This window comes from Limanda limanda, chromosome 14 (assembly GCF_963576545.1).
Source record: "Limanda limanda chromosome 14, fLimLim1.1, whole genome shotgun sequence".
Lineage (NCBI taxonomy): Eukaryota > Metazoa > Chordata > Actinopteri > Pleuronectiformes > Pleuronectidae > Limanda > Limanda limanda.
The window spans coordinates 12948926-13021014 of record NC_083649.1 but is presented as its reverse complement, the minus strand read 5'-3'; the positions used below and the strand labels follow the sequence as shown (position 1 = coordinate 13021014).

The 72089-nt window shown below is 40.6% G+C and overlaps 5 protein-coding genes across 6 annotated transcripts; 2 read left to right on the top strand and 3 right to left on the bottom strand.

Annotated features, from left to right (window-relative positions):
* The first annotated feature begins 23296 nt into the window (after positions 1 to 23296).
* On the top strand, positions 23297 to 33285 carry pitx1 (paired-like homeodomain 1). Of its 2 annotated transcripts, XM_061086216.1 has the most exons (4): positions 23297 to 23342; positions 28236 to 28406; positions 29594 to 29796; positions 32737 to 33285. In XM_061086216.1, the coding sequence occupies exons 1-4, from the start codon at positions 23297 to 23299 to the stop codon at positions 33283 to 33285; spliced, it is 969 nt and encodes a 322-aa protein (XP_060942199.1). The 2 variants fall into 2 exon arrangements, with proteins under 2 accessions (XP_060942199.1, XP_060942200.1); XM_061086217.1 differs by lacking the exon at positions 28236 to 28406.
* An 11849-nt stretch (positions 33286 to 45134) lies between these two features.
* Positions 45135 to 58137, bottom strand: LOC133019894 (pterin-4-alpha-carbinolamine dehydratase 2-like). Its single transcript, XM_061086482.1, has 4 exons — positions 57796 to 58137; positions 56173 to 56304; positions 47839 to 47919; positions 45135 to 45354 (listed from the first exon to the last, which is right to left on the bottom strand). The coding sequence occupies exons 1-4, from the start codon at positions 57916 to 57918 to the stop codon at positions 45259 to 45261; spliced, it is 432 nt and encodes a 143-aa protein (XP_060942465.1). The 5' UTR covers positions 57919 to 58137; the 3' UTR covers positions 45135 to 45258.
* A 538-nt stretch (positions 58138 to 58675) lies between these two features.
* Positions 58676 to 61623, bottom strand: txndc15 (thioredoxin domain containing 15). The gene is made up of 6 exons (XM_061085655.1): positions 61429 to 61623; positions 60678 to 60997; positions 60209 to 60346; positions 59643 to 59806; positions 59103 to 59233; positions 58676 to 59031 (listed from the first exon to the last, which is right to left on the bottom strand). The coding sequence occupies exons 1-6, from the start codon at positions 61523 to 61525 to the stop codon at positions 58835 to 58837; spliced, it is 1047 nt and encodes a 348-aa protein (XP_060941638.1). The 5' UTR covers positions 61526 to 61623; the 3' UTR covers positions 58676 to 58834.
* A 1126-nt stretch (positions 61624 to 62749) lies between these two features.
* On the top strand, positions 62750 to 64986 carry LOC133019383 (glutathione S-transferase A4-like). Its single transcript, XM_061085842.1, has 7 exons — positions 62750 to 62815; positions 62917 to 63033; positions 63139 to 63190; positions 63697 to 63829; positions 63928 to 64063; positions 64481 to 64606; positions 64688 to 64986. Exons 2-7 carry the CDS (start codon positions 62947 to 62949, stop codon positions 64814 to 64816), a joined length of 663 nt encoding a protein of 220 aa, XP_060941825.1. The 5' UTR covers positions 62750 to 62815; positions 62917 to 62946; the 3' UTR covers positions 64817 to 64986.
* Positions 64987 to 70159: 5173 nt separating this feature from the next.
* c14h5orf24 (chromosome 14 C5orf24 homolog) lies at positions 70160 to 70765 on the bottom strand. The gene has a single exon (XM_061086640.1). It carries the CDS (start codon positions 70763 to 70765, stop codon positions 70160 to 70162), a length of 606 nt encoding a protein of 201 aa, XP_060942623.1.
* Between the last annotated feature and the right edge of the window lie 1324 nt (positions 70766 to 72089).

Below are 72089 nucleotides of genomic sequence, written 5' to 3'. Positions count from 1 at the left end.
ACACATCAATGCAGATGCACGCTGAAACACTCAGACTCAAATAAATCTTGTGCACTGACATCATAATCTTTTTGACTGAAGGTGGAAAGCTTCAAAAGAATCCTGTGATTGACGGTCCAAGGTATCTACTACTCTTCATGACAGAACTAGTCTGAGATCTGAACTTAAGAACAATGAGATTTATGCGAAGTGTGTTTTTAAGATCTATTTGGGGTAGAAGTTTGTGTTTAGTTTTAAGAGGAAAGAACGTTAGAATAATTTTGGGTGAAGGGTTAAAGAGAGGTCAACGTGGAGCAAGCTCCACGCTAAGACTTTGCAAAAACAAGTGCCCATGGTAGTGTTAAGACTAAAGACATGAGGGATACAACTTTATGGCTTTTACTTCAACAGTAACCCATCTATTCAGGAACTGTCAATACCACAAGCATGTTAGCAGGATGATGTTAGCATTTAACTCAGTGTACCACTGTCACCTCCAGCCTGGCAGGGACTAGTTTCGATATTAGACATATAGACAGACCAATCAAATCTTGGGCTGGATCAGAGGTGTGGAACCTTTTTTCTTGAAAGGGACATTTCATTTTCAATAAAAACCTTAACTGCCCATTCGAAATTATTGAACATATATCACACTCTCTGATGCATTGACTGGAACTGGCCTCTCTTTGGCATTGCATCTGATGACAGATGGTCGTGTGGATGAGGCTACTCACAGCTGTTGTGTCAGGTTTTGTTCATCCAGTCTTGAGCAAAACTCTATAAACTCATCGTAGGATAAGAAAACCCTCAGGTTCTTAATACAGTTTATAGAACTCATGCAGAAGAAGCTTGTTGTACTTAGCTTTGAGCTTGTTGCTACTTTTTAGTAATTGTTTTTTGTCAGACGCATCAACTGGTTCCACATTAAATGACGTAGCAAATAAGATAAGTAACATTTGTTTACTTTCCTGTCCTCAAGCGTCTCTTCAAATGCCAGAAGGAGTTTTGCAGAATATTCAGATCTCATTTCAGGCTTTATTTCTTGCTGAGTAGGAAAATGTAGACACACTTGCTACAGCATGCATGGTTTGCACAGACAACCATTCCTTCCTCATTCAATAAGGTATAGTTGGATAGAGACGATCATCAGCTCGGGACCAACAACAAGACACTTTCACAAATTCTCCTTCTGAATGAGGCTTCAGCTTCTCAGCCATCAGCTCTCTCAACACAATATTTATCTTTGTAATGTTGCTTGTTGGGCAAAAACACCCATTTCTTTGTGGTGACACTTGACTTTGGCCTTTTGGTTAATGCAAACACATCCGGGCATACAACTGGAAGGAACCACTCTGAACTAATTCGCCTATTTCATTTTGTTTTCCTCTATGGAAGAAAAACTTAATCATGTGCCAGATCAAATTATGACGCTAGCCGTATCTGGTCTGGAGCTCAGACGTCGCCCTCCCCAGGACTAGATGGACATATTGACAGTTTAGGGCTGATTTCCACGGTTTTGTTAAAGAGCGTTAAGGTAACTCCTGAATTATATTTTAGACATTAGTCTGATTCCAACCTTGTGGTAACAGCTAGAGGAGCTGGATACCATGTTCCAAGATAGCGGTCTATTCATTCCCATGTGAGCTGTTTGTTGGGCAGTTGGTGAACTTGAAACGTTTATCTGACTTCCTTAGGATTCTGTGTTTTTCAGAATGAGCATTGGATCCTTTTCTGGTTGGACTTTACTGACTTACTCCTTAGGAAACGTTTGGGTGTCTACATTCTTTTGGTCAAACAGAGCTTGAAAAGGTCACATGTGAAAAAGCAGGGCAGACATACAAAAGAGAGAGAGGAGGCTGATTTATTGACAGCTATCTGGAGAAGTTAAGGATCTGAGCATCCCTCCCTGAACCGACATGATGGAGAGAGAAAATAGGACAAGAGGAGAAAGTGAAACAAAGGTCAACGAGCAGACTATGGTGAGAGGAAATTTAAAAAGATTGAAAATAGAAGAGATGAAGAAAACAAAGATAAGTTGAGATAAAAAGCTGAGAAGAGAGAGACAAGTGGGAAAGGACGGAAGGGATTAACAAAGAAGGGAGACAGGAAAATTTGCCGAAGTGAAAGAAAGAGAAGACAGAGGGAGAAAGAAAGATCACACGGGAGACAGAGAAGATGTGAAATCGGAGCGACACAGACAGACGAGGGAGGAGGAGGCAGAGGAAGAGGGAGAAGGAGGAGCAAAGAGGAGAAGCAGCTTTTCTAAGCCAGCCAGGAGGAGAGTGCCAGCTGTGTTTATCTGACCTTTGACCTCAAGGCCACTCCAATCTCTACAAGACCTCAGTCTGACTAGCAGGCACACACACACACACACACACACACACACACACACACACACACACACACACACACACACACACACACACACACAAATACCACACACGCACGCACACACACACACACACACACACACAACCCCACGACAGCAACAGTGGATTACTGCAGGACTACTTTACCTGATTAAAATAGAGCAAAGGTTAGACCCACTAACCAGGCAGGAAACTCAGGCGTTTGTCTGAGAGGAAAACACACCTGGACCAAAACTAAACTATATCTCCAATAGAAGAAAATTACAGGAAGGACATCTGCTGGAAGACATGTTGCTTTTTTAAATTAATTCTTTTAAAACTTCACCAGAATTGTTGGACATGCTCGCAAAAGCAGTTGTTCTACAAAAATGGTTTCAGCAAAAATAAATCTCCAGAATCTACCTACTCCGATTTAATATTTTTGTGGTTTGACATATTTGTGAGCTTTCCTCAAGATTTGCATCTTCAGTATGAAGGGCTTGGGACTGAGTGACACAAACTTGGTAAGTCAGGAAATATTGAGAAAGACTTACACATTTTTGTTTGGGGTCTCTGTCACAGAAGCTCATGGAGAAATCAACAAGAAAAATCACTGGATTCAGCATTTCCCATAATGCTGCCTATCAAATCTTGTTTCATTACTTTCTTAAATCTGACAGAACTCCCCCAGAGCTAAAAAAAACAATTATATCATCATTTTCACAGATTGATTAGCATTTTCCGGGAATGTAAAAAAGCATTATCAATTCAAATCAATTGCACTTTATTCCACTACAAATATAAGAGACTGTCCTTCCATAAAAAAAGGACTCTATACCAGATGTGTCAACAGAAAAATTGAACTTTAACAAGACAGACTGCCGTTCATTTCCGTTTTTCAAACCCAGTGCTTAGTTTAATCCAAACCATGATCTTTCTCTCTACCTAGTAAAGTTCTTTTTGTGACTAAAATAAACTCAATTTTAAGCAAGCTTTGAAATAAAAATATTTTTTATTTTCAAACAATTTATAGTGGCATATACTGTCTGGCCAAATACGTAGACGCTCATATCAGAGTATAAGGCCAATCTATATGGTTAAAATCTAGTTGAAATCTTAATGAGCCAGATGAGATTAAATAGATTGAAAATTAATCTGAGGATTGTAGAACATTATTCATGCCTTGTATGAGAATCCCTGTGTTGTCATTTCGCACATTTCCCTCAGTACGTTTAAGATTCAAAAAGACAAACCAGTGTGAAGTGGAAGAAACCCAAAGAGGGGACGTTTTTCTGCTTTCTGTGCCAGAAGAGGAGAGCTGCGCCCTAATCCTGCAGCCCTGGCCTCTGGCAATCAGCTCCCCTCACAGGCCAGACACACACAAACACACACTTACACACACTTACTTACACACAATGTGTAGGCCAGATCAAAGCCTGACAACCTCCGCAGACCCCCTCAACAGGCTGAAATATGTCTTTAGGCCTCCGTGCCACGTCTCTCCACCATCTTTTCATTCTCTACCTCACTTCTTACCTTCTCACCTTCTATCTCGTCTGTCCCCAAATCTCGACCTCATTACCTCACCCTTTTCTGCCCCTTTCTGTTCCCTGTGAAATATGTCTGTGCTGGATTTGGATTCTACCCACTCAGCTTACCAATCGAGGAGAGAGAAAGAGAAGCAGCTGGTTTTACACAACAACAGGAAGCGATAGAGGGATGGAGGAAATAGAGGAGGTGGGGGGGGGGTGAGCAGGTAGATGGGAGAGGAGATACAGGGAATAGGAGGCAGAGAACATTGAGAAAGGGTGATAGAGGAAGAGAGAGGGACAATGGACAAAAAATTGAAAAGGTAGAGGGAGACATACACAGAGGATGTGGGACCAGTTGAAGGTATATTTCAGTCCAGTATCCAATGGAGAGTTAAGTCCATGCCGGAGACATTTTCATCAACAAAATTTGGTGCCAAGAAGTAGTGTTTCCTCGACATATTCAGACAAAAATAAACTTTATTTTTTACAATAATAAAAGCCTGTTTAGAGGCAAAGATCCCTGTGTGGCCAGCTGCAATCAAGTATTTTAAAACTGTACAATAGTCTTCATTAATTTGGAGGAAAAAAAGAGGATCTGTCCAATGTGCTGTTTAAATGATGCAAAAGATTTGTTCCATTTCTTTTTTTTATTTCCCTCATTGAGAGGTGGACAGGAAATGGTTGTTTCCCGAGGAACACAGGAACGCACAGTAACATCAGATCAGTTTCAGGCTCGTTTCTCTTGCTCGGGCAGCAGAGCAAGCCGTTTGTCTCAGTTGAACAGAGGAACTACACTGTTAGTGTTGCCAGTTGCTAAAAGGGAAACGTGGGCCACCTCTAATCAACATAATTCCCACCAAGAGAGACTCTACAGCATCGCCCACGCAGTCCTGACGGAAAGAAAAGGCCGAGATCTACAGGATTACCACATTAAACTCACCCTCACTCGCTACAGATGAGAACACTCACTAAACATTTGCAGTCCACAGGCATCTTTCATATCGTTTAATCACACCTATACTTAACATATTAATTTGGCATTTGAGGATTAGTTTGGTAAATTACAGTGGCGACTGTTGATTTCTATGATGGATAGAGTGCTTTGGGTTTTAGCACTCCCGTCCCAGGAATGAGTCACAGCATTATACTTCTCAGACTGAGACAAACAGAGATTACAGGGCTTACCTGCTGCCACACAGGTAGACAGTCATGTGTCAAACACACATTCAGGACATAGAAGGACACACACACACACACACATACATTCAGTCACACAGCAGCAGCAGCAGACAGAAGCTTAAGCTTTAAGATACACACAATTAAACACAAGCTGGTACTGATGCAATCACTTTGAACTGCTGCTTACTTTTGGCGTAAAACTTAAGGATGTAAAAAACACACAACTTCAATTGTGCTGTTTTACTGATGAGAATTTAACGACCGGTTCAGCCAAACATGATCCTGTGAAAAACTGAATTTTGTCTCTCTAGTGCGATATGGCCAGAGCTTATATCAAGGTAATCATTTTCACACAAGTCGATTATAAAGACAATAAATATCATACTTTCATTTCTATTAATTTTAAAGCCATACATTTAACAAATCTGATGTAGATCAATTTGTGTTATACCTCCTCACTGTGTTTATACAATGTCTAGGCATAAATAGTATATATGTAAGTATCAATATATATATAAGACTTTTGTTGAATTACCGTTGAAGAAATGATACATTGTTAATTATTGATATTGCCCGGCCCAAATTGTATCTTCTTCTGACAGAAACATTCCATGAGTGTGCAGTTTGACAATTGTATTTGCAGTGTTTCAGAAAGTGCATTCTTCAACCATCGAACTGACTTTGTTTTACAGGCTAGACAGTGTAGACAAAACATTTGTGTCATAAACAAACCTAGAGCTCAGATTCTGTTATGAACATGGTTTAGTTGTATAATTGAAAATATGTCGGTTTTACAAAAAGAATAAAGATGTCGTCTTTTTCATCCTTTCTTACTGTGATGTGAGTTAGACTATTTGGTAAGAGGTGATATATCACATGTTTTCCTACCTACAGTTTATACAATTGTTTTTTTTGGTCACAAGAAAAATTCCTGTATCTATACTTTGTATTTTGATGGATACATTTTCATATAATATATTTTTGATGGATATATATTCTTTCCACAAACATAGATTCTTCCCATCTATTTGCTCCCTTCTTTTTCACAAAAATTCTCTTGTACAATTCACCAAAGTATCTTACTTCTGTCTCAGGACTCAAAATGACCTAAGATAAACCTGTAATATTCATTTGTTTTCTCCTTCTGTATTTATTCATGTACCCGCACCTACAAAGTTACATTTGCTGCTTTGCTATGGCCATTATGATGTCTTATTTTTCCTAGTTTTAAATTCCCCGCTGTATGTTTTTGTTATGATTTGCCTCTGTGAATTATACTTTATATATTCTACTCTATAAAATTCTTCCCAAACTGGATAATTTATGCTACTTTTGCACTTCACAGGTCTATCTTGCAGTAAAGACACAAATATGCAATGAAAACTTAGATTTGATGCAAACTTTTCTTTTCTTTTGTTTTTATCTTGCAGAACAACATGTGTCAGCCTGTGACATTGATTAATAATCTGACTTGTCTCATAAAACTGTCAGTTGAACCTAATGACATGGTACGTTGCACGAATATTCCATTCTGTCATTTTTGATTAATGACTTGTAAGTTAATTCTTCATTTGAAAGAAGAGCTGTATCTGTATCCTGCTTCTTGACAGCTGTGGTCACCCTGCATTATTGACAAGAACAGCACATATTATTATGATGATGATTATTATTATTATTAATTTAATTTTACATACAATTAAATTCAACGTTAAGTTACCTTTTATGTAATTCAAGTTTATTGTCATTATTCTCACAACAAAACAGCCCAGGATATTGCAACCTAAGAAAAATAAGTGCACAATATATAACTATAAAGGTTTTGTGCTTAAAACATTATAAAAGGGATTTACATATACAATACAAATATACATACATCATTTAGTTACCATAAGAATTTAGTTTAGTTTGTCATCCTGTGATTAAGCATTGAACGTCACTCTTGTTAAAATAGGTGGTCATTAATGGGGTAAATGGTTAACTGTGTCTCCTTTCTATATTTTCTTTTGTCATCAAATGTGGACTTCCTCCTCGATATTTTCCACATCACAAAATGTGAATAAAAACATTTGGAAACTGATATTGTTTTTCTGCTTTTGTTCAAACTCTTTCCCGGTCGAATTTACCATCATTGACACTGTGTTTGCATGACGCTGTACACGGCTGCTGCAGTAGGTCAGTGGAAAGATTTACTGTAAGCTTGTACAATCAACGTGCTTGTTTGAATGCTCGAATTGCAACACACACATACCCTAACGTATATAGACAGACAGAAACACACACACCCTCACAAACAAACACACAAACACACAACCAAAACCCAAAAACCCAGCTCTACAGCCCTCTACTGCGTACATTGTCTGCTGCTCCCAAAAACGAATTAGTCACACATATTTGCATTTGTACACAAAACCGCCCAGCAACAAACACAACAGACTTCAGAGTCATACACGCATGCGCACGCACACACATATAGGAACATATGCATGTATGTATGAACCTACTCTTATTATATTCATGCGCACAACTTTACAAACAGGAACACGTGAGGATGCTTTAACGAATACACGTGACAAACACGTTAAGTTGAGCATTCGCTACAGCAACACTCAAACACACACACACACACACACACTCACACACACACACACACACTACACTGGTGGTCCTGCTTGGAGAGGAGCTAAAGCTCTGTCTCTTTTGTCTCTCGTGGGAGGCCCTGACAAAAGACACAACCTGACAGGTAAACAAGCCGTCATGTTTGGGCAGACCTACCTGAGAAAGGCTCTCACCCTTCTCAGCCTCACCCAACACACCCTCCTCCCACCTCCAGTCTGCGGCTTTTTCCTTCGGCGATGTTTCTACCTGCGCGTCCTTGCCCCCCCCCAGTCTTTGACCTCATACATCAAACGTTTAACTTTGCTATGAAAAGATTGAAAGCCTGGACAGAAATGCTGAGGTATCGTACAAAAGTTGGAGTCGGGAGAAAATTAGAGGCCTGACAGAGATAGAATGTGGCAGCCATTTTGGAGGTCGATTGATTACATTTATACATTTAAATGAAACATAATCCAAAGATGGTGCTACATACATGCTAATTCTGATAGTGAAAATGTGTCTTGTAACGATAACTTGCAAATGATATTAGCTAACTAAAATACAATGGCAACGACATACAAGACAATGTGTGTCACATTGACCAAAACATTAATTTAAACATGCTGTCCTAAAATATTTAATTCATCTGGATGAAAATAAGTGAATGACACTTCACTTTCCATCAAAACAGTTTTGGGCCCTCTGTCTTTCTACTTGAAGGTGGTATACCTCAAGGCTCAATTCTAGATCCCAATAATTCCAAGGACAAGGAAAATACAAACATGTCTGTGTGGTTTAACAAGCAGCCGGTATAATGTTACTGACTGACCATCTATACCTTTCAATAACAATAACATGTACAAAATATAACCGCACCCCCTGTCTTGGTACTGGGCTACTATAAACAGCTGCCTGTGGCCACAGCTTCAGTGGCCACTGAAGACACAGAAACCAACGTGATATGAAACCTCAGTCAAATTCTGTGCACAAATAGGACAAACCACAAAATGCAAAATTAATAGATACCGGTATAGTGAAGTTATTTACATTGTAATCCCTCACACAACTAATAATGAAAAACACAGTAAAGTAAAGGATGTGTTGCCAAGTAATGCCCAACGATACTCACTCACTACACTGGATCAGGGCACCTGCACCCACAGAGGATCGAAATGCTGTTTCAGAGGTTATGTTACACAAAAAATATAATTTCCAACAAAAGCTCTGTCAAATACAGTATATTGGTCAATTTTTTGATATTCTTGTGACAATAGGTTATAAAATCATAGGGAGGACTACATGTTTGTCAACTATGAAATGTATCATCCATATTAAGGATATGAAAGCATATAAGGATATATAAAGCTAATTACATCTGGTTTGTGTATATAATTCACACACGGCTATTGTGAGTGCACATGCGTGAACACACAGACCCAAGCTGATGGAGTGAATCCCGGCCAACTTCAGGCTTTCCAAACAATTCAAAACATTTGGGAATAAAGTCTTGTGGCGTAAGACAAGAATCTAACAACAACCACCCACACCTGCTTTATCGCTGCAGTGTAATTCTAGTGTTTTCAGTCAAACTAAACATTGGGAACCAGTTTGTCAGTTTTGCACAGCAGATAGCAGATGGTCTAAGATCATGACCACAGGGAATGAGGAGGAGGAGGAGGAGGAGGAAGACAGACAGGACCAAAAGAACAGCCAACAAAAAATAAATCAGTAGGACAAAGACAGAGAGACTGCAGAAACGATCTTCAGGGATGTTCTACATGGAGAAAGTAACAAAGGCTGCTTTAATTCTGTTTTCTTACCTGTTTAATAACTGGAATATTTTTTAGCAAATTTGTATGAAAATTAATTTTGCTTAAATATATTTCTATTAAGGCAAGTTGGGGTAATTTGAGTGAGTGAAACCAGATAAGATTAGAGAGAATAAATTAAACATTCTTCCATGTACACATTCAATATAGCAATTATAGAATGGCACTGGAGCTTATACCTGTGCCAAGGCCCCGGGCCAACAGTCCCCTTAAATTCAATCAAGCCGCACCAAAGTTCACACGCTCATGGATATCAGTTATCAGTTTACTCAACAGCTTAACCTGGTCGGGTATAACTGTTGGCTTATGATGGCTGATGTTTGCCAACTGCAGAGAGATATTGATGTGTAACTGAAATTAACCTTTTTTCCATCAACCGTCATTTCATCATTGAAACTTATGACCACAGTGGCAGATGTCGGGAAACAAGATGTGCAAAGGTGGACAAAAAGTCTATATGGATATATGGTGACCAGAGGACAATAGAGCATGTGATGCAGAGTGCGAAGATGCTCTAACAAATATGGATCATTAACGTTCAGGTTACTAACATACATGAGGTAGGTGAATCATATGGTGCAAAGTTTCTGGATTATTAATGTGTAATAATATGAGTATACATAGAATATTACAGAATTGGTGTTTGTGGTGGATGAGTAATGAACAGGTATATTGGCCTGGGATTGTTCCTGACACTGTGGAGTGTCCAGCTAAAGAATTAAGTAAACAGCCTCACAAGATACAGAGCTAATTTTAAGTTCACCTAAATAAAGTAATATGAGATGAAAGTCGAAATTCTCTCTGGCAGATCCTGTAAGTAATGAACCGTGTTAGTTTGGAAGTGAGGTGACAGTATTATAAAGCAACTAAATCTGCAGAGGGGGGAAAAAGTCAGTGTCCCTTTCATAGGAGCTGTTTTCCATTTCTTTTCAAAAGTCAACATGGTTTCTTAAAACTATGACCATCATTGTTCCCCAACCTTAATTCCTGTAACCATGGCAACAAAGCTCCTGTAATTTGAGGAAACACAATTACTTTAACTCAGACAATTATCTTTCCCTGAACCTATAACCAAGCTTATTTTCTGTCTAAATCAAACCTGAACCACACAAGAGCAGGTTCATTTTGTGTGTTGATTTGTTTTTGGAGGCAGGTACAAGCTGCATTGTCTTCATGGAGGTGTTATGTCATGCTGGTGAGTATGAGCAAACTTTTGTCATTTCATTTGGAAGACTTGAAAACAACAAGCTCTTCAGAGGTGTGGTTGAATTATAGCCAGTGAATAAGTCAGAGAAATCCCATAAAATGATTGAAGGGGTTTCAGTTAAATTAGAGCTGCACTTCAAGGAATTTCAAGTACCACAATAATATTCCTACATTTTAATTATTTTCTTAGAAAGTGCCCATTGAGCCCATTGAGCTGAAGATGAATGTGGGAGAAAACATTATAAAGTGCTGTGTAACAGAGTTGTAGCCATACAGTGTTATTTAAGGGATTATATAACATTTGACCTCTTGCCAGCAAGAGGCCATATGCTGTACTTTTTATTGAAAAGTACATCATCAGATAAGACTGACAGAGGAGAGCAGTGAAGACAGAGGAGCTGAGAGTCGGGCGCTGGTTTGCACGTGAAGCCATATGAAGCTGTTTACGTGGACGACTGTGGGAAAACATTCTTCCCTGACTGAGGATAACCAGAGTCCCAGAGGTCCATCCTCCTCCTCCCCCTTAACTCCTCTTTAACCTGGCCTGTTGGGTCAGGCTACCGTGTGTGCGTCAGTGTGTGTGTGTGTGTGTGTGTGTGTGTGTGTCTGTGTGTGTGTGTGTGTGTGTGTGTACCTGTGTTAATCTACCTGTGTCTGTCTGGGTGTCTGGCTCAGCATGGGAAAGAATGGAGAGGAGAAAGATCTCGAAAAGGAGGAAACACATTGCTCCCTGTGGCATTAAGAGCTATGAGAGAAGCTTCTCATAAATAACATTTGTGCCTTGAGAGCAAAGCTTAAAAACAAAAAATGATCCTGATGCCGGATATCTTGTGTCGTTTTAATAATAAGTCATTTCAAATGTCATCCTACTGCAGTTCTGACATGCAAATCCTAACAACAAATCCGAAAATAGAGTTCAATGGCAAGATAGAAAAGACAACAGAAAATAAGAAAACACATTAAATCACAGAACACAATGGAAAAGATCGATACTCGCTATGGACAATGCTGGTTGCTGATTGGACAGATGGATTGTCCTTTTTATTTAAAGGAAAAAGTTTATAAAAGGTGTTTTGTGACTTGTTCTGATTTCTTGTGCAGGGCCACCATGCAATGTGTGCAATTCTTCAATATCTGATTTTAGTGTGGGGTTCAGAGGAGAGTTTAAGTTCAGCCAAAATGTGATTTTATTAGGTTTTGCACTCTGGACAAAAATAAGCATCTGGCAGGAACACTGTCATAGATCAAACTTTTATTGCCTGTTTTTTTTTTTATCATAATGTTATCGGGACAGTCCTAAATCTTTGAAAGTGTTCATGTCTATCCCTGCTCTTGCATTAGGATGCAGAGCTCAGCTGCCAAACTTCGATCCCTTTTACAGAGCAGAGATTCAGTATTTAAGAGAGTTGATTGATGAACTGGACAGATAGCTTTTTATTTCTCCACAGGTATGTTGCCGCTTTAAAGAGAAGTCCTCAGAAGAAGCTCCAGGCCCCTGTGCACTTTTATTGGCCCCGCTAATGACAGTGTGTTTGTGCAATTTTTATCAGAAACAAGAACGTGAGAAGGAGCTAAAGTGCTCCTCTGCTAAAGACTCTCGTGTATGTCATGTGGTTTTAGGGCTGCAGATGCCGTTTTATCTGACAATTGAGATAAAACTGCCACGGTTAGTTCACCGCCGCAGCTTTTCCCACTCTCCATTCCCATACCTGGATCATGTGGAATTCCTAGAGAAGGGCAGTAAATTGTCCGACGGGGCGACGTCGTCCGCTCCCTCCTGAATACCTTTCACTCTGGGAGAATGAGACAAGAAAGGAGGCATGTTGAGTTTCACCTACATGTCCTCTCTGAAAAACACATACATCACCTTTTTTTATTTTTTAAAGGGAGGATATGAGCCCGAGGTGCGTGTGTGCACGTGTGTGTGTAGCTATACTTTCTACACAGACTTTCTCAGCTCCAACCTCTTCCAGGATGAAGTCAATAGGGAGTGTGTTGCTTTGTGAGACATGAAATATGCAGCTGACCTTTTGTTGATGGACAAACAGGGATGAGGTTCCAGAGCAAATATGTAGAGGAGGCTCATTCAACCCCAGTGGTTTACCCCGATCAATACCTGACATTCACTCGCTGCGAACCCTCGCCAAGGACGTGTCACCTCCGTTAGCTTGGATGTATTAACCTTTCAGAGAGAAATTAAATCCACAGGTGGTTTTGTAAAGCGACGCTGTGGTGAATTCAGCTCTCAGAGGGCCGAGATGTAAGTCAGCGAACTGTGTTCATCCATCACTGGATCTGAGGCCCACATGTGACATTGTTCATGACTCGCAGACTCCTTTTGATTAACCAAATAAAAGACCCATAAGTTTAACCTGACACTGTTGCAGGTTTTTCCATCTTTATAGCTCATGTAGAAATGCAGCTAACCTGTAAAATGTGACATATGAGGTGTTTTTGAAGTACAACATTTAGTTTTTGTAATCATTTTTTATGTTAATAAGTGAGATTTTTTTGACTATTAGGTGAAATTTGGTTATTCGTTTCCTCTTCCAGTCCTCGTGTTAAGCCAAGCTAATGGTTGCCTGGATGTAACCTTATATTTAACATACATATGAAAGAGGATTTGATCTTTCTTTGTCATTTTTGGTAAGAAAACAAAAACTTTATTATATTGCATATTCAAAGCGGAGGGAAATAGTAGCAGGGCACAGCAGCTTTGATTACAAGCGACTAAAGATATCTGCCTTAATCTTCTGTTTTGAACAAAGCTCAACGGTCTTAGTTAAGACCACAGACTGAAGCCTGTACAAAGATGGACAACGTCTCAACTTCCTCCTTCAATGAAGCCAAAATCTCACAGATACAAACGCTGCCATCTTGGTTCAATTTGGCGCCCGAGTCTGCACAGGTGGTGGTGTTGAGCCGTGGTATCGAGCTGCTGCTGATACACGCACTCGACCAACCGCAATTCGGTGTCAGCAGCCAATCGTGATGTTTAACCCCATTTTTAGATCTTCAAAAAGCTAATTACAACCAAATGCATATGGTGGGGTTCATGACCTATATATGCTGCAGTCTGCCACTAGGTGAAACGCTTTGGCTTCACTTTAGGGGAGCTGGCAAGTCGGCCATCTTTATATACGGTCTATAGTTTCTCCAGTGCTGGGTCACTGCTAATAATGTACTAGTATCCTATCTAGCCTCTTCCTATTTTGCAGTGACATCCAAAGGAATCTCACTGTGTTTGCACAAATCTATTTTTCTGCTCTGCGTAGCATGAATTACCTATTTTTGAAAACGTGTATGAGTCACTCACTTACCTGCAACATGACCACCTGATCAACAGGTACACAATAATTCAGAAGAATAAATCAGCCTGTAGTGTAACCTAGTCACTGAGTGACCCTAAAACTGCAGTGATATACAGAGTCCGAGCGTGCGTGTAAGTGCATGTGCGTTGAGGACATACAGCTGCAGAATGCATGTGTGTCTGTGCACACATACACATGGGAGCGTGTTTATAACTGTTTACACTCTGCGGGTTCAAGCGTTTGCTCGGCCTGGTTCCACAGAGCGGGCAGGTACACCAGCAGGCAGGGAGGCCGTGGCAGCTTCTTAATCATTTCTCCCTCCTTTTTGTTTCTCTTTTGACAGTCCTTCGCTCTTGTGTGACGGCTCGCGCCGCCGCCCGACCTGCTTACCTTTTCACGGCTCCTGAAGCGAGACTACTAATGCACTTGCTGCTCCGCTCGCCGCCTCACCGGCCCGCCCTGAGCTCCAGCCTCCCGTGACAGCGCAGGACGCTCACTTTGTCTGCCGTGTTTGTGCAAAATTTGTTTCAATATGTATTTTTGGGAACGGTAATGTTTGCATAATAAATCTTTGTGTCAGGGGAATACAAAGAGAGCTATAGGTCGAAACCTGGGTGGGTCAGATAGGACACTCTTTCCCTTGCTCTCTCTCTTCTGCTTTTACTCTACTTTCCATTCTCTCTCTCTCTCTCTCTCTCTCTTTCTGCCAGGTTGTTTTTCCAGCCTGCTGTCACTAGGTTTATGTAGACATGTATCAGACCATGTGCACAGACCTTCTTCTGAGTAACCTTTGGCAGTTCACATGCCCTTGCATCCTACTGCAGTCACGTGCCCGAGCTACGACTAGGTGCTGATAATCTGTAAAGATCTACAACGTGCGATATCCACATGCTCTAAACACTTTGTTGTCATACATTCCAAACATGATCCACGGCCTGTGAATCTAATATTAGCAGTGATGGGCCAGGCGCCAGAAAATCCAATTATAAAGCTATGAGCTGAGTCAGCTTCAAGTTCTTGGCCCATCTACAATCCCATTTTATTTAAACATATAATTATGGGAACTCTTTGAATGGGCCAAATATATTTTTACAGATACTCATGGCAGTTGAGTGAGAGGAGAGATGAAGTGATGCACCTCAAATGAAGGGAAATTGGACCAGCTCTGTTTCTGCAACAAGTGACACAGGCCAGAGAAACATGGATTTCAGCCACAGAGTAAAAAGTAGATCAGCACTCAAAAGTCACAGTGACCTCCAACGCCTGACTAAAGATAATTTTACTGAAATAAGAAAAAATAAATGTCAACCGCACTGAGCTGTTTCTCCTTGAATATTCTTCGTCTCATCCACAATAAAGCAGTAATTGAGAGTTTTTTTCAACCGAAATGACAAACTAGGTAATTTCCAATTTTAAATTCAAACAGACCATACGAATGCTTCCTGACCTGCTTCTGCTTTTGGTAGAATAGTTGTTTATCAGTGAATATTTCTTAATATATATAAACGTTCTTCTATATATCTTCCAAGATATAGTAGATTTAGATCTTGTCTGTCTTTATTCCTCACAGACAACTGTCACAGAGATACATAGAAAATTTGCATGTAAATAAAACAACCAATGTTTTTTACCAGATAGTCTCATGAATGGATCATGGTAGAAATGTTTATTCCGAAGAACTATAGAAGCGTTTTGAAAAGTTTCTGGAGGATCAGATTTAAAGAAGCTACAGTTCATAACTTAATAATAATCATGAAAACAAAGTGACTTTAGGAAAGGGGTCACACTAAGTCATGGACCTACAAACAAGCAAAGTATAACCTGAACTTATAACTGTTGATCGGTACACAAATTTACTGTGTACACTTTCATAGAATATCGTTTTCCACAGGCAGCTGTTTATAATGAAGAGCTCGAAACTCATGTACACGACCTAGAAGAGCTGGTCAACATATTGACCAAAAACATACCAAAGGAAAGTGAGAATTAGTCTTCGATCGAATTTAGGCCAAAAACTCTTATTGGGTGATAATTCAGCAATACTGTATTATGAGTGTACAAAAGCAATGATTGCTTTTCACCATATCAACACAAGGGGTGATATGTGTTGTGTGGCGGGCCTACAGCTCGTGTCTGCTGCCCCAAGTATGTAAAAGATCAGTTATTGCAGTTTTAATCAAAAAGATGATTGGATGTTAAGTATGGTGACGTAATCCTTCTATTTAATTAGCTGTGTTGCTTAAATATCAGTTAAACAACCCGAGTGTGAAGTAGGCGACCACGCAGCACAGTCAGGCCCCTTCGATACAAACCCAAAAAGCCAGAATCCTCCCGTAATCAGAGCAGCCACATGACCGCGAGGATTTTATTGTCCCTCGCTGGTGACAGACGCAGACGGAGAGGGGAAGACGGGGGTGGACAGTTTTCCCTCGATGAGCCAGTGGCTGGATTAAAAGCAAAAGGGGGGGATTGCAGGGGCGGGGTTTGAGAGTAGTGATCTTAGTGGGACCACGCAGGGCAACGCTATCCCAAACACAGCAGAGTGCTATAAGCCTCCGCAATAAATCTCCGAGCTCGCTGAGCCACAGCCAAGCTTGTTCAGTGCTGCGTGCCGCTCCAGAGGCCAGGATCCAGATGTTGGAGGGAGTCGGTAAATAAAACAATCTATCAAAACTGAAGAAGGAAAAATTGAGACTTGCTTTTGTGCAAGTGATATCAGAAAGAGAAAACTACCTTTTATAAGCAACTATGGGATACACAGTACCAACCACACACACAAGCACACACACATCATGTCCAATACACACTCTCTCATTGACTGAAATCAGTACTTTAATCCCATTTGGGACAACACAGATCTTATAGCACCATTTGCTTGGTGTAGCTCAAGGTGTTTCTGAATACAAAACAGGCCTGTTCTTCTGGATTAGCTCTGATCATTTATAGATGCAGGTGGATTGAAGGGATAAACAGATATAGATATCTCATTGTGGAATAAATATCCTTGGCTTAAAATCTAATCGTGCAGAGCATAGTGATGTTCTCTGTAAGACGTTTGCCTCTGGACATGGACTGCTGCCGGCCTGGGACTGAAACCTGGAGGAGGGATTTGCATCCTGTGTCCCTGCTGCTGCTGCTGTTGTTTCTCTCTCACTTTTCAGACGGTTTGATAAACATGAAACCAAGCATGACTCGGACGCCATCGGAACATTTTGATATCTGTAGAAGAAAGGATGAAGGGGATTTGGGGATTTACAGTTGCAACAGTTTCACTTGCGCTACTCAAATGAGCTTCTCGTGTCAGGTTTGATCAAAAGGGGGAAAATGAATCTAAACTGATCTCAGACAAACCAGGTAGATGCCCATCAGAGCCGTGCGTGCAGGTTAAAGACGTCACATTCGAAGGGTCAAACAGTTACACGCTGCTGCCATTAGGAGCCGCCACCAAGCACAGAGGCCTGGTCCAGCTTTGGTTTGAACACCACTATTATTTTAAGGATTAAGAATCTCAGGCCAATTAAGCTGTTTTCAGATTTGTGTCCTTTTATCTCCACCAAAGATATCGCGTTTTGACGACTGTCCATTTACTTGTTGCCTTGTTAGTTTTTAAGCAAGACTACTTAAAAATACTGTGCTGATTAGTACACAACTTGATGGGAGGATGAAGGATGGGTCAGGTTTAACATTGCAAGATAATTCATGGAAGTATGTGCACTTTGGTGCAGCTTGCAGGTATGTATGCATTCATCTTTAGTATAGTAGTAGTAATTTTCATGTACCTGACTTCCCCCAAATACAAGAAGAGATTAAATTGCTTCTGAAATGATGCAGTTTGGTCCAACCATATCAGGTATATTAGCATTTAGTATTTAAAAATGGTTAAAGGGTTAAAGAAATTGTATTTTGTTGTCATGGTTATAGATGTTAAGATTTATGTATAATTTAATCCATAGTCAATTCCCAGAGATTATGTTTAATGGCATCATTCCCACAAATTAGGTCCTTGGTTTCTCCATTAAGATTATGTATGAATTATGTTAATATAAAAAAACATGAATTAGTTTAGGATCAGGTGTCTTCAGTAGATTTTAAACATATTTTTCATTTCCACACTAGCGTTCAATATCGCAAGGAGCAAAGTTTTAACTCTGTGGGTTATTTTTAAATTCAGTGTAAAGGTTCAACCTCTAACATCGGGATCCTCCATATTAAAATCTACAAAAGCCAGCAAAACCTCTCTGGAAGAGAACAAATCCAGAACATTTTCTTAGACAAGCTCGTTCTAAAGCGTGGAGCCAAACGCAGCTGGTTTTTGGTGGTCGGCCATTTAAATGATCTACCACAAGGAAATGTCACTTTAGCCAGCGTGAGGTTTATGCAGATGAAAAACTGGAAGCTGGACGTCCGACTCTCATCAGCACTAAGCCAAAGGGGCCTGCTGAGTTTGAAGAAAGTGGAAAACGGGGATGATGCCTCCTCTTGAAACAATGATCTATGCACAGGACCTGTTTACGTTGGTAATCTCTGGGCCCTGCGTAATCAAAACATCACTAATTTCACCGCTGTTTGGAATCTGTGACATATGTCTTTTCAGCATACTTCAAGGGGGACTGCTTAAAAAAAATCCTAACTGGGAAGCATCTATTCTTCATAATAGCACCAGTGATGAGAGGGTGACTTCATCCTCGGCCGCTCACATGTTTTGAAGTGGAGCGATATCCATAGTAGTGGAAACATGCTGTAAATAACCCAGTCTGTGTGTCTGTCTGTCTGAGCGTCTCGGCATGCCGGCTGGTTGGGTGTTTGGCTTGTTGACATGCGGGCGGGCTCTCCACGGCTCGGCTCCAAGTTAGAAAAAACGGCTGCGTTGCTACAAAAGGCTTTTCCATCCTGTAGAGTCGCCCGGCATCGAGCTCGCAGACCCCACCTGATTGATTCTACAGAGTCTGGACGACACACGGTTCAAAAGCACTTCACCGCTCTTTGCTCAGCGGAAACAGGCCTCACATACTAATGCCACCAGCTCTGCTTTATTATGATTGTCCCTCATGGAGCTGGCTGCATGGGGGTCACTGGTTGAAGGGCTACGGCAAAGAGGACGAAGGGAAAAGAAGTTTTATTTCCTGCAGGTTCGACTAAAAACTACCAAATCTGCTGATTCAGAAAGACACACAACTTGGCTATTGTGTGTGTGACGCACACATCAGGCCTCCTCCAAACTCAAACCCATCTGACAGGGTGTGAGCTTGTTTTCGAGTCTCCCAGTGTGTGCACCAGCCCTTCTGTTATTTAGGAATAACTATTTATGCTGCAGAGGTGACCATCAGACAGGCCCTGCATGGCCACAGACACACACAAAGACACACACACACACCTCCTCCCCCTTTCACACACTCACTCCAAACGGGCTAAATAATCCCTCCACCTATTTGCACAGGAGAGATGAGGCCACGGCCTCACCTTCAGGGTACTACTTAACTCCTTGAGTCACTCGTTGAGTAATCACAGCATTCTCCTACCTGCCTGCCTACTGCCTAATTATAGAAAATGTGTGTGTGTGTGTGTGTGTGTGTGTGTGCATGTGTGTGCGTGTGTTAAAGCCTCATTATTTAGCAATGCAGGCCTCACAGGTAGACAATTACACCATCATTACTATATGGTGGATACAGTTGCATATTAATGAGCTGGGGTCAGTATGGAGGCCTAATGGGAGCCTAGGGCACATTTGTATTGTCCTCATTGAAACTGGATGACTTGCTTGTTTGTATGTTTGAGGCGTGTGCAGACTGACTACCATCAATTTACTGTCAACCTAAATGTGGAACAATTGGTTTTCAGCTCATTGTAACGATTTAAGGAAATTTAACTCGATTTTGACTCTATTTATCATGAAACTGAAGAAAGTGCAGATCTGGTCTCGACGGTGCACCACTGCGTGCACAGGACAAACATTGACTCCATTTTGATACAGGAGTCTCCTGGTTTCCTCCTGGGTAAGACAAAAAGCAGCTTACATAAGGAAAGGTCGGAGAGAGCCCTCGGTGTGGAGAGGCACCCTGGGAAGGAGGGTCTGTCCGTGTCCTGCAGGGAGGCCCGCAGCTCCCCTTTAATCCCCCCGCGATCCCTCTCGCAGAGCCGGGGCTTTGCTCCGTGCGCAACTCTTGGCCAAGTTAAAAAGGAAAAGCGCAGAAGGGTGGGACAAATTTCACACTTTCTCCCATTATGTCTCAGGCCAAAGAGAAAGAGCTTGTAAAGCTAGTATGTGGAGCTGGAAAAGTTGCTCTGCCACACAGACGCTGAGCTGGTCGGTGGGACTGAAGGAGGCTGCAGCTGGATGATGTGGATCCGGGACGAACGAGTGTGTTTGTCTCAAAGAGCCACTGCGCTAAATGTTATTTGGTAGATTACTTAAATGATTTTATTCCATTTATTTGATTTTCAAAGTTTAACTAAAAGTTTTAAGTCATCTGCAGTTTATCGTCTAAATCTACTTTAATCTCACTCTCGGCTACTTGTGACTAAATACTCTGCCTTTTTTGGGGCTTTAGTCTAAAACACTAATGTACAAATGCGTAATACCTGACCTGAATCATTACTTGATTTTCTGTTTAGTCCATTTTTATTTTGTTTGTGGTCATGGTCGTTATTGCTTATCGTGTTTTGACTCATTACTCTTCACATGACACACACATACACACACACACACATACGCACACACACACACACACACACACACACAGAGGCCTCAATGTTCCCATGCGCATCTTAAGAATTTTGTTTATTTTTTTCTAGATTTTATGAGGTGAAAATTAGATTTAAAAAATATATATTATACACAAGTCTTCTGTCCAGAATTGGAGCCACCAAAAATAATATCTATAAAATATTCGCCCTGAAATTTCAATGGTTTTATTAGTGGGGAAAAACTGCACAATACAAATATTAAGATTCGAACAATTAATTGTTAATCATCCGTTAACAACAGCTTTAAGATCAAATGTGCAATTCATATATACAAGACAAACATTATTCTGCACCAAAACAATCTGTATATATAAATACACTGTTGAAAATTGGGTTACTTATAAAAATGCAACGCTGCAAAATGTCTGGGAACAATAAAGATTTAGTTGGAAAATCTAAAAGCTCATGTGTCGAGCTAGAGATTTATATTTCTGTCCGTTCCTGTGCTTTGTAAAATAAATAAATATTCAGGCACACTCTGTTCTAGTAAAAACTCAAAATATATTTTTATTTTTATTTTTATACAATTATCATCTTTTAATATAGTCTGGCTGTTTTTTAAGTTTAAGAAAACCTGAGTGTTAGTTTACTGAGAGGCCGTTACAGAAATAAAAACTGGATTAGACACAAGTGATGGGCTCCGTTAATGCGCATCATAAAAACCTCTTAATCCCCAATTTCTCACACGGAAAGTGTTTCTCTTCACAGCGGCTGTCACAGATCACACATACTAACACCAGAGAGAGATGTGAGCAGAAACCGGGTGTAATTTAATATATATATTACTTTTTCTATATCTATATATATATATATATATATTACTACAAAGTATTTTCATTAAAAGTATTTAGATTATTCTTGTGTGTTTCACTTTCTTTAATTTCCCCCTCCTTGCTGCTGTGAAATGAGGCTGAAAATATTGATGAAGTGACATTCAGCTGAGATGAAGATGATGAGAGAAGGGGTGATGATGAAGATGACGTCGGTTGAGGACGATTAGGATGAAATCGATGAGGATTTAATAAATGATGGAGGATGAAGAGGTGGCTGGAGGCTGCGTGAGGATGAGGAGGATGACAGTTAACCGGGGGGAGACGGGAGGTGGTGGGGGTGAATAGTGAAGGGGGGGTTTGCGGTGTTTGTGACGTCACCGCGAGGCGTGCTGCGGAGGGCTGTAGAAGAAAACCACGGCGGCGGCGCAGGGACCCAACCAAAGCGCCGATTCCTCCGGACGCAGCGTTTATCCGCAGCCGACGCGTAAAGTGGATTTACTGAACACCTGCATGGAGACTCTCTGAGGCCTGGCTCCGTTCTTTCTTTTCTTTTTCTGTCGTCTTCCTCTGCTGGGAAACAACTGGTGAGTAACAACACGCACGGCTCCTCGGTGGAGTCGCCGGATTTGGGCTCCGGGAGTCGGTCAGATTTTTGGATGCATGGCGCCTCGCTATTGGCCGCTTCGGTGCTCGGATGTTGCGCCGCGCATGAGCCGCGTGTTAAGCATGATGGAGTACAAAGTGCCGGGTACATTAAAGTGGAGCATGTTGTGGTTTACTTGGGGTAAAGAAGAGGCTGAAGTGGCCGCACAGAGGAGAAAGCGATCACCTCTGGAATGAACCGCTTTAAAGTCCGTGTCTCATTATCAATATCACCCAGATGTAGCCAGATGTCTGCTGTGCTGTTTACTCTGTACTGAAGAGTACTAAATGTTCACTGCATGTTATGCTATAGACACGCACGCACATGTGTGTGTGTGTGTGTGTGTGTGTGTGTGTGTGTGTGTGTGTGTGTGTGTGTGTGTGTGTGTGTGTGTATGTGTATGTGTGTGTGTGTGTGTATAGTAGTGAGGCAGGAGTATGGGTCAGAAGAGCTTTGTGAAGATTTACTGAGGACATAAAAACAGCAAAGGGATTCCTGAAGATAAGAGGGGCTATTTTTGTGTGTGTGTGTGTGTGTGTGTGTGTGTGTGTGTGTGTGTGTGTGTGTGTGTGTGTGTGTGTGTGTGTGTGTGTGTGTGTGTGTGTGTGTGTGTGTGTGTGTGTGTGTGTGTTGTGTTATCGGTTGGTAGTAAGGTTCGAGATAAATATCTGCGTAAAATCATCAACATCACAACAATAAGTAATAAGTGACAGTTGAAGGCATTGAAAAAAGGCTGTTTGTATTTTATCTCGTTATGGCTTCAGTGTCTTTTTCGTTTTTAATAATAATGATAATAATTATTATAATAATGTATCATTATCACGTTTTGTGCTAGGACTTTTGATTATTTCCCTCTCTAAAAATAAGTGTTAATTCTCAGACAAGGACTCAGAAATAGTATGAATGTGAAGTTTCCTGTGGATCATGAACAATGAGCAGTTTATTCAATTTCATCTGCAAAAAATGAAGTGATCACACTTCTAGCACAGTCTGGATGAAGGGAAATGAATATGATTTTTTTTTCCATTATTTTAGCACTGTTAAGAGGAAAACTGTTGATTCCACTTTTCTTACTATCATTAAAATAAAATCAAAACGATGTAGAGAATAATGTCGCCTGATGCAAGTGTCCTCGTTTTGTTTTTCAGGCAACTGGAATGGAAATGAATCTGTCAAAGAATGTGATTTCTTGTGGGGACGCAGGTAAGAATTCATCTCTTTTCTACATTAAAGAGTTGGGAGTTTTCATAGTTTAATGATATTCACCATCCGTTATAAAACTTTTTGGGGAATCAATGGAAAACAACATGATGCTGCACTGTTGTTGTGGAGCAGGGTATACACAGACTATGCGTGTTCTCAGGAATCTGCTCTCAGGCTCAACATGTGTGATATGTGGTGAATTGATAACATCCCCCTGCAAAGAGGAAATGGAAATATCAGATAATGAGATGCAAAGGAAATCAGGTTGAAATTACCGTGACAAATATACAACATGCGGATGAGTTATTTTTGTATCTGGTTTCTGATTAAGCCATTTTCCAACAAAAAAACTCCATTGCGAAATAAATGTTTTCGCTCATTGTCTTTTAAGACCAAACAAGGTTTTAGATCACAAATACAAATATTTTATGTGAGCCTGGATGCAATTACAGACAAAAGAAAGAAAGACGTGGACACAAAAGACATATCAGGGAGTTTCAGACATTTATGTGCCTGACAGATTATACTGGTTGGGGACAATATTTTTTAACTGGAGTTTATTATAAAAGAAAAATAATGTATCTTAATAAAGCAGCTTCAGCTTTAAATGACAGATGCCAAACAGTACGACATATTTAATTTAATGTATTATTATCATAAAGAAAAAGTGGGAACAATTGACTTTAAATAAAGTAGTAAATGGAAAGTTAGATTTACTTTTTCTGGTGTCATTGACAAATTGATGACCAATTCCATCTCAACCCAAGTTATCAGTATTTTTTATTTTTCTACAAACCCACAGAAAAAGATTGCGGTGCTCAGTTAGCAGAGGGTATGATTCATTAATGCATGTCAAGCAGTACAAGTTCAACTAAAAGAAAGTCATCTTTAATTTAAAAAACAGAAGCAGTTTCCCTTTATTTAAATGTATTTGAATCTTCCTCTGGGTGTTTCCTCTGCGTGTGATGGCAATGATAGGTTTGTTTTATTTACACCTGCATCCTCTGTCAGGTTGTTTGCTGGTTGTCAGGCTGTAGGTCACACAGGCCTCGTTATTGGACCAAAGCAGAGGAGCCATCGCCAAGGCAATAATCAGCTCTGTCCTTCTCCAGTTACGCACCGTGTCCAGTTACATCTCCACATGCCCTCCCTGCCTCCGAGTCTAGAGTCTCCACAGCTTTCATTTTATATATCGTGCTTTGTTATTGGGGGCACAGCTTCTCCTCGCTGCCTCGCCATACATTAAAGAGCGGATGGGGGGAGAAAAAAAACACACAATTTCTGTGTGTGTTTGGTGTGAGATTAACGGCGCTCGCCGCGTTTATTTTCACTTCTTAGAGGAAAAATATGAGTGTTTGCATTGCCACTGGCCTTTAACCTATCCTGCCGGATGGAAAGGCTTTTTAAATCATCCATCACACGCAAGTGCCCTCCAGAGCAGAGGAGGAGCGGGACGCAGGGATGCAGGCAGAGGAGTATTTAGATTACCCCCCCTCCCTCCCCCTCATCTATCAGCCTGTAATATCTGCTGGAGGACACAGGGAAGGTGGAACTCCTTCCGTGGAAAATCATGTGCTGTAAATCTGATAATATTCCTGTGGGGACATAAAGGGGTTAGCGGGTTTATGGCGATCGTATTGTTGTTTCTTTATTCTCCTATAATATCCGGGTACGGCCAAGGCGCAATCCTCCCGTAACAGACCTTTGGGACTTTTTAGGATACAGTGAGTGTATTTTGGAAATAAAGCGTGGCTCCAGTTCTTTTTAGGATACAACTGCTCTTTAAAAATCACCGTTTATTTTCACGGAGGCATCCTGTGTACCAATTAACTCGCAGCTAACCCGAACCCGGTTCAACCTTGGCAGCCTACATAGTAAAAACCACCTGCTGACACTGGATGACCAGGTCGTCGAGGTCACATAATTGCATAATACATCGTCTACTGCTTTTCCACTAACTCCTTTGTTTGGGTCACATGCTGCAGCTTGATCTATTTGGTTTCCTGCGCCAAACGTCTCCAAAAAGGTGGATTTTACGCATGTGATTGCAGCTTAGAACCTGCGTAAAAGAGGTAGCGAGTGGAGTTTTCCTGCCCAGGGGTTATTCCGGTAGAGTGGTGTCTGTGTGAGGGTCGACCTTAGTGCAGACCGAACAGAACAGGCCACCGTGACTCATGTTGGACTTTTAAAATCAACATTTGCGGAATGGGTAATCCATTTTCTAGACGTTCAGATATTTTCATTAAAGTCACATGACAGGTCTCATGTGTGGAAATGTAAGACAGGCCTGTGTCTGGGTCCTTCTCTTTAACGCACTCATGTGACCAGACACTGAACAAATATATGGTGAAGAAAGGGGGAAAAAATAAATGCTGGTTGAGAGCTTGCACAATTGTCTTCTGAAGGAGCCTTCAGGGGAGTTTTCTGGTCGGACCGGGATCTCCTGTCACACAATGGCCGAAAACGCTCAAGACTGGCGCCGGTGACAGTCCGAGTCTGAAACGGTCTGAGGCCTGAGCCGGTGCGCGTTTACCTGAGATGTGGGCTACAGGCTGGGGTGGCGTGGTCTCAGGTTGCAGGAGAAACCTGAAAACTCTTATAGTTTTAAATCAACCTAAAAATGCAAAAGGTGACGTACATTTTATGGTTTGCAGAGGTTTAATTTGCCCCCCAGGCGCCAGTGCGCAGTGGCACAAGGAAACATTTGTCCTTTAATGATGGACATTTTTTTTCTCGGTGATATGCTGGACAGTTTGACTTGCCTCGATTTATAGACGAAAAATACGTATTACATCAGGATTAAAAACAAATGTTTAAACAGGTCCAGAGCTCGTCCCCTAAAATAGCAGTGCCAATATTTTGGGCTTTGTTAATCATCACAGACAGAAGTCCCTAATTCTACTCCAAAATATTTGTGCTTTTCTTAAAATATCTAAATAGTGTAATGCACACAATTCAAACTGCCATCAAATACTTTCGCAGATTCAAAGGTTAGTTTTAGGTCCATTATAAGTTGATGTCTCCGCCCAGGGTCCATATTGCATGAACAAGAAGTACCTTCATTAAAAATGCCATCTGACTATAAATGCACCATCCTTAGTTTAAATATGAATTATAATAAGGTCTCGCCAGACGCTGTGATGGCTTCATATAAATGTTGTCTCGTCAGCAGGAGAAACTGAGTTTTCTAATGGACGTTTGCGCAAAAACCTTTTTTTACCTGAATGTTTTACTGCGTGTTCCTCTGCACTGCAGCACATGTTCAACATCTGGGAGAATCTGCAGCTCTGAACACAGACATATGAATGTTCGGAGGGATGCAGTTAGTTTGACGGATTATAATCTGACCAGAGAACCCTCTGACACTGCAACATATGATTTTGAATGTCGGTTTTTCAAATTCACGCGTGGCTCTTTGACAGTTCTATCTCAATTATCCCACTTGACCTCATTGAATCTTGGTTTCACATTGCCTGAATAGGTCGCCCCAGTCTCCGGGAGGTAAAACAGACAAACTGCCTATTTAGTCATGTTTGCAACAAACCTCCACTGGCTCCCATTTATAGGTCATTCCCTTCAAAAACGCACTCAGGGCAGATGTGTCAACGTAAGCTGCCAGAATCAGAATCAGAATATCTTTAATAAAATCACATGACCTGGACCATCCATCATGATGTGATTTGCGCTGGAAGGTTTTGATCCAGCTCTGAATGCATAGAACCCAGTGAGGCCGACATGTTGTTGGAGTGTAGACGTGTTTAAATAAAGTTTGAATATGCAGCGGTGGTTGTTTGCCTAAAGACAGATCTTATTTGGGAGATAAAAAGCCTGGTGTTGGTCGTGCAACAAGAACAACACAAGTGCACGCGTGCGTGGAGTAATGAGCGACATCCTCAGTGTTGTTGGCTTCCATTAGTCCTGAGTGCTCAGTTGTCGCAGTGTGCACCAGCGCGACACTTATCAGTTTGTATTCAAACAGAAAATAATCTTTCATATCACCGTGTACGCGCTTAATACTGAGGGAACCCAACAGGGCCTGGACTGCAAATGTTTATTCAGCTCAGCACATATCCGAGATGTAGGGCCTATGTTGTGTGTGTGTGCGTGTGCGTGTTTGTGTACACATTCAAACATGCCTGCACGAATAAAAGGCCCATTTTACTCTGGGAGCAAAGCGCTGCAATGCGCGCTCCCGACAAGAAACGCGATTGCACACTGCAAAAAATATCCACGTTGACCAGAAATGCAGTCTTATACTGAGCCTTATTAAATTACCTATCTTCAGTTGTTAGGAATAGTCATATTCCGAAGATACGTCACTATTTCTTACTGCATAAACCGAATTAAAGACATTTCGTTTTGGTATTTCTATGCGTTAAAAGTAAAGTTTAGGGACACTTTTTTTGCACTGGTTCCAGTTTGACGTGACGCTAAATATCCTGGTTGGAGAGGGTGTTTTCTTGCAGCATGAAAGTGGGTGGGACTGCTCTTTTGGGGGGTGTAGAACACAGCAGATGGGCGGGTCTCATGTGTGGACTCCTCTCAGTCACAGCGGCCACAAGCGGTTCTCTGCTCCGGAGAGAAGGAGTGCGCACTGGGCAGAAGGAGGAAGAACTCTGTGTGTGTGTGTGTGTGTGTGTGTGTGTCGCTTGCATTGTCTTCCTCTCCAAGTCTTTTCATTTCGTGGAGGAGCTCTCGTGGAAATTCTCTCCCCTGCATGGTTCTTCATCCTCTCATGTCGCGGTGTGCGTCTGGCAGCATTGGGTGGACTTCTTCTTCTTCTTCTCCTTCGTCCTGTTGTTGCTGCTGCTGCTGCGCGCCGGCCCAGGGGAGCTCTGAGCGGCCCCGGGACTCACACACCGTTTCCTCTCTGTGCGCATCCTTCTCTTCAAGGTGGGATGAATTTGGACAGAATCGCAGAGGCAGTGAGAGCAGCCCCTCCGCCGCCGCCGCCGCCGCAGCCCCGCGACGTGGGCCCCGCGTTTCATTTACCCAGAGCGTCGAACAGCAGCAGAGACACGTTACAGAACTCCAGCAGCGAGTCCTCGGACACAGAGCTGGCAGGTACACGTCAGAGTGCTCTAAGCATATTCCTTCTTCTTCAGTTTATTCCTTACCCGTCTTCTTACGCAGGTTTGAGGCGAGGAGAATGCCCGGGCCACTTCTTCTTACGCACACGGGGGAAAAGAAGGAGAAATGTTTGACTTAACTTGTTTATCCCAGTGTTTAGTTATTCTCACTGCAGTGGCGAGTTATGTCCGCCATGTACGTGTATATATCCAAACCATTTCCAAGTTAATCTTATCGGAATCTGTATTATTGTCTCTATTTAATATGCATAAACACAACAATACATGGACACATTTGACGTTTTAGGGCAGTTACACCCCATTTTGTTGTTTATTGCGCAGGCTGAGCCACATATTTGGCAGGATCCCGAGGTCTGTCAGGGAAAAATGTGCAGCACAGCCTAGCCTGCTGTCAGTAAATGCATTAAAACAAACTATAAATACTGGACCCATCCACCAATCTGAACTGAAAGCCAACTCAAGCTCAAAGAATGTCCGTGTTGAAAAATTCCCGGGAGAAGTTTTATTTATGTTCTACAGCTTTTTCTATAATTTAAAACAAAGACTTTTTCTTCCCTGTTTCAGTTTTCCGAGGTAACAAACAAAGTCTGGATGTTGTTTATTCACAATCCCCTTGGTTGGAATTATTCATGGGGTTTAAATTAAATATGTATTGTGGGATTATAGGTTGAAGTTGCTTTTTTTTATTTTTGGCAAACAGTCAAAGAGAGAGTTCGTTTTTAGTGATTAACCTTTGCACGTGTTGATGCTTCAGTTTAATGAGGCAATCTTGTTAGGACACGGATACACGATAGCAGAGATAAGGGTGGTCAGAGCTCCCCATAAAGAGCTATTAACTGAGAGCAGATCTCATGTGTTTCAAAGAATCGATACAAAACTCTGAGACACGTTTGTAAATATTTGGCTTCAGGCGGCTTGAAGTTGGCAATTTTTTATTATGACGAGCTTTGTAAACTATTTATTTAGAGCCCTGGCTTCGGTTCTTACTTGCTGTATTGACCCAAAGCTTTCATTTGCACGTTGTTGCTTTTAGTAGCAGGCTTTACCATTTAAACGTTAAAGGGCAAATACTTCACAGTGAGTGGAAAATGTCCCATATGTTCATTCGAAGTGTATTGCTGCAACCTATAGTCATTTCAATCTTCTCTGTGTGATCCACAGAAAAGGAGAGGACCGTCGAACAGAGGAGCGATGACGGGAACGCGGACGACCCCAAGAAGAAGAAGCAGCGGCGGCAGCGAACTCACTTCACCAGCCAGCAGCTGCAGGAGCTGGAGGCCACTTTCCAGAGGAACCGCTACCCGGATATGAGCACCAGGGAGGAGATCGCCGTGTGGACAAACCTCACCGAGGCGAGAGTCCGGGTAAGAATCCAGCAGACAGGCCGCCAACTGTGCGTAAACTGTGCGTAATGCATGCGTAAAATCGATTTTACAAATAAATTGGAACACATTTGGTGGTTCTTTTGGGATGGAACCATTGTGTTCGTTATTATTTAAATAAATGAAATAACTCCAAGACACATATGACCAATTAGAGAATAAAATGTTAAGCCAAAGCCTTGAAATTAAACTACAAGTAGATTAACCCATTTAAAGTTGTTTTTAAAGTTCTTAACATTTAAAATTAGCAAGAAAGAAAGCGTCAGTGATACGTTGATAAAAAAAATAGATAAGCTCAATTCCAATGAAAACGTCTTGTTTTCACTATATTAAAATTCTTAATTATCCATGGATTTGTCTAAACCGAATTAGTTAAATAAACAGAGTAGAAAAACCTCATCCACTGTCAACTGTTACGACACAGACTCACTCACCCCGCATGTGTTTTATATCAGGACTGTTTTATGTGGAATTGAGGTCGATGCTTCCGCGTCGCTTTCCCTCCAACGACCTGTGCTCGGTGAAAATCCCGCTCATGGACACTTTATGTAAACTTCTGCATAGACACTACATCCAACTAGAGACACATAATAACTGCAGTTGTCCAACACACGCTCATAGTTCGTGTTTTGCAGATAGATAGATTATGTCTACTGTGACTGATGTAATTGACACACGGTTTTTAAATGTGTATCTGCAAATGGATCAGTAGAGGATTTGTCTTTTCATGACATCATCATCATATGTCTGGACCCCTTATTTTTCCCCGTGGACGAGACGCCAGATCCACTGGTGAACCGCACCATGATACATTCATAACTTTTACATAAATATATTTGAACAGCATAATTTAACTAATTAAAATTAGCTTAGTATGGGAATCAATGGAAGTAGATAGTAGCTGACGCTGTAAGAACCGACAGACAACACCGTCTTTATGCACAGGTATAACAAAATGCTGGATTGATGCGTTAGACACCAAACAATTGCACTCGGTTTTCATTTACAGGAACTGGCGCCTGGCGGCCAGGTCTTACAAAATCCACCGTCTCATATTGCATAAAAATGCATACAGCTATTTAAAGTGCAGGAGAAAAAAAATATTTATTTTTGAAAGTCTAAGAGCAAGTCGAGAGAGCTGGATTCTTTAGGGGTGAGTTTCACAACAATGCAGCCTTTTTATTCAAGCGGAGTAAATAGAAAAAAGGGTAAAGACTGAGGCAAAGTACAGCCGGAAAAATCATATTCATATCTGTGCAACTCGCAAAATATTATTAACATTTGAAAGTGTTTTTACCTGATCTTTTAACACCGCCGTGTTTAACCAAGCCATGGCAGATAGAGCAATGATGAATTATATTATTGGATTTGTAAAGTATTGCATGGTTTAATTAGCTCGTTAATTACATAAAAAAATACCAATATTAATTCGTTTTTTTGTGGGATTATATTTTCCCCCTTGCTCGGTTCAGGAAGCTGCAGGGAAACGCACCGTATGTGTTTCCTCCGCAGCTTCTCCTTCACATCGCTCACGTCTCTGTGGACAATTTGTCCGCGGCACCCTGTCCCCCGCGCCGCTATAAATAGCCCGTCCCGACGAGTCCACTTGTAAACTGTTTCTACTATGAATTAAAAATGACTCGCAGAGTGCGGCTCTGTTGTCAGGTTTCGATAAGAGGTGAGGATTTCCAGAGGCGCGTTTCTGATTCATTTACGGTCATCCCACTGCGCCTGTTTGACTCCTGGTGTAAACCTGTTGGTTTTATTTTGGCCAGTCTGACCTACATACTAACCGGCCCACGGAGGCACTCATTTCACCAGATGAAAAGCCATTGTTGTGTATATTTATAGCAGAATAAATAAATAACAGTAATAAACACATTCTTTCCTCGAGCTCCAGTTGAAACACATCAATGTTTGTGATATATTTTTTTTTCCTTTAGACTTTAAACTCTCCAAGGCGATATCCAAAATAAGAAAAATAATGTTATCATATAAACTTTCTCATGCCAAATTATTTAATTACCAAAATACTATATATATTTATTGTGAAGAATTAAAAATTTGAAAATGAAAAAAACAAAAGAAGAAGTTTGAACCTATGATATTCAAATTTAAGATTTTAAGTTTTTAGACACACTGATTTGTAGGTTTATGTCTGGTATATTAATGTAGCCTCACTAAAAATGACTATGACAATAGGACATAATGTGTGTGTGTGTGTGTTTGTGTGTGTGTGTGTGTGTGTGTGTGTGTGTGTGTGTGTGTGTGTGTCTGTGTTTTTTCTAAAATACAGACTAAATACGGTTTATGCGTTTTTCTCCTGTGTTTATATTGTGCTGTAAGCAAATCTTCAGACATCTGAGAACTTTAATCAGATGAATGTGTTTAAACCGATCTGTCAGTCTTATTCAGCCCTGCAGCTTCACATTTTCAATTTCACTGTAGGTTTCACGATTGTGCCTCGAAACTATTTATCCCCAGAATAGTATTTTTCTAAAAGAGGCCCCGGGTCTATTTATTACAATAAAAAAAAGAATTCTTTTCAAGATTTTTAAATAGCACACACAATAATTCAGTGTTATTTAACACGCCCTGAAGGCTGCAGCAGGAAAAGGCACCATGTGATTGTCATTTGAAAGTTAGATTGTATTCCATTAGTGCCACGTATAGGCTCTTTGAATGCGGAGATTATAAGTTTTAAGAGGTAGAATTAGAAAAAATACAAATAATAATTTCAATTTTAAACTCTTTGCACTCTATGACAATTCTCCATATAATACTACTACTACTACTAATAATAATAATAATAATAATAATAATAATAATAATAATAATAATAATAATAATAATAATAATAATAATAATAATAATAATATAACTGTCGATGTCCTTGGCTATAACCCTGTGCGTCCCCCTCAGGTTTGGTTCAAAAACCGCCGGGCCAAGTGGAGGAAGCGGGAGCGCAACCAGCAGATGGACCTGTGCAAGAACAGCTACCTGCCGCAGTTCAGCGGCCTCATGCAGCCCTACGAAGACATGTACCCGGCCTACACCTACAACAACTGGACCAACAAGGGCCTCACCCCGGCGCCGCTGTCCACCAAGAACTTCACCTTCTTCAACTCCATGAGCCCCCTCACCTCGCAGTCCATGTTCTCTGCGCCCAACTCCATCTCCTCCATGACCATGGCCTCCAGCATGGGCCACTCCGCCGTGCCGGGCATGCCCAGCCCGGGCCTGAACAACATCAGCAACCTGAACGGCATCGGCACGTCCGGCATCAACACGGCCATGTCCTCGTCCGCGTGTCCGTACGGGCCGCCCGGCTCCCCGTACAGCGTTTACCGGGACACTTGCAACTCCAGCCTGGCGACGCTCAGACTAAAATCCAAACAGCACCCCACGTTCGGATACAGCGGCCTGCAGAGCCCGGGCTCCAGCCTGAACGCCTGCCAGTACAACAGCTGACGGGCCGGCCCAGTCGAGATGCATATATATATGTACATATATATGTGATGAACGGACACGGTGTCAGAGCTTATAGAAGCGACCTGCGGCGGAGGGGGATTCAAAAAAATCAAAGACAACTGGATGAGTTGCACTCATTTCTCAAAAAAAAAAAAAAAAAAGCAAACATGGATTATGCGGGTTTTGTGTGTTTACCAATGAACTTGCACAGCAATTGAAATGTCCTTTTTTTAAATAATGAAGACGTGTACCGTTGCTGCATTGTACATTTCTAAATGTAAATATACATTCAGCCTAACATGAAACTGACGATGGGATTTTGTTTTTGCGCTTGCTTGCTTTTTGGAGACCGGATTTGGGGGATTTCTCGACCAAAATAAGGATTTGCAAAAAAATAATAATATTAATATCAATAATTATAATAATAATAATAATAAAGTGTCGAGCCTGTCTTGAGTCCAGACTCAGAAAAAAAAAGAAAGAAATCTTGTCTATCTTGTAAATATTTTATACCGCTTCTGTGTGCTTTGTATATGTACCGTCTCTGCAGGGTCTGACTCCACGACGCCTCCCGTTCACTTCACTTTACTTTCAATACTGTTTTTCATTTTTGTTTGCTTAAAAATAGAGAAAAGAAGAAAAAAAAAACCGCATGTTTTAACTTGACGTGTTTTCTAATGTAAGACTCTGGAGGAGTGAGTCCATCAGCCTGAACTGTGTACAAAAAGGTGATTCTCCCAAGTCCTCATGTGTTTATGGTAACATGTTTGTTTGAATAAACTCCAGGAAAAGAGAGGTTGATTTCAGACGTGTTTAAAAGGAGAGGAGGCGCAGTTTTCTCCCCAAAGTGGCGCAAAAATAAATAACTTGGCCGAATATCCACGCAGCCATTGATCCAAGTTGATCTGCGAGAGATTTTAAAGGAATAATGGGATTAGTCTGAAGTTAACTGGATTTTCACTATGCTATATTTCAGTGGTTATTCTTATTCTTATAGTACAGTGTCCAAACTGACTTTTATTTTACTTTCAGACTACAATTACACAATTACATTTTGACTCAATTCAGGCGCCTGTGCATTTGTGTACCTATGGAATCCCATTTTAAGAGACATAACTCAAATAACAATTGCAAATTTGCACACTTTGAATTATTCGCTGGATTACAAAAATGTGTATAGGCTACAGAACTTGAAGCTTTTATTCGAGGTGCAGAAAATGCGTCAAGCACAGTGACAAATAAACATGCATCTCCAGTGTATAAACCTCCCGGACACGTGCAAACACACACACACACAAGACACACACACATAAACTGAATTCAATCAATACCATATCTGGTTTTCTGACACCTGCAGAAATCCTCATATCTATATTACTCACCATTAGACTGATATTAGTGCAGCAGCCATGATTGTGAGCCTGGCTGATAATCTGCACAGTGAAGGGAGGACGTGACGATGACAGGCTCTTTATGGAAAACAGTTTAATCCCTAATAAAACAGCCTGTGACACCTGAAGAACGGTCACATAGGAAATATGATAGTGTTGTACAGCGTTCCGAGTCAGCAATGTAAACCAGTGTCCGCTTTGTGCTTCTATTTTAATCCTTCAACGTATTTAGCTTTATTAATAATTGATAGAAACTCCAGTGTGTGCACTACTGGCTCCTCCAACTTCAGTGTCCATACTCCAGAGTTTATATTGTTATTTTCTTTTGGCCTATTTAATCTACAGCAATATTCCTAAAAGGGAGTTCAACCTTTTTGTGTTAAATCACCTAGAAATTTACCATAAAGCTAAGAAGTGTGTGTGACACATCTTGCTCATACGCCTTTAGAGGCATATTGGAAATGATTATCTTGTAATAGGCTACCACTAAATTGTTCCTGCAATGTTGTATCACATTTTGCAATGTGCATCTGTGAACTAAAAAGAGTTCAAATGTGAGATGCCTTTTTGGAAAATTTCCTTTGCAGTGACTAACATTTTACCATCATCTGACACTCCAAAGACATGCATTTGGCAATTCAACAATATTCCTATAATATTTGATCCCAGTGTGTGGTGATACTTAATTAGATGTAGTTTTGGAAATGTTCTCCTACAGTGACTGATACAATAACTTACTACTGAGTGAATCTTTTTCTTTTTTTACCTCCCGGTGCTTTTACCACCATGTAAAGCAACTACCACCAACACTGTGACACAGAAGTTAGTTTAGGTTTAAATCAGGATTACTCTTTAAAGAAATTAGCTCCTATGGGTTAGTGATTCTACAATAAGAGCCCAAAAGTCAGCTCATCAACAGACTAATGTACTTTATTGAAATGTATTACACACAATGGCTCTGTAATGTTACTGCAATATATTGACTTTAACATGGTTTTTAGTTTCTTAATAGTACTCCAATGCTACATGGGCATATCCTCCCTGATGAAGGATGTGTAGAAACTGAACAACTGGTGTTTAAAGAAACTTAATTGGGGATTTTATCACCTAAAGCGACTCTTTAATATCACAATAATATATAGAATTCAACTTTTTTGTCTATTTTTTAAACACAAGTCTTTGTGAGTTGAACACATCGTCCACCATGTGTCCAACCTGCATGCTGGTGTTTAAAGAAACCTTATTGGAGAGTACAATGCCTCTATTATGTATCTACTTTAACATGTAGTGATTCTAGGACACTTATAGGTGAGTAAATGTTTATCTACAGGCCTCGATGTTAGGTGTTGATCTTTGGTGATGTAAGTTCCTCTAATATTTTAGCCTATATCTTCTATAGTAACTGATACTGAGGCTTGTGTTAAGGTGGCTCATGATGATTCCATCTACTTTCACACTCCTGTAATATTTAACCTCAGTGAGTCTGACTCTTAAAATGAGTCAATGTCTCCTCAGGTGCGTATCAAAACACTATATGTCTATTTTAACACCAGTCTATATTTATATGAATAGACAGGTTGCTGTGTTTGACCCTGTCACAGTAACTGAAGCTCTTCTGTCTCCTCCATCATTCACAACAAGTCACAACAGTAACATCAGCAGCGCGCACCGCCTCGAATTCTTTCCTTGGGCGCGCCTGCGTGCAAGGTATGGGGGGGGGGGGGGTTACTCAAGGCGGGCATGCGCACTGTGTGTAGCAGCAGAAATCTGCTGTGGTTTGAAAATGTCTGAGAACAAAGCGACTCGAGGATCATTGTGATTTGTAATGAAAACAAAGCGCGCATCATGCTGCTGTAAATGTTACCCATAAGTCTTCTACCCAGATAAGATGTCGTGAGCGCGCCTGATCCTGGAGGGCAAAGTTCAACTCACCACTTTATAGCCGGTAAATATTTGAACTAGAGTTTCCCTGGTGAGGAATTCCCCCCCACCACCACTGAATTAATAAAGATGCTAATGAATAGAATGGAATAGGTCTGCAAAAAGTTTAAAACTTCACATTAAAAGATGAGAGAAAGATAGATCATAAATAAATCATAAGAATTTCGATAATCAAACAATGTTGACTAATTTAAGGGAAAAACATTCTCAAATACAACAATTCGCAGCCTCCACCGGGGTCTCAGAAATTATAAGGGTTATTTTTAAGGCTTTTTTGACATTTAATTGGAGATACATTTTATTGATGAATTGAGGAAATGATGTGCAGACTAATCATTCATGAAAACAACAGATTATCCTGAGGTCACATGCAGGGAGGGCTCCTGCCAAACTGGACTCAAACTGTTCCTTTTAAACAATTACTGCAAATTAACTGCAACGTACGATCAGGACGACGTGAAGAAGAAATGTTGCTGGATGACGTCATCGCAGACATTCTAAATAATCCTGTAGTAACTAAGAGAGTCAATCAGCCTAAACTCAGGTTTTATATGCACCATCATCATCAACTGGACAGTACTGGTTTTCCATGAGGCACAGCTTGAGTGTGCTCTTCCTTACCACACTGCGTCTACCTGCAGGGTATGTTAACAGTTTTTTTTTTGGCATTTTACAAGTACAACATCAACTCAGACAGGTTGCACATTGAAACAATAAACCTAGTTTATGCACTAATTATTAAAATGTGTATCCTCACATGGTTTTATTTGTTGATAAATAGTTTTTTAATTAATATGCTTTCCATGAACTCACTAATACACACAGACCTGGGGCCCATTGGTTCGGCTCCATGTCGATGAATGAATGTATTGAAGTCACCATAGGTCGGGGTCTTGGGTTCAATATGTGTCCAGTATATTTTATGACCCAAGGCCCCCTTAGAGTTTAATGTGACCATGGCTGTGGTTATGCCAGAGTGGGCTATTAAGGAAATAGAGGAAAGAAAACAAAGCAAAGCAGAGTTATAGTATTTGTAAATATGCTTAACAGCTGGAAAAAGGTGGCAGTAGTTATTTTCATTATGGTTGCACACAAATTAGTATTTCATGTTTGACAGGCCGAATTTAATACCACTGTAATAAGAGACTGGAATTTGTAATTAAAATGTCACTGCATGTCTGTGACTGACATCTGAGCATTCTACAGCCCGGCCCTTTCTGATGAATCCTAATTAACAAAAATTGAGCTCTGCAAAACAGAGGCCGTCCTTCAGGGATGACTGAAGCTTCTGTTCGTTTTCTACTGCCGCTGCTGTGGCCGCGGCCGCCAGGTCCTGCTCATCTGAGCCTGAAACCTGCGCTACAGCTGCTGCGTCCCATAAACACACCAACTCCCTGTTTACGTCTCAATTTGTAGTTTATCCAGAAGCACTGCTGGGACTTTGTCCTATAACAACACTGACCCTGTAATCAAAGAACAGCAGCAGGGGTCTAGTGGGACAACATGGCAGCAGCGGCCTTCCTGACCAGAGGGATGTTTATCTCTCTGGGTGTTCGGCAGCTGCTGCACCTCAAAAACAAGACAACACTGAATATAGGGTTTACAAGTATGAATGTTTTTTCCAATCTTCCATGACGCCCTTCGGTTTGAAAATCAAATTGCTGAGGGAGACATATCATCCATCACAATAAACCTCTCTTCTGTTTTTCTTATCCTCGCTGTTATTGCAGATAAGGAGCAAGTGAACCAATCAGTCAATAAAGGCTGACATTTTGACAGATGACCTTTTATATAACAAGCATATTTCCTGTGTGTCTCTGCAGGTTGATTTTGATACCAGACTGAAATCAATCAAAAGTAAACGGCTGCTCGTAAAGTAGGAAACATACATTCAGTCCAAAAAACTGTGGAATGCTTTGAAAGAGTGTTTGGCAGTGATTTAAAATCCATATGACTTGTCAGTGGCGTTAAACTAGCTGTATAATGCATTTCACAATTACAAAGGGTTTTTCAAATCTGCAGAAAAGGCTGAAGCTGCTTCTGACGTCCGATTGCCTTTGGATTACTGTTGCCATGATACTCATATCACAAACAAATAACGCAAAGATGTTACGTAAAGCGCCCACACACGCACACACAGTTAAGTGTCAGTGTTTGGCTTTATAGTGTTGTGTGTCTCTGGTGCAATTTAACCATGACTCAACAGGATTTTCACACTACCACAGCTGAATGAAGACTGATCACACTAACTTCAACATTCAAATGTAAGACACATATAGAGTGGAACTGATTCTTTTGAATTAGTTTCCCCAATATTCAGATCCATCAGGTTTTTACTGCTCGCACAGCTGTAAAGACAAGATGAACTGTAAAAGCTTTTAAGAATAAGGTTTGAAAAAGTATGGCCAAAAGTATGTAGCCAATGACAACCTGACAGCATGACAATACCCGCTACACAAAGCCAGTTCCATTTAGAAGTGGTTTTCCCATTTGGTGTGGATGAAGTGCACCGGCCTGCACAGGATACACAACCCTTAAAACCATCATCAACTTTGGGACGAACTGGAACCCAAGCCAGGCCTTATCACCCAGCATCAGTGGTCGACCTCACTAATGCTCTTGTGGCTAATTGGGATAAAATCCCTGCAGCCATGCAGGTTCCAAATCAGTTTCCCAGAGGAGTTATATAGCAGCAGATTAATACCAGTGGTTCACATGATGTGTCCACATATACTTAGTTTAATGTTTATAATAATGATATCATGATTACTAGGTTAAAATAAAATGAGGCAGCAACATATAAACTCATGTCCCCTTCATGACAGTAATTTGGTGATGGCACTTTCCTTAACCACACTCTTATAGCCGAGTGAAACACACATGTACAGACACTGTTAGGTATATTCTTAGAGCAGCTGATAGTCTTGTAAGTGGCTTTTATCCTCAGAAAACTCCTGCAAATGCTGCAAAGGGACTTTAGTCCAGACATTGCCCCACCAAGCTCCGTTTAAAAACCCAGCAATTTAATGTAGCTTACCTGCACTAGCAGACCTGCATAGCCAGTAGCCATGATTTCAAGTTTTCATCAAATTGGAAGGAGACACTTCTTCAATTCAGCATTAACACAATCCATTTATATAATTATAACAGAATTTGCACTTTGACATTAAGTCTGCTGTGATACTCCAGAGCAAAGCAGGACATAAGGGATACATTTCAGTTTAGCCTTAATGACATGAGGGCAAAACAGTGTCACCCTAACAACAGAAACTAAACAGTAACAGACCCACATGGTGTTGTACAGATGATTTTCCATAAACTTCTCATTGACAAGAGAAAATGAGGCATACAATGGTAAGACAGGAAATGATTACAATAATAGAAATTATGGTGAAAACCATTGTAAAATACGTATTTGAGGGTTGAGGTTAAGCAGAGACTTAAAATCTTGGTTAAATAAAGACTACTTTCTTAGTTTCTGGTGTATTAAAGACCAGCTGCCCTCACAACCTCCTATATATCATCAATATGAACTCAGACATTTGAAGTGTCAGAAAAAATGCCTAACATCTAAACTGCCATAACTTATAAACTATACAAGATATCAAAAAGATTAATACAAATTCAGTGTCTTACAGTCTTGTATCTCATTGAAAGCGTAAATGAAGTTCCAAGCTCAAAGTATACTCAGGTAATTTATTTTACTAAGAAGTAAAAGTTTTAGAGGATTTCCATCTATTTATTTAAATTGTAAATTTTCTGACAAAACTATGAATATTTAAAATAACATGAACTATGTCAAAAAACTAAATAAATCAGACAACTAATCCCATTGAAGTTTGATTGAATTTCTATATCAAAGTGTTTAATTCTGAATCCAATCAATCAAATGAATAATACTAACTTATAATGAAGAGTTTTTGAATCTGAGAAAAAGATATAGTGGGCAAAAAACAATCCTTATATAAAAGTGTCAGCCCGATCCTTCTCATATCAACTTTGGTTAATGGAGCTGAATATTTATCACAAAATACTGATTCACGATCAAAATAGTATATGCCCAATAGCACATGCTGTTGCAAGCCTGAGTACAGCAGCATAAATCACTATAATTATATGTGTCCTGGGAAAATGATGTAATTACCACCAAGATTGTATCTCTGTACCGCAGTAACACAAAGCTGACACATGACATGTCATTTTAGGATTAGTGACTGTGCTGAATCGAGCTGCAGTGACCCCACAGCAGTGTGTCTGTGTGTCTGTGTGTGTGTGTGTGTGTGTGTGTGTGTGTGTGTGTGTGTGTGTGTGTGTGTGTGTGTCACTACAGAGAGGCTGTGGGTGGCTGAGGGAAGAATGATTCTTACTGTACGCAGGATCTGGTTTGACATACTTTATTTATTTTAGAGTGAGCCAGTTATCTCACTTCTTAACTTATCTAAACCTCTAAATGGTAGTGGTGCACATGGTGTCATTTCAGAGGCGAGGATGAAAAACTAAAAACCTGGTGCTCTCTCTGAAACAACCTGGGGTTCACGTAAAGAATTCTGGGAGATGTAGTAAAATACACGATACTAAACATATTACCAAACATACACAAATACTGACATAGTATACAATCAATTTATATGTTAGGCAGATTATTGTTTTAAATATCATTGTGAAATATAATCATATATAATATAATAATTTAGTTTGCAATTTGTATGTGAATGTAATGAATGTGTGCACAGAAATACACAATACAAAATGATCAAATATGTTGTAACAGTGATAGTTGACATTTTTGGTTTTTAGTAAAATGCAGGTTGAAATGATTATGTTTGTGGTTATGTTTTATTATGTTTTATGTTTGGTATAAACATTCATGTTCGCCTCAGGATGAACTGTAATAATATTCATAATATTAATATCATTATGATCGAGCCTTCTGTTTACAACCAAATACCTGCAAAACTAATGATATTCAGTCATTCAGCTGCATTTTGTCATTAGTGCCAATAAGGAATTGTTAGAATTCAAACATTAAATCAAACTATAGACTGTCAATAAAGATAGATGATGTATCTCCCCTTCCTCCCTCTGTACAAATATGAAGCTTGACCAATCACGAGTCAGTCTCAGCTGTCAATCATGATGTTTCACAACATTTCTATAGCATCAAATAACTATCAGAACAATGAACACTTGAATTGCATCACAGTTATATGAAATAGCTACAATGACAGAAACCATCTTTGAGAGAAATGTTTTGTGCATGTACTTGGCAACTGTACTTTGGATGGTGTCCCATCTGGCAACATGGAGGAGGCGAGGTGAATGACCTTTCCTGCAGTCAGCCACCAGGGGGCAATCGAGAAATTTTGGCTTAACTTTTGGTGAGCTCTCATGTCGTGCATCTTTATATACAGTCAATGATTCAACAACAAGAGAAACATTTTAACCATTTTGAGCATGTTACCAGCTGATTGCAGTTAAATGCGCCAAAAAAGACAAAACTTAACTTTAAAATAAAACTGCTTCACTGTTTAGTTTTATTCCAGTAAATAAAAATAATCACCTTTAGTGATTTTACAATTTTAATAAAACCCCTTTATTAAAAAATCTCTAAGCTAAAACAGTATGTTTCTGGCGATAGAGCTCATTGACAACTGGACATGATTTTCAGACTGCAGTGGCAGCTTCACTCTCGAATCAGCATGACATCCATCACTGAGATCCGACATAACCAGAGGAAAATGTGTTTTCCTTTGGACAAAAAAGTAGTTCTGACAACTTGTCTTGTAAATGGAAGAAGACAGCGTGAAACTGCCATTTATCAGCAGACAACAATATGTTTCTGTTCAAACAGATGAGAATGGTCAGTGATCATCCGGTAGTTACCGCCGAGCCACATGGGAAATGTACAAACAGGGTGCATTTGATCAAATAACCAATTCCATACAAATGTCTATGCGGATGTTAAGCTCCCGTTTGCTTTTTGGCATCACGCAGTGATTACTATCAGTGGTGAGTCTGCAGCCAAACCCACAACAGACGAACCCACATGCTAAACACCGGCCCCCGGAGACTCCCAAAGCAGACTAAAGTCAAGATTGACTCTCAGTGGCATCGTTATCTGTATTTGGAAGTGTCAGATTGCAACTACCAGTCTTCCAACCATGTACGCACAAGACTGGGGCGTGAAATTGCGATTCGCACACTCCAGGAGAAATATGGGCCTCAATCCCATACAGCCACTCAATGGAAAAACCCCAGAAAGCTTCTCTCCTGTTTGTGGTTTCTTCTGTCACTAAGGGAGGAAGGTCCCACTCCATCTTTCTCGTTTCACAGGTGTTGCTCTCAAGGGAACAAGACTTTATGTAGGAGAGAATTATTAATTGTCCGTGTCAAGGTCCTGGAAAAAGAAACCACCACTTGCCCTGCACTCATCTCATTTCTCTCAGTTTGTCAACTGCCATCCCCACAGTCTCAAGTTCTTATTCAAGATTCAAGAATCGAGAGTTTATTACCAAATGCACAACAATCCTTTTTCAATCCGTGTGTGTGAGTGTGTGTTTGTGTGTGCTGGCCCTGCAGAATTAGAAGGTGAAGCTGAAAACGGGTTAAGGGGCCAGAATCCAGGGAGTTCAGTAATGGGAGGACTGGCTTGGCTGCCTGCTGCTTCTGGCCATCAGCCGAGGCCAATTATCTGAAGGGGCCACATCTGGCCTGGCCTGGTCTGGCCCGGCTCGGCCTTGTGTAGGAATGGCTGTCTGGTCACTTAAAAGTGCCCGCTCTCCTCCAACGACAGAGTGTGGTCTGGGAATTACTAAATAATTTCAAATCAAACAAAAGTAATTGATCAACAATCATTTTGATGTGTTTCTTCCATCCGTGGTAAAATGGTTCCACATATCCCACAAACATCTGAGCTGCTGCAGGTGAAGGTGCCGTCATGCTGGTGTGTTCACCTGATACAACACAACTGATGCTCTGTAGCATCCAGCCAGATGCAAAGTGCTTTATGCTATTAACTTATAAAAGCAAAGCACAGTCATTCCTGGATAGTGGGAGGAAGTGGAAACTTGTTTTCCATCTGAGTAGTCTGTATTTTAGCACTAATCACAAAATGTTGCTGAGCATGACTGTCATTCGTTTTTCAGGTATTTCGTTGTAAACCATGATAACACTTATAAAGAGTTTTCTCCAGCCTTGCAGTTGTCTTCCTGTATGAAAACGGAGTAGCTGTGTACATCAGTGTTGTGCAATTTAACAACAGTTATTCTTCGGATAAATGGACAGGGGCCCAAGTGCTCGCAAATCATCTATACAATGTGATATATGTCCTATTTCAGACATGTGATCTAATGTGACCAACATGTATGTGGGCCTGGATGTCCTTCACTGTAAAACAAATGTGAAAATTTGACAAATTATCTAATTTAAGTAAACACAGAGCATGAAATTCAAGATGCCTTGATAGCTGAGGCCAAAGAGAAATGGGTAAACTGAATTTTGAGTTTCATGGATTTGAAGCGAACTGAGATCCAGTAATGTCATCTGATACGCATTCGCTTTTCAACACAAAAAATCTACATGTTTTATATCCTTTTACAGAAATCATGTAAAACATTGCCAGTGAACCACATGTAACCCATTCATCTGACCATGGTAGTATTTCAGATTTTAGTTTGTCTTTCCCCATGGGTGTGATCAGGATTCTGGTAAAGATAGTTTAGGTTTGTAAATTATGATTTACTTTCAACTTTGGATGAATTTGCTTTGGTATGTCCATGTGGCAAACACCGCAAGTACACAAATAGGGGGGAGTAAAACATATTAATATGAGTGCAAAAAAAGCAAGAACCGTAAGTACAAGAGCAATACGTGAGAAAACTTTACAATAAAATAATATATAAATAAAAAGTAAGAGACGTATTAAAATATGTACTATAAAAAATATTGTAAGAATAAAGGAGTAATTTGATACTGCACTGTATAGTTTTTACACTTTTGTTTTTGTATCAATCATAACAGACAAGATATAATGTATTAGTCAGTGAGCTGTGGCTGCAGCTTCATATTTCCAGTACAGACATGTGGGTGGTGAGAGAAACATACAGCGTGAACACAGTTCTACTGACTTGGCTTCCATTTCTCCCTTTCCTTCTTACTGATCTTCTCCTGATGGCGATTCAGTCCGGAAAACACAGCAGCCCCATTCAACTCATCCCCCACCAAACCGTAAATCAAATAAATCCCCTTCCTACTGACTTTGACCCCTTTTTCATTCTGCTCCACTCTCCGGGGCCAGAGGAGAACATGTGGTCTGGTGGAGGAATGACAGGGAAAAGTATCTTCTGGATCGTCGGGACACAGTTTCTGCAGAGCAATTACACGTCCTAATTCCATGTGTGAAAATAAACAGTGGTGAAAACAAGAAAACCACACGGTGACATACACAATGAAGGGAAATCTGCCAGAATCAGTATTGATGGTGTCAGGTTTTCCATATAAATGAAAAAGAAAACACAGTTTGATTTTAGTGAATTTTATTCTTATAGAAAACGAGACGGGTACTGAACATGTTGGAGATAATACATTTCTTAGCTGGGATTGAAACATTTAATTAAACTTTCAGATTGAAAGACAAAAAATATCACAGCGGAAGGGAAATCTTGTCGATAAACTTGGCCATCTTGATGTCCCGTTTCGACAGTCCTCCACAGTCGTGCGTAGTCAGTGTAATCTGGACCTGTGAGGACAAATCCCCATTGTTTCACGTCACAAAATCAGGTCAAAGGTCGAGCAGAAAAAACAAACAATGGTGTAATCATAGTTTGAATAAAAAATATCTTAACATGTTGAGCGTTTTTGGTAAAGAAAAGGGGATAAAAGAAGCTGGATACTTGTTGTGTATACGAGTCTGAAAGTCCCCTTCCAGTGAAAATCAAGTTTTTAAAAATGTTAACATGTCCCCCTTGTGAACGGTTTAAGCTAAAAGAAACTTTGCACGAACTAAGCAGTCAACTCCATGACTGATTGGTTCCACCTCCAACACTGTAGATAATAATTGCCAGTCGGAAAACAGCAAATGTTTTGTAATGTCACAGACCTTAGAAACAAATCATGTAAAGTTGTGGGTGGAGCTCAGGAGCTGCAAAAGGCTTCCAAACTGCAGATGAGCTGTGAGGGTGGGGAGACGGGGAACTGGATACTCATAGATTCTGGTCATGAAATGACAAAACTTTTATATATGTATTTCTGAGAAGAGTTTTAGAAAAGAGTAACATGCTATTGAGAGGGACTTTAAGGTTGTGTCATTTGCAACCCTAAAATAACTAGAAGGGTGCTCAGAGTACCTATTAATCTGTCATGAGTAATGTCCTATTTTGCTATGTTAAAAAATGTGGGAAAAAGAAATCTATCCAGATCCGCTCCAGAGTTCGATGGAAGGTTCATGTTCCACCCTGCCGCTAAACAGGCACGCAGAAAGACAGCAGAGGAAACGTAACCTCGTGGGCAGAGATAATAAGCTGCTCCTTTATGCTTTTATACTCGCTTGTGAAAGCATAACTTGACAATATTTTCTGCCGGTGGTCGTAAATGTGCCTCGTTATTTTTGTTGTTGACTTAAAAGCTTACTTTCATGGGCAGTTGGGTGTTGGAGTTAATTCTTGACTAACAGCAGTTTATGTAACAACTCAGTAGTGTCCAGCTTCTCCAGTCGACTCCACCTCTGCACTTAAAGGCACAGACATGACATTTTTCTTCATTTCAGAAAGAAAGCGAAAACACACATCTCCCCAAATGGAGAAATAGTACAATGAGACTGGAGCCCCAAAAAGTGACAAACTTTAAATTGCTGTTTTATTGGAATAGCTGAAACTTTACACAATAGTCCTGCAATCATTTTCTCTTCTTGAAAATCATAAAATTCTTCTTTAGGTGAAAGTGTTTCACAGACGCGCTGGTTCAACTGTAATGTTTGATGCTGCAAATTGATGCCATTTGTGGGAACTAAAACCTGGCAACTGTGTGTATATATTTGATAAATTCATATACATGATAGATTCAGTGAACCTCCAACTCCAACAAGATAGACGACGTGTCTCCACTTCCTCCCTCTATCCAGTAATGAAGCTAAACCATCTTGATCAGGGGACAGGGCCATGGTATCAAAGTGGCGTCTATACACACACACTTGACTTATCATGTGTCAGTCTCAGCTGTCCATCATTAAGTGTCACCCAGTTGTTATAGCATCAAATTACTAATTACAACCAAAGGGATATTTTAACTTTCTGCTTGGTCAGTGTCCTATCTGCTAACATGAAGGAGGTGGGCTCTATGACCGATGCTGCAGCCACCCACCGGGTCATGTCGTCCATCTTTCTGTGTTCACAACGCATTCAGAAACATATGAGGGGATGTTTTTGGCTCCACCCACAGAGGTGCGACTCAGCCAATGGGGTGCAGCTATGGCTCAAAAAACTATTTTCTAACATTGACAGCCACAAAAACAGAACAGACTGGAATATTAGCAGTAGCTCAGTACACAGCATCTATTTTGTCAAGGCTGAAGCTCAGTCATTGTGGGATTTATGTGTAAGTGTCTGGTGGAAAGTGCTGTGGGGCCCAGAGACCTGTAGCACCGTGCTACAGCCACTTTAATAAAGAGTGGATTAGGAGCAGCATTCCTCTCAGAGCGGCCGGCTTCCACCACACAGTAACTCAGTGGCTGCAGCCTAATGCCGAGAGATTTTCAGGGACTGGGTTTGTCATATCAACCATTACTTTATTTCGAAGGCAGAGAAAGTGAGTGAGTGTTGGGGCTGCGGGGGCTTCGTGGAGGGCTTGGTAGAGATATCTGCAAAGCTTTTCACAAGAGAAACGATGGGATTACAGTGTGAAGCTACTGCATTTTCTTTTTTTCTGACAAATGAACTGTGTGTTTCAGGCTCTCTGTGCAGAGCTCACTAGAACCAGTGCAGATTGTTTGACGTGAACACAAAATCTGACTTTATCCAGAGTTGACTGAACTTGATGTGTCTGTAATTTGTTATAAACTGAGGGCAGTGTTGTAAATATGGCCGCAACTCAAACATTTAGACATGATAACACTGTTTGATTTTACAAACTACGATTTCTGTTATGGATACTACACACAAGCAGCACTGTGAGTGAAACCTCAATTACCAGAGTGTGAGTCAAGCCATAATGTGGAAACAGTTATTACCTTATTATATACATTGAACCATTCTGGGTGATGGTTCATCTTCTCGGCCTGCAGAGCCACACGAGACATGAAGCCAAACGCCTGGACGGGAAGAAACAATCGACTGTCAATCAAAAACAAGTCTCTTCTTACAAAAACTGCAAAGCTAACTCTTTAAAAATACTTTTTTATGCAATTAGATTCATGATAAAAGGCCAAATATAATGCAATACAGTTCAACAGCACCAACACCACTATAAGTTCAGATCAGTTCTTATAAATGCTAAACAGGGGTCAACAAACGGATGACCTGTAGCACAGACAGTTTCAAAAGAAGAAGAGAGGAAAGGAGAAGAAGAGGAGGAGAGGAAGAAGAGGAGGAGTTCTCCTGCAGTGTTAATTTTGTCCTGGCCCTTTGCTGTGAGTCTTCCCCCATTCTCTCTCCCCATGTCACACTTTATTGCCCTGTCAATGAAGGCGAAATGCCCCCCCCAAAAAAAATTAAGAAAAAAACAATAATAATTTTTTGTATTTTATTTTAAAAATAAATGTATTCCTGAAATAAACTATGGATCCCCCAAAATTGAAATACTCAATCCACTGTAATTGCAACTGGATCCAAAAAATGTGTTGAAGTACTCAAGGTCTGAGTCAGTAAACTGAAGATGAAAGAGATTTAAACATGCAGCCACAGACTCACACACACAGGCCAAGGAGCAACGCTGCCATCTGAGGCACATGTAGAAAACAGTCCTGAATGCACATGTGTATATTACCACGCAGGGAGCAGAGATCTTGCATGCACACACTCGTACACAACATACACACTTCATATTTCAAGTTGGGCATGTGGCTCTCTCCAATCACAGGCCATCCAGGGAGTGATTATGGTTATTCTAATTATCTACAAAGAGAAGAATGAAATCCCTCGTCATGCCCACTGTGAGGAGGAGAAAAAAAAAACTGGTGGACCTATTTCAGAGCAATTTCCCACTGCAATCTCAATTAAGCTCCTAAATACTTCCTCCCTGCCTAATTAAATCAACTGAAACGCCATTGTTTACAGGCCGTGGCTGCAGCCCCGTCCACCACCTGACATGACAAAATAGAATTACTCTCACAGAGGAAATTGCGTTGAGCCTTTTTAGTGCATTGTAACCAATTTCTGAGACGTCCTGTCCGTTGGCCGTGCAGCGCGGCTCGTGTAACACGATCGGCAGCTCGATCAAATTGCTTATCAAGGAAACCGTCTCCCGATCAATTTAAGTAATTGGCATATTCCTGCAACTTGACCCCGCTGGCACCAATTTAGAGACAGAGGCGGTCTGCTTTTTCTCAACTCTCATAGGCTCTAATGGAGATGGTTAGGCAGCCTGTCATGTCAGGTGTTGTCCGAACATGTCCCCTCTCTCTCCCTCTCTCGCTCTTTCATGGTCGAGCTCGGGCTAATCTGCCGCTGAGAAACTTTGAGTGACAGGTAAAAGGATTCAGTGTGAAAACTTAATGGTTCATGCACATTGTCCAATTTCCCAATGATAAACATCACCGTCCATTATTTGAGTTATTGCAGGGGGAGACATATTCGTTTCTGCGCCAAAAATCCAGAATTAGTTTCAAAGTAAAGCCGCTGTCACGAATATATTCATAATAACTATTTACCAAATTACAAAAAACAATCCGACAACTTGAAAGGGCTCAATCGTATCGGTACCATTTACCACTTGAATCTTAACAGCCAGATTCCAACACGTGACAAATAAATTCATAAACATCAGACTCCAAAAAATGATATTGGTGCTCTGTAACTCTTAAAAATAAATAAGTTCAACACAAAAAGGTGATGATGTGTCACTGTTGCCTAATTTTGAGGATTTTGATTCGCCGTCCAAATGTAGGATGTTGATTGAGGCTCATAACTTTAAGAGAATATTTTTGCATTTCACTGGTTTCTGGACTCGATCACCATGTGTGAATAATGGACGTCCTTCCCTCTTTAATACAGGGAGGATTCCTTCTTTCGCCAACTGGGTCACTCCACTCTACAGCGAAAATTATCAAAATAACAGAGTTGTAGATTCCCTGATATTATGACGGGCCTGTAACTGCAAACATCTGCAGTCACATCTGTGTGATGCATTTCCAAAACCTGGCAGAGGAAGGAACTTCTAGTCTGGACCAATAATTGGACACTTCACTTCAGTTTTAATTCAAGAAGTATATTTTTCTTCCAAAGCCAGCTCCGGGCACGATGAAGCCCGTCGATGATCAAGAACAAATGTTGTATTAGCATCCAAATAAGTGTGTTTTTTATTTAAATTCTGAATCAATTGAGTGAATCAACCCCAACCGGAGCTTGTGCTCGCTATCCAAACTTCTGTTGCATTGCTGTTGTCACACTTTCCAACCCTGCTTAGAACCACAGAGCGAAAAGTCCTCCTGGGGAGAAGGGAATGTGAAACAGAAGACGATAAGTTCAGTCTGTGTGCGACGTGAACCCTGAGAAAGGACGCCTTGTTTCTCAAGAAGACAAAAATGCACTGAAAGCCGTAATCTCCCTCGACAAGTGAATTGGAGTTGAATGTCCAAAAAGGTCTGAAAAATGGTGCCTCCTGTCACAGGTGGTGGTCCCTGGGGGGCAGTAAGCAGAGTAGCAGGACACAATGCTGGTGCAGCGCCTGTCTGTCACCTGTGGGTCACCTCAACGCCCTCCACTTGGGCCAAACAAGAAAATGAAACCAACGCTCAACTCCCAGCTGAGGTCTTATGTCAACAGAGGTCAAGGACTCTCCCTCTCTGAGAGCTTTGTTTACCCTGTTTGTTTTGCACGGGGCCACACGTCTCGAGTCAACATGTCAGCCGGCCGGGCGACTCGCCATCCTCCCGGCCAGCCAGCAGCCATTCTTTCCAACTGGCCCAACAAGCTGTAGCTGTCAGAGTCCAATAATTTGACATGACAATATGCAGGCCCCCATCTCAAATAATCAGAAACACCCGAAGGCAGACCCCCTCTATGCCCCTTTCCCCATTGAGGAGTCATTTTGGTGCTATTACGGCATGATTGTCATACAACACTGGATGAGACAATTTGACGTCGGAGCAGAGTGGTGTTCTCTCTCCCGTTGCGGCCGTGGGCTGGAATACAGGACTCAGTTTCAAACACATGTGTCTGTTATTTACAGATCGGTTTTCCACTGCTGCGCGGTCCAGGGGCTTAGAAACGCCTGCTCTGCCTTGCCAGGACTAAGTGCATGCAGATTGTGCCTACTCTGCTCGCCTCTGACAGACACACGTGCACGCGCTGATGCACGTACGAATGCACACATGCAAACCTCCCCGGCGTTGCACACAAGTATGCGCCGACACACACAAGAAGACGAGCTGCTCTCCTCCATTACACACCGCCATGACTACCCGATGATTACCGTGCAAGCCCCATCATCACCCGCGTCAGCATGGGTCCGCTGGAAAACCTTTGCTCCTCTGCAGTGAAAGGCAAGAACGCTGTGAATTGCACGGTGGTGCTGGTGATGATGATGATGATGATGATGATGATGATGACCACACCTCTTAGGTCTCATTTCTCTTCTTACCCAAACACAAGCTTCCAGCTGGCCGGATAAGGCTGCCCGCTAAGTTGACATGTAACTTCAAAATAGAATATCGAATAATGATGAAGTGAAGCTGCCAAGTGCTGAGGTTCTTTCATGTAGGAGCGAGGGCTCTGCTCGGCATGTGAAACATCATCGTCAGGTATTAATCTTCTCAAATTATCGTTCGTAAAGTGGAGAAACTCAGCGAAGAGCTTCAACTTGATACCCTGACAAAGATGATTCATGCACCGCAACGCTGCAACGACTCTTTAAGTGACTAATATCTTGTGTAAGAAATGTTCACGCATGTCACCTCCTATTTATGTAAAGAGTGTCATGTAATGCTCAAGCATGGCGCTAAGGCTGACTAATGCAAACCCTGTCATTAACTGCAGGGTTTCCAGCCAGGGCTTAAAAAGACACTGGGCTCGTCAAAAGCGCAGCAGACGTCAGGGCCATCTTATCTTACCCAAGAACCGATAGCCAGATTATCTAACCAACTCCGCTCGGGCGCCACACCTCGCGGCTTCCCTCCAGCCATTTCCACGAGACGATATGAATGCAGGACGCCTACAGTTCCAAGGGAAAGTTCCCTTTTGGAGACAGGGGTGATAACTGAACACCGCTGAGCTGGGTAACCAGCCTCACAAAGTAAGGGATATGGTGAGAGCACTTTAGTAGGGACAGTGTGTTAGATAAGCCTGAATTGACATTTTGTGACCAATGTACTATATATTTTTTTATTGCAACCATTTAGAACATTGTCTTGTCAGGAAATGACCAGTCCGCTGTATCTCCATTGTAATTTTCTTCTGTTACGGTGGAAAAGCCACTGAAACGGTTTATTACCAAACCACTGACAAGTCTTTGAGGTTAAGCAGCTCTTTAAAAAAAAGTTGTCTCACCACACCCATCACATAGTATAGTAAAGCAGGTTTGGTAAACTCTGGTTAACAACATACTTGAATAACACAATTATAAAGTTGAATTAAACAATTAATTAAGTGGGAGCTGATTATTTCAAATACTGATCAAATATAGATTTTCGGTTAAAGTATAATATTTATTAAAAATATTTCATGGTTTCCACAAGTGAAAACATCCTAATCATAGTAATTTTGGAGATCATTACAAATAGTATTGACATCAACTAACGAGGTGAACTCGGTGGATGATGTGTTCAAAATAGGATTAAAACTTATGAATTAATTGATCAAGTTAGCATACATATCACTATTTTCCAAAATCAAAGGTGAAGTCAAATTGATTTAATGCAACAGCTTAAACTATCTTAACCCACCATTCAAGTCTAGATAGGTAATTTAAGATGATACAAAAGAGCAAATCTTCATGTTTGACACTGATTAGAGTCTACTAATCACTTATCTGGAAACTGAAATGAGCTCTTCATTGATGGACATCCTGATTCTCCTGTTTTAACCCATAACACATATCAATGCTCATTTGCCTGGTTGAAAAGTTTCTGCTCTTAAGCAAAGGACAAAGGCACTGGAATGTCCTCCTTGTCAACCTCGGCTAACACACCACAACAGTTGAGCATGCACAGCTCACCTTCCCAAAACACACACACACACACACACAAACACATCTAACCCATTTCACTTCAATGTTTCCAACTTCATCCACTAAAACTTAAAGCAGACCGTCGTCTGTAAACAGTCATGACATAAATGTTGATGCGTAAACAATATCAGTGCCTGCAACTTTTAAAAAAACAAAAACAGAATTTACAGTATTTAACACACACACACACACACACGTTTCCACATATAATTGAAGGGCTTCTCACTGACCAAAGGGAATCCAGAGAAAGGATTTCACCACTCAAACCTGATTAAATACACTGGACTTGACAAGGAAAATAACTCACATTTACTCCTCAGACTGCTGCCACTAACGACGCACAGTGTACCCACACACCACAGATAAATGGCTGTGCTGGTTACAACAGCATCATAACACTTTCCACTTGCTGTAATCAAAGAAAAATAAATCCGAAAAAAAAAATAGCTGTCATGTTCCTTTTAAATTCATTTGCAGCTATGAGGTGGCTCAGTGCCTCAGATCCACTTCAATAGACCGTCCCTGTGCATTTACATAGTCATGGGTGCAGCTCTATCGCCCCCTAGAGACCAAGAGATGACTTGTCTCCTCTCACAGAACGAGGATTTGTTATTCTCATTATAAACTCTCAGGGATCTGGTTTCCTCAAGCCCATCACTCGCAGATAAGTGGCGAATGGAAATCAGCCAGCACGTCGCTCCTCATCTCCATTCCCCTCGGGTAAAAGCGCTTTTAAGAACAGCCACGAAAAACCCGGCGAGAAAGTTTGTGAAAATGTTTGGGGGGGTGGTGGTGGCTGGAGAGAGAATAAAAGAGGGTGAAAAAGAAGGACAGACGGAGAGACAGACAGAGAGAGTTGCCAACATGTAAAATTGGAACAATGTGATCTCATTCTCCCAATGACATGGGGCACAGCATGGGAATGAGAGACAGACAAAGACGGAGAGACAGGGGTGGGGAACGGAGGGTGGCAACGAGCAAGAAGAAGAAAAAAAACGAGAACATCTACCAGAAGGAATGATGGGGTTGTTAGTGGTTTGTGAGCCAGATGAAACATTTTAACCAATTTGATTGTTTGTGAAAGAAATCATTCTGATCGAAACCCCAATTGCTGCCAACTGGCCGCCTGGCGTGTGTCAGCGTAATGCTGCCTGACGTGTTGGGGTAAGAGGAGAGGCTTTAGAGCCAGGACGAGCAGATGGGGGAGGTCAGTGCTCGGCCCCCCAACTTCAAACACGGGCAAGTGTAAAAACAGACTATTTTAGGGGCTAAAACAACTAACGACAGGATTAGAGGAAGTCCGCTAAGTGGCCTTGAGATGTTGCAGTTTACGTCGCTCAAGTACAGTTGCTGCTGAGGCAAAGTAGTGAGCTGCCTATCAGCGGTGTGCCAAAAAAACTTTCTTCAAGATTTTCTTTCATCCACAGAAGTGTCAGAATTGGTCTCAACTCCCACAAAAGGACAAAGAATCGATGACACAGTTGAGAGGATATGATCGGAATTGTCGTGCTTTGATAAACTCCGTCCGTCTGCTATCCAGGAATTCTAAAGGTAGCTCCATTAGTCAGATGTTCCCCGAGAAAAAAGAGACTATTTTCAGAGGAATCGCATTTTTAGTTTTCTTTTTTACTTTCTTCCTTGTTTTGGTTTCTGATTAAATAATCTGTTACAGTGTGTTTGTTAATAATAATCAAAATGCAAATATAATATCAAATGGCACAATTTCAGTTTTTGTGTGTGTAAATATTGTCTGTTTGTTTACTTTGTTTAGGAACAGACTTGTGGTATGAAACTTTGATTTGTCTTTGTTAACTACAGAGTTTTATACTTAAATGTTGTGTCATTGTATGTCATGTAATCCAGTGTAGGATAAGACAGTCCAGTGTTGTGACAAACAGATAAAACATGAATTAATCTATTTTGACATTGGTCTTCCTGTTTGCAACATTATTGAAAACTTTCAATCCAAGATATGATACACTTTTTCAAAACTTTGCCTATGCCAATTCCAGTTATTTATATTTGCACTAAAATAATTACAAATTCATTAACTATTATAGTCACATGTAGACGATGCAGTGACACTTTCAGTATATATCGATTTTTTTTTTCGTTTTTCATGTGAGGTTTCAAACATGCTTTGTCATCCATTTTACTTCCACTACAACAGCCAGTTACAATGGGGGCTACTCTCCAAAGCATTTTTTTTTCAATATTCATTAATGTTTCTATTTATAGGAAGGGACAAAAAAAATGGAACCAAAAGGAGCAAGTGAAAGCGGATAGGAACTCGCTACACCTGCAACCAATCAGTGTATAAACAGATGAATTTGTGTGATTCCGATGTTTAGCAAGCTGGCCTGCATGAGGTGGTCTGCGTCCAGATCCCCATCAAACAAACCCCCAGCCAGCGTACAACAGCCCCCTGAAGACCACAGCGGATCACAGACACACACTGATTTCCACCACTACAAACTGTACCAGCCGTCTGGAATAACACACTGCAAACACTGAAGCAGATGTCAGCTGCCTGAGAGAGTGTGTGTGTGTGTGTGTGTGTGTGACTGTCTGTGTGTGTGTGTTTTCTTTCTTTAAGAAGATATATAACCTACACAAACTTTACATCAACAGTGTAGTGATGGACATGATTTGTTGTTGAAGTGCCCTGGAAGGAAATTATTTTTTTTATTTTTCAGAAGTCAGAATCACCCACAACTTATCTCCATGAACCTGCCTACATTGACCCAAATGGGATCTCCGCCTCAAATCCAAGTTCCAACAACAATACTATTGTGAAACACTTGTTTGACCCCAACTACCCATCAACTCCAACCAGCTCTGTCATCTTAAAACAATACTACATGAATTAAATGCCCTGCAGTCAGATTTAACAAGGCGAAAGAATTTTCTCTTAAATAAAGGATGTCTGCATTTTGGTTTATTATTGATTTCATGAATATATAGCCAACATCTGATTCATGACCTTCGCTGTTGTGAATAGTTTTACCTTGTTAACTGGTGTACGTTCTTACTGATCAATACAGATTGTGAATTCTGAAACTAAAATCGAAGCTCTAAAGCCAAAACAAAACCAAAAGCCGTGACAAAATAACCTTAATTTATAACAAATGTCAGAAAAGAAGCACATCAACATATCGTCAAGATATACACACATACACACCTGATTAAAAGTTTTAAAGTGAAGCTCTTTGAAGATGGCATCTCGGTCCTCCACCACCATCCAGCCTGTGCCCCTGAGCTCCATCACCATGTCCTCCCGGTCCGTAGGGGAGAGCCAGTGGGCGTCCGACGACTGGAGACACAACAAACACACAGTGCAGCCCTTTTAACTTGTATACACCATATTCACAATTTACAATTTGGCCCCTGGCACTTAACAAAAATGCAGAAACCTCAGGTGGAGTCACAAGGGAGGGATCCTGTTAGATGTTAGAGAACGCATCAACAATATTCACAATATTCATATAGTCTATCAATATTAGAAATGTATTTATGTTTATTGGTATTAATTGCAAAGACACGGTCTTCTGATTTAGTTCAATTTGTATAAGATAATTTACCCAAATACCACAGGTTGAGAGTACTTTTTACTTCACTTTACTTTTTATAATTTTTTTCAGAAATGTTTATCTCAAAATAAATGTTACTTTGTATAAACATTGGTAAAAAGTGAGTAAATAAGAAGTAAACAGTGAGTAAATATATACTGGTTTCCAATTTTTTATTGCTCTCCTATGCATGTTTTATTTATTGCGTTTTTATGTTTCTATGTTCATTGTTTGCACCAATTACCAGAGCAAATTCCTTGTATGTGTGAACGTACTTGGCAATTAAATACTTCTGATTCTGATAAAGTTTGAACACTTACATGACTGCAGCAGTTACCTGTTACCTGTTACTTATACTGCGTCCACACGGTGGCAGCAAACCACTAGAAGTGAGTCACGCTGGCCTCACTATGAACTAAACAAACAAGTTACACTTTCTCCAATAAATCCTCATCAAAACCCAAACAGGACTCCATTACTCATTCTGATTCACTTTCATGTAGACCTGCTACTTGGGAAGATCACCCTACACAACATAGATGTATGCCTTGACAGACCTGCTGCAGACAACACTTCACTTCGGCACTGACACGATCAACACAACAGACTTTATTCAAAATATCATAACAAAATAACATCACAGTTGAGCACTTAATGAATAAGAGGAGTTCGTGAAGACAGAGTAATGAATTAACTAGTTCAAGTTGTATACATTTCGAATTAATAATGTTCAGAAAGTTATATCCACGAAATAATTCACGCCGAATTGAGCAACGTACACGATGCAACGGGAATATTTCATAAAATCTGCGACACGACTGCGTCAGTTCACAGCTGCTCGTTGAAAGCTTTAATTTGGAGTTTTTTCCGAATGGGGTTTGGCGTGTTGCCCCCGGTTGCCCCCGGTGCCGCACGGTGCTCGGCTCGACCACAGATATGGGTTCGAGTCCCGACGTCACACCTGGGTCGCTTCCTGCCCAGGGCCGGGTCTAGACAGGCATGTATGAGGGGGCAGCCACAAATCTTGAGGGGGCATTGTGCTTTATTATATTATTATTATTATAAATTGGGATTTAGTTTGAGGGGGCACAACATTTATTTGAGGGGGCCAGGCCCCCTCTTGCCCCTGCCTAGACCCGGCCCTGTTCCGGCCACGCGTGCCACGGTAAAGATACGTTTACATATACAGTCTATGGTTTACAGGCGAAAGCTAACACATGCTATCTGTCACTCACCATGTTGGAGGACTGGTTCCTGGAGGGAGGGGGCGGCAGCAGCAGACTGCACAGCCCGGACAGATGGTGCCTGCTCCGGGGCCAAGAGCTGCTCGTCCTCAGGGTAAACATTAACCCGAACATAGTCCACGCTGTGTCCGCTGTCCTCCTTTCTGCCCCTCGCCTCTCTGCTCGTCCTCCTCTCACCCTGCGACTTAGCTGCTCGATCTACTGCCTGATTCAAATCACACACCTTTTTACCCGGGAGTCTGGTTGAGCCCAGGAGTTTGTGTAGGATTCATTCAGTAAGTATGGGAGCTCTTGTAAACCGTTAACAGTTCACACTTGACAACGGTGCACAGAAAAAAAAAAACCCAGCAGTGGGGTGGAGGTGCCTCGGCCGGTCAGAGAAGAGAGAGAGGGGCGTGGGAGAGGAGAAACCAGGAACAGTTGTGTAACCATATTTTATGTGCTGTTTATCCCTGAAACTCCAAAAGTGTTTTGTGGACTCAAACACTTGATATAATATCTAAATATTAAGATGTAATTATGTTATTTAATAATAATAATTGCTAAGAAGCACCAGATCTGGATCCAACAGCTCGGGAGTCCTGGAGATCCCTGCAGAAAAGCATTAATGCATAATTTACCCCAGCAAAATCTAAAATGTTTTAGAATATTTTCTTCTTCTTTCTTTTCTTTATTCCTTGTCTTTCTTTTTTGGGGATATATGCTATAAACTGTAAAGGGGTTATATATATATATATATTTATTTATTTATTTTAAGATCAGAGGTCTTCAGCAAACTGCCTTCAGTGTTCTATTCATTTCAGTTTATTTGTACTTTAGCATTATGGCTGAAAATCCAATAAAGTGCACAGAAGAGAAAAGTGACTCAACGAAAGATAATAATTTTTTTATTATAAATCCAAATGGCTCAATGAATTAGTTTTGACCAAAAAACACTTAAAATATCAACAAATTAGCTCACGATCAATAACAAACTAAATTGTTGATCGAGTGATGTTTACATCTAGTGGTTTTCCTGGCTTTTGCGTTTTCAGTCCTGATGCTCGTGCTCCTGTCCCGGTATCAGCCAGCGGATGCTGTCCGTTCTCAGGATGGCGTAAATAAAGAAGCCTGTGATGAAGAGGATGGAGAAGACCAGTAGCCAGTCGATGCTGCTCACAGGGACGCTGGGGAGGGGGCCCAGGCGGTCAGCGTCCGTCACGTTTCTGTCAGTGACAGATTCAAACCCTGGGACAGACAAGATTTTTTAGATACAGCGTACTTTAGGTCTTTAAGGATAAGTCTTTTACCGTTCCTACCTGTCTGGTTAGCAATGAAGGAGGTGAGTGTCTCCAGCGTTCGGTCAGTGTGGTTGAAGCGAGCCATGGGTTTGGCCCCCTGGAACAAAAGAATGTTGGGCACAGCCACGGTCCCAAACCTTGTGGAGAGGCTGGTGGAAGATGGAGCCGGACAAGAGAAAAGAAAGACAAATCTTGATTGTTTTAAAGATTCACAAGAGTTACTAATTTGCGGTATAGTTTACAAAGTAGTCAATAGGATTTAAAGGAAATTATCTGTACAAAAGCAGAAAACTATGTGCACAAAAAAATCAACACACAAGTACTCAGAGTAGGTTTTTTGGGAGGCGGTCCAGGAGCTAACAGAGCGTTTCAGACAGAGTGAGCTCAGCAGGAATATATGTGTATAAGACAAATAATGTGTATTTTTAAAATATCAGCATGTCAATTTATTGCAGTTGACTTTAAATTAAAATTATGAATTTGCAACTGGGAAAAATACGAGTGCTCTAAAGTGGGTTTTTCACTCGGAGCGGGATGAAACCTCTTCAAACCAATTACCTGCTGTGTTGAGAGGCATCAAGTGCCAAGAAGTGCATGCCGGGAAAGACTCTGGGCAGGGCGTTGAAGTGAGGTGCCAGGCTGGCGGAGAACTGGCACCACGTGGTGAAGAACAGCACAACAGAGCATTCTGTGCTGTTCACATTCAGGTACTCCATCAGGTCCTGAGACAAATGAGGGGCAGGCAAACAGATTGAGGGATGGGTTTCGATTTCTTCTCATGGGAGAAACAGGTACAGTAATCCACTTTGCTGACATTTTGAAAATCTGAGGGATATAAACAGAACCTACTGGACGTTTGAGTCCTGAAACTAAGACAACTAGGTGCTCATCACACAAGAATCAATGGGAAGACATTTTTATTCTTGTGAATGAAGTTTAATATACAACACCACTGTCTGTGGTTTATTAGAATTAAACAAAACTGGATTGTACTTGGGTTTACGCAACAATACAGAGCTAGATTTCTGGTATGGTATATATATAGGAAATTAAGGAAACTGCAATTAGACGTGTCGTGTTAATGGCAACCCAACAAGTGCACCTCAAGAGGGCAGCATAAATACCTGTGAAACGTTGAGGACATGTACAGCAAAACTGTCCATTTCTGTGAAGTTTCTCTTATCACAATTCACTTTGTACGTCTTGGCAGTTTCTGTGGTGTTCTGCTCCTCGGAGGTTGCGTGCACTATGTCAAGGGTGACCTGGAGGGAAACAACCAGGGAGAAGTCAAATGCTGGGAACCATCACTTCACTATGTATATTTTATCTTACCTGAGGCCAGCAAAATTTTAAATAAAAAAACAGTACAAAACATTTTACGGGGAACTTAGACCCCCTGTCTCTTTTGCACTCATTCTAAGAACTCTTTTGTATTTTGCTGTAAGTCCCTTAATCAGAAACAAAATACTGAAATCAAAAATGTGCATATCACCAGCCTTTTGGAGAAGGTGCCTACTCCCATTACACATTTATTTGCAATTTGCAAAACTTAGAATCACATCTCTTCCCCTTTTTCCTCTTCAAGACACCAACCTGCTGTGACGGTTCGGTGCCCGTCTCCTCCAGTGACGCTCCTGTAGCCGCCGCGGCAGACGAAGCGCACTGGGCACTGACCTCGTCACAAGGCGGAGAGAAACCTGACTGGAAGTCTTTCACATTTTTGGGGAAAAGGGACTCGATATCAGAGGGATTGATGGGGACTTCAGTGCCCATCAGAGCATCTGCAATCTCAGCTGTCTTGAACTGCCTCTTCGGCAGAGTTTCCAGGTCTTCTGATTCAACAAACTTGGGGCTGTTCTCTAAGTCAGAAGCAGCCTCCTCTGACAGTGTGAGCGCCAGTGACTCATCAATATCTGAAAAAATAACAATATGATTAATAAGCTCAGTACACCAGATTTTCTCTCATTGTAAGCCTTTTTTTAGTGTAAGCAACTAAACTTAAACTTCACTTCTCAGTATCTGTTGTAACTGTTCAGTTTAACCAACATATTTGACAGAGCTGATAAATAAATACTTTTTCAGCTGGTGTTTGGTTAAAATGGTCGAACTAAAATGTCCCAATACACTTATAGCTCTTCCTTAGACATATGTTTTAGTTTGATCGTATGTCACTAGCTTTTCCTAAATATAAACATTACGATCATAAGCTTTGATCAGCAGCGGGTAGTAAAGATGGTCAAACGTTTGAACGTTACATTCCACATATATGATATTTGAAATAAACAGTAGTTATAAGCAGTGTTGTGCTAGCTCTGTGTAGCTAACAGGCGGCTGTGTCTCTTACCTTGGGCTGTCACCGACGAAAACCTAAAAACACCAGAATGATAACTAATAAATAATAAAACGCACGAAATGTAAAGGCTGCTCAAAACCCCCGTCATGGCTTCAGGCCGTGTGCAGCTACACCTACATATAAACGGTTATCGTGACATGCTGTTGTGAGTTCATGTTCCGCAGCTTGAGGAACTAATGTAATGTGCTGTAGCAGTCCGGAACAAAATAAACATCCCACTTCCGGGTAGAGCGGAAGTCGTTTTACCCTTAGAGACATCTATGCTTAGAGAGTTCATGTATGTATGTTCAGGATTTGTGGTCTATGTCGTCATGATTTGTATTCAGTTTCTGTATTATTATTTTTAAATCATTTTAATATTATATATATTTTGTAATATTTATGGCTCGAGCACCGAACAGAGTGAGACAGGGTGAGGCCCTATTGAAATTGTAACGTTTATTTTTCAGGCAAATGAATTGGCTTTTTGAGGGCTTCAACATGCTCAAACTCTGACCAAAATTTGCAGAAAATTAGAAAGTGGTTAAAAATGTACGTATTCTGTTGGAATTTACTTTGAAAAATCTCCAAATCTATACAGTAAATATGTTTGATCTTCAGTATTTAGGTAGTCAGAGAAGTCCTGAACACAGGCATATCAGTCGAACTCTGAAATTATTGAGCAAAGTGTTTTTATAGAACTTTGAAATATCCAGAAATTAACTGATTTGATTGTACACATGTAGGACTTTACTTTGAAAAATCTCTTAATCTATACAGTAAATATGTTTGATTTTCAGTATATTGAAAGTCAGAGAGGTCCTGAACAAAGGCATATCAGTCTCTCTCTGAACTTATTGAGCAAAGTGTTTTTACAGTACTTATAATATCGTATAATATTAAATATCCAGAATAGATATATTCCACAGTTGAAATGTTGGACTTTACTTTGAAAAATCTCCAAATCTATACAGTAAATATGTTTCATCTTCAGTATATTGAGAGTCAGAGAGGTCCTGAACACAGACATATCATAAATAATAACAATAATTATTTTTGTTGTTTTTAAATCAGCCTCTTTATTGATGATCCTGAGCTAAAAACATATGATTAGAAGCCCTGTTCTCCTGCAGCATGAGACTCGTGGAAACCCCCACTGACTGAGTATCTCATGGGAGACGTTTTTGAATGGAGCAGTGTTCTAACCACTTTCAAGCACTTCCTCATTGGCTCCTTCTTCTGGAGCCACGTGGTCTAAACCAACCAACCAATGGCAGCCTCTGTGTGTTTTCTCCACCTTCACCGTTTTTTTTATCCTCTGAAGGAATAAATGTATATAACAACTCACACTTTGCTTCCATCGGCCACTTCTCCCACAGCTGACCTCAGCCCTGCACATGTAAGTCTGCTGAACTCAGATTTAACACTTGCACCCTTGTGTTCAGGCAGTTTTATCTCTAATTAGTGTTTTCTCCTTTTTGTTCATTTCGACCTTCACAGATTTTTGTTATCCCCTCTAAAAACTAAACCATGGCTGGAAAAGTTGTGCTGACCTACTTCAACGGCAGAGGGAGAATGGAGTCGGTCCGGTGGCTTCTGGCTGCAGCGGAGGTGGAGGTGAATCAACCTTTCCTTGCTTTTATTCCTCTAGTTTTCATGCTTTTAAAGGAAAAGAAAACAAACTTCTTGAATGTGACTGTTGAATATCTGTTGCATTCATAGTTCGAAGAGGTTTTACTGACGACCCGGGAGCAGTATGAGAAACTCCTCAGCGGTGAGTTGTTTGCAGACAGCTGATTAAATTAAAAAGTAGTTTTGTGTGTTTTCCATATATATATCGGCTGGAAAACACGTCAATCACTTTATTTGAATTATAACCTGTGACCAGATGAAGGTTTTTAACTTAATGGAAGACTGGATCAGCTGAGACTAATTCCCCCTGTGTTTTTATCCATTTAAATTAAACCGGTGTGTGTGATTTTAAAGAAGAACTCTGCAGATTATTCGGCCCCTGCTTTTGAGACAAATTGTGTCCCACCCAAAGAGATATTTTTCCTTTACCCTTCACCTCCACCAAAGAATCACCAGGGTGTGTCAGGTATTTGTCCAACAATATACACAGCAACGCCCCTGTGTGCTCAGACCAAGCCTCTTTTATTGTGAAGCAATCTAAACAACCTTTTGAGGAGAGAATCTCAAGTATTACGTGATGCTGAAATTCATAGGTACAGTGCACTGGGTGACTTAGTGTTTTACCTCCCTGTGTCTCCTGCTCTGCAGACGGAGATCTCATGTACCAGCAGGTTCCCCTGGTGGAAATAGACGGCATGAAGCTTGTCCAGACCAAGGCGATCCTGCAATACATCGCAGAGAAGTACAATCTCCACGGCAAAGATCTCAAAGACAAAGTCATGTATGATCCCGTCATTCCTTAATGTATTTCAATATTATGTGCTGGGATGTCTTTACTACCTGGATGTGTTATGGTAAAATGTTGATGCTTCTCCCCAGGATCAACATGTACTCAGAGGGAATCATGGATGTCATGGAAATGATAATGACGCTGCCGTTTGTCACAGATAAACAACCCAAACTGGACAATATTGAAACCAAAGCAAAGGAGCGCTATTTGCCTGTGTTTGAAAAGGTACTAATACACATACTGTATATCTGAAATAGCACTGGGTGCCAACCTCTGCCACAACAGTCCCCTTAGGAAAACACATTTAAATGAACTAAATCCAGGTTTTTATCTTTGCACACACTCATAAATATCAGTCTTATAATTATGAAAATCCTGGATCTGCCCCAAAATTGAATGGCTTCTTCCCTGACCCACGCTGCATCCTTCTACCCAGTTTCATTCTTATCCATCCAGTAGTTATTGCGTTATGTTGCTAACAAACATACAAACCAACAAACAGACAGGGAGTGCAAACATAACCTCTTTGGCGGAGTTAATCATCTCTGTTAAAATCACTTAATGATGTAAAGCTGGCCTGTTGATCATTATATGTGATTGTTTATGATAAATGAGATGAGCGTCTCTGCTGAACTCTCTCAGGCTCTGTCTGGACCTGTGTACCTGGTGGGAGGTAAACTGAGCTGTGCAGATGTGCAGCTGATGGAATGCACCCTGATGCTGGAGGAGAAGTTTCCGGCGATCCTCGCGGACTTCCGCAACATCAAGGTAAATGTTACACAATGTTTGAGCCCTGAGATAACGGATATATAAAAAGTGTTACAACTAAAACTGAATACTGTGTTACAGTCTTTCCAGGGCAGGATGAGCCGGGTCCCAGGCATCAGCAAGTTTCTGCAGCCGGGCAGCAAGAGGAAGCCGCAGCCAGACGACGTCTATGTGAAGACGGCAATGGAGGTGTTGAGACCCAGGTCTTAATTTTCACGAGCTTCTGTTGAACATCTGGTACACTCCTCACACATCTAACGACGGGTAGAACAGCCATATTTACTGATTTATTTTGAGATGAATACTGCACTGAGGCAAAAGCACAAATCCACTTGGTACTATAGGAAATTATGTAGTTATTTTTTCATAAAGATCAGTGAATTAAATGAAGTGAAAATGCCACTAAATAAAGAATCTATTTCTGGACAACATTTGAGAAGCTGCTGTTTTTGTATTTATTTATTTTATTTTTATTGTTGTTCATTTTTCCCGTTTATAAATTTCCTTGTTCTTATCAACTATCGTGTTGTGTAGGGTTAGGGGTTGTACCTGATGTAATGTGTAGAATTTGTGAGTTAATACACACCTCTTGTAATGCATCGATTGAAATATTCTTACATAAAAAATGTCTTTAAGAGCAAATATTATATTGGAATATGGTGCTTTTGTGCTGCCTTTCTTAATCCACTTATCAACTATAGAATACGCTGGAAAAAATATCCTCCCACAATTCCTTGTAGCCGTGCCAATTAAACCTTTGTAGTTTTATCATTGTGATTTAACAACCCCTCCCCCGGTAAAACGAACATACTGTCTGAGACTACTAAGGAGGGCAAACAATTTACCTGGAGGTGATTGGTTGTTTTACCAATAAATAACACATTTTTTTTCTTTCACTGAGGACAACAATTCCAGACACGTTTTGGACAGACTGTTTTACTTTCAGATTTATTACACAACTTTTGAACATTCCACAGTTATCATGCAGGAATAAAGTAGGAATGATACAAAGCTTCACAGGCCTCTCCAGTCACACACTTGGAATAACTGAGCTTCTCATCTTCTCCAACAAAACCCCACTCGAAATGTAATTTACAGACAAGGGACCAGGTCAGGATTTAACACTGAAAGGTGGTGAGAGAAAAAAATATTCCCTCAAAAAGTAAAAGTGCTGATTTAACTTGAAATATTATAGCTACATATGACAAGAAGGTGAATAAATCAACCTCTTTACTGAGTCTGTTTTTCATTAATACACCTTCAATAATCATCCTTCAATCAATTCAATGAAGAAGTCCTGCTTTAATTCTTATCGAAATCTGACATCAGCCATTTCTAATTCTATAGTCTGAACAATCCATTTCCCCTTCAAGCACTTTGATGCTGATCAGATGAGCGTTCAAAAGTCCCATTTCCCCTGACATAACCATAAACCAAGATTTACAGTATAACTTACAGGATTTCTTTCATCGAGCTGAAGCTGAAACATGTTTATGTTTTTTCAATCAATTTTCTCAACTAAACGAACATCAATCACGACTGATCTGAAAAATAAACATTGTAGAATTATAACCTGATATTACCTGAGTTTTTACAACAAACATATTGTAAGCCTTCAACAACAATAAAAAATCCCCCTAAGTCCCAGAGAGCTTTTCTGGTCTAGAACGATGTTCTGTTCTAGATAATGAAAACATGATTCAAAATAACATAATAAATAATAATATTTTTTTCAGTGTAACCTTGCAATCTGATAATCAGACTGAAAGGCCATTTTGATTCACTGAATCTGATACAAGGACAGAGGTCATGGCTACAATAGCCATGGGACGTCACTGAGGACGAGGGTGGTACAGTTTTCAAATTTTTTTGTTATTCAATTAATTTAAATGTTAATTATTTACACCAAACTCCATCATAAACAAGATCAGGACCTTCATGAGTCTTTGCAAGAAGCGGTGGAGCAGCCTCAAACAAAGTAAGCACCATGTCAGACGTCAATAGAGCTGAAGCTGCTGAAGCAACAGTGGATAAAGTCTATGGTAGAAACCCAGTCAGCCAAGAATAAGGACAAAAAGTAAAACATGTTTCAGCTTTGCAGTGAGAAATGCTCATCAGGTTTCAGGAACAATTACAAAAGAGCTAGATGACTAAGACAGACAAAATACCTTTTTCACAGCAGACAAGTCTCAAAGTGTAACAAACAAAATTGATGATCTATTCAAGTGTCAAGATGTAAGCCTGCACAATACCGAGCAGCTAAAGAGAATGAAACCATCATTAACTGTATTATCTATAGCCTGCATAACCTTTTGATCTGTGTCTAAATATCTGCTGTGAAAAAGCCAGATGTAATTAACAGTGCATCCAACCACAATTCAGATCCCATTACTCTTAAAGTGTGAATCTAAAAACACTTAAACTGTAAAGGAAGACTCAAACCTCAGGATTATGCGAACAGGCAGGCATCACCTCAGCCATCACCTCAACAAGAAATGTTCAGTTTACATCAAACACGTGGCTACATATGAAATCTATGAAAAGAGACCTTTTCTTCCATTGCAGAATTAAAACAAGGATCTAACTTTATATTGTCAATGTGTTGAAATTAACAATCCATTCAATCAACTGTCAATGAAGTGATTACACCTGCGTGTTTCGAGGCTTTAGATGCAGTGATTACTCAAAGCTTTTTGCATTAATCCAAACAATCGTACCATCTTTCATGGGACAGTGCTTTTCTCATTTACATTTTATACAGAGGTTTTCATGCTCAGGTTACTTTGTGAGACATTGGATTATTTTCTTCTATCAAATAAAGTTGGTTAACATCATATTCTTTGGTAGAGGGTGGAAAGAGTGTTTGTATGTGACGTTTCAGTCACCTCGGTTAACACAAACACACGTCAACTTAAACAAGTGAGAAAAGGCCTTGTACAACAGTATCAAAATACAACAATAATAAAAAGTGATAGTATCAAAGTTTACACAGTACAATATACATACGCCAGGTTATTGCACCAAATTAAATAAAATGTCTCAACTCTCTTAATCTGAATTCCCAACATATGAATTATACCAATGCATGTTCTTCAGGCAAATTGTAAGATCAAACTCCCGAACAAACACCAACACAGTGGTAAATATCAAAAATCATGTTTGACTACATGTGACGGACTGTATTTACGATGCAATGAACATGATGTGAAATACCTGTGAACAGTAAACCAATAAAAGTAGTCAATTTCTTCATTTCTGCCTGCCTTTCAGACAATCAGCTTCTGAATCAAGTGCTCTACGAGGCTATGATTGTGTACTTTATATTGTAAATACTGAATTTAAAAAATCTGATGTGAATTTGACCATTAAATAATATATTTTTAAACATTTGAACAGATTGATTAAAACAATTGATACAATTATTTAACTATTTAAAGTAAAAAACTAATTAAGACACTTAAACATCAATCTGTACTTGCCAAATTCTTAACCCTTTGATTATTGTTTTTCCTGTTCCTGATAATTATGAGTTTTGGCTTGTCGTTCTGGGGGAACAGCGCCCCCTGTCTGCAGATATCCCAGGAAATTCAAATTGGCAGCTCACATTGTAAAAACAGAGATATAGACCAGCAATGTCAGAGAGCTTTCTCAGCAATGGTGTCATTTGTTCACAATAGCTTTCTCAGCACTAAATTAATAAATCAAAACATGTGTCATGTGAGTATCAAATAAATTATAATAATATTAAATGTTTCTTCCTTTAGGATATTTTGTGTAAAATTGCTAAACAACTATAAGACAGATTGTCATTGACACGTTCATGTGACAAAGCGGATTCCGTTAAACATTTTAGGTCAAATAATAATACATTTTAATGTAGCACAAGTGATTAAATCTTTGGGTGACGACTTTCCTGACAAGACAACATTACAAAGCATCCACTCTATGTAAAGCAAAGCGCATTTAACGTCACAAAGTCAACACCGACCTGATTATGCTGTTTTCTGTTGTGTAAGTTAAGAGATTACAAAACAGGAAGTCAAAACTTAGTCAGATTCGATTGACAACCACAAAATAAATCTTTTAGAAATGTTGCCACAAGACAATTTAGAACAAAATAAATATTAAATGTTCAAAAATCATCAGGTATTGACAGTTGAGACTGAATATAGGTTTAGATTTTTAGACTTGATTACTTCCTCACCTAGAGGATATGACATGATGTTTTTTTATATTGAACTGAGCACACTTTTTGTTTTGCTGCTGTGGGTTGAAACAAAATCCAACACAGATGCTTTTGGGAAATTGATGTTAACAAATAGGGTTTTTTGTTATAAAAATGTAAAATTTTGGTTTGGGTAGCAGCACCTAGTCCTTGGTAAAGAGACAATTGCACTCCAGATAGTTTTACCAAGAGTCCACTAACAAATCCTCATTTCAACTGTGAGTCCACCAGTGAGTCTGGGGCTTCGAACTGTCTGGGCACCAAAGAGGAAATACGCAATATTTTACCATTGTGAAGAGCGATCAAGGGACAAACAGGAAATATCAACACTTTTCATTCACAAATACACAAAAACAACTTTTCCAGGGTGACTAATGAGCACGTGAGGCAACCATAGGGCACATTATATCATCTTTAGCAGGCTGTATTAAAAAGCAGGACGTCTCTGCATTTTTTGTTTTACACTTTTGAGTGAAAAAGTTAGTACTGACTTGGATTTTATACAAGAATCTGTGACTTTCATCAGCTCTGAGAAGATTTGCATGCAAGTAACTCGAAGACATTTAGTGGCTTGACCTTTAGAGAGTGAACAGTGATGAGTGAGTTTATTAGCGGGAGTATTTGTCTGGGTGTTAAGTTTGAGTGGAAAAGGTTGTATTAACTAGATTTCAGTTTTAAGTGCCTGATTATCTATTGAAGTGCCATTGCCATTTTACAAATTTGACACAATGGTCAATTAAAGACTGTACAAACAACATTGATGCTTGTCCCTCTCCTTAATTATTTCCTATTGTTGATTAAACAGAAAGAACAAATGTGACTGTCCATCATGAGCTGATATGATATTTAAACTCTAGTGTGACAATTACATAATGTCAATTAGTCCTTGTTTTGTCCTGTAAACACCCCAGAAAGGTTCACACACTTGTGGCTGCAATAAACATTACCATGGATGCTTCAACGATCTGTTGATGTTAAAATGAAAAATAAATAAGAAATGAATCACCACAGCTGTTACTAAGATAAAAGCACCTTGTTCAGTGAACATCTGGAGTTTCTCCCCCCCACCATGATGACAGAAACAGTGTTGAGTAGTTAAACCTTCCGCAGGTTATAGATCTCTAGCCGTAGCACTGTAAAAGTAACAGTGTTATATCAAGTGGCAGGCACACAGATGACACCAACACCAATCATAGAAAATCATCTCGTCTCAATCACAGCAGACTGGAAAAGATTACAGTCACCCATCCCCCCAAACATCTGTAAGGAAACCTGTACACATGCATCTCTAATTCCTCTTATGGAGGGGGGGGGCAGAAACAGAGCCTTCACTCGTTTGTCGTCTTCTCTTTGCAGGAAGGTTCACAGAGAAGTTCTTTGTGTGGCAGCGGATAGGGGAAAGCCGCTCCGCTGCAGGTGCTACCGTAAGCCAGTTTGTTGAGGCGAGAGAAGCCCTTGATGCTGCCGGGGGGCCGACCGGGGCTGACCTTGTACCCTCGCGCTCTGGTCGTACCCAGTGGCCTCCCTGGGCTCGTCTTGAAACCAGCAGCTCTGGTGGTACCAAGTGGTCGACCCGTGCTGGTTCTGTATCCGGCCAGCTTGGTGGTTCCCAAAGGCCTCCCGCGCCTGCCCGGCTTCCCCGCAGCCTTGCTCTTCTTCTTGGCATCGTCTGGCGCTTGATCAGAGCTTTTAACGCCTGGTATCTTACCCTCGAGCACTTCCTGTCTCTGGCACACCATGGGCTTGTGGCTCAGGGCGGGTAAGACCATGGGCGTCAGGGTCATCTGAAGGGACGACGACGAGGGAGGAGGGTAGAACTTGTTGGACTGGGAGGCGCACAGGTCGAAGTGGGAGGGGGGGTGGAGGCCGTCCTCCGCCAGGCACGAGGGCCGGCTGCTCATGCAGAAGTCACTGCTGGTCACTTGGCGCATCATCGTCTGCTGGGAAGTGGAAATCAAACTGAAAGTGTGTTATTATCACACATCAAAGAACTAACATCTTTGTGTTGACTCAGTGCTGTGGGTTCTCCAATGCTGAAAATCTAAGTTAACTGAAGTCAACAAATTATGAAACATCCTCAACTCTGCAATAAAACATGCAGACAGCAGCATTTTGCATAGAAAATAAAAATGTAATAGAAAGTGTTTTGCTTTGTTGCTGAAAATGTTTTCCTGAATCTCCTGCCCTCAATTCACTCAGGCAGTGTTTACCTGGCCAGGGATTTGAAGACTTACTTTCTTTAGTTTATTTCAACTTTGTGAATTTGGACCTATGATTATCTGAATTCACCTTCAAATTTTTATTAATTGCTTTACTTTGAATGTCGATCTGACAGTTTTAATCATTTCATAATGTTTTATTTCTAACTGATTTTTCCCCTGAGCCCATGCAGGAGATTATGTTTTCGCCCCTGTCAACTTGTTGGTTGGTTTGAATCTTTGTTTTTAAGGCTAGGGCGTGTTAAGCCATTTCCCAAGCTTGTTTAGGGAACTTTTAACTATGAGTGTGTGCGATTTGATGCAGCTTGATTGAGTTTCAGGGCTGTTGGCAGATTCAGTCAATGTGCTCTACAGAGTAACATAGTCCTTCATGTATTTGTGCTTCAATGCTGTGTGATCCTCAAATTGCTTTTAACTGTTTCCTATTGTTTTGCATTCAATTCTTCATCTTTAACTTGTGTGTGTGTGTTTTGAAATGCCCCATTTACATTTAAAATAAGGTTCCTTATCAATATTATAATAAAAGGATGAAATTCCAAAATCTACCAACACACAAATGCTGTTTTGACTAAAATTAAATATACATTACACACAATACAATGTTTACTAATGTGAGTGAATGAATCGTTTTTAAAAGCAAAGTCAATGTGTTGATGCTGATCTGAGGAAGCAGGGAGGAGGTGTGGACTTTAACACACACACACACACACACACACACACACACACACACACACACACACACACACACACACACACACACACACACACACACACACACACACACACACACACACACACACACACACACACACACACACAGTCTGTAGTACTCATTTACAACAGGCATGAGCAGGGATTCAGCATCTTTGCGCCCAGACGACAATAAACACAGACACACGCACATGCACACACACACACGCACGCACACACACCTCCTGCCCTGCATGTCACTTCACCTCCTGTGTAACATTAGAACGTAAAGGCTGCCGCCGGCCTGAATGACGCTCTATGTAAAAGAACACATTAGGAAACACATGGA

Coding starts and splice junctions, on each gene's coding strand:
- pitx1 (XM_061086216.1), top strand. CDS start 23,297: ATGGAAATGAATCTGTCAAAGAATGTGATTTCTTGTGGGGACGCAG. Junction 23,343..28,235: donor GATTTCTTGTGGGGACGCAG/GTAAGAATTCAT, acceptor CTTCTCTTCAAG/GTGGGATGAATTTGGACAGA. Junction 29,797..32,736: donor TCACCGAGGCGAGAGTCCGG/GTAAGAATCCAG, acceptor CGTCCCCCTCAG/GTTTGGTTCAAAAACCGCCG.
- LOC133019894 (XM_061086482.1), bottom strand. CDS start 57,918: ATGTTCGGGTTAATGTTTACCCTGAGGACGAGCAGCTCTTGGCCCCGG. Junction 56,305..57,795: donor GGAACCAGTCCTCCAACATG/GTGAGTGACAGA, acceptor TTGTGTCTCCAG/TCGTCGGACGCCCACTGGCT. Junction 47,920..56,172: donor ACTTTAAAACTTTTAATCAG/GTGTGTATGTGT, acceptor CTTCCCGTCCAG/GCGTTTGGCTTCATGTCTCG.
- txndc15 (XM_061085655.1), bottom strand. CDS start 61,525: ATGACGGGGGTTTTGAGCAGCCTTTACATTTCGTGCGTTTTATTATTT. Junction 60,347..60,677: donor GCACCGAACCGTCACAGCAG/GTTGGTGTCTTG, acceptor GTTTCCCTCCAG/GTCACCCTTGACATAGTGCA. Junction 59,032..59,102: donor CTTCATTGCTAACCAGACAG/GTAGGAACGGTA, acceptor TGTCTGTCCCAG/GGTTTGAATCTGTCACTGAC.
- LOC133019383 (XM_061085842.1), top strand. CDS start 62,947: ATGGCTGGAAAAGTTGTGCTGACCTACTTCAACGGCAGAGGGAGAATG. Junction 63,191..63,696: donor GTATGAGAAACTCCTCAGCG/GTGAGTTGTTTG, acceptor CCTGCTCTGCAG/ACGGAGATCTCATGTACCAG. Junction 63,830..63,927: donor GATCTCAAAGACAAAGTCAT/GTATGATCCCGT, acceptor GCTTCTCCCCAG/GATCAACATGTACTCAGAGG.
- c14h5orf24 (XM_061086640.1), bottom strand. CDS start 70,765: ATGATGCGCCAAGTGACCAGCAGTGACTTCTGCATGAGCAGCCGGCCC.